Source organism: Miscanthus floridulus, chromosome 9, assembly GCF_019320115.1.
Source record: "Miscanthus floridulus cultivar M001 chromosome 9, ASM1932011v1, whole genome shotgun sequence".
In the NCBI taxonomy this organism is placed as follows: domain Eukaryota; kingdom Viridiplantae; phylum Streptophyta; class Magnoliopsida; order Poales; family Poaceae; genus Miscanthus; species Miscanthus floridulus.
The window spans coordinates 112,070,155-112,126,294 of NC_089588.1; the positions used below are offsets into that span (position 1 = coordinate 112,070,155).

Here is a 56,140-nt window from a genome sequence, read left to right on the forward strand (position 1 = left end):
TATTAAATATAGACGAAAAAAATTAATTACATAGTATAGTTGAAAATCGCGAGACGAACGTTTTGAGCCTAATTAGTGCATAATTGAATACTAATTGCTAAATAAAAACGAAAGTGCTATATAACCAAATTCCCAAATTTCAACCAAGGCTGTGTTTAGATGACGATTTTTTTGCAAAATGCTATTGTAGCATTTTTTTTTATTTGACAATTAGTATTCAATTATGAACTAATTAGGCTTAAAAGATTCGTCTCATGAATTACGGCTAAACTGGGTAATTAATTTTATTTTTTATCTATATTTAATGCTTCATATATGTGTCTAAAAATTCGATATGATAGGAAATCTTGAAAAAATTTTACAAAATTTTCTGGAACTAAACTGGACCCAACTAAACACAGCCTCACCTCGTCTGTTTTATCGCTGCCTGTGATTTCGGTATAGGGTGCTCCTAGTAGCTGGGTTGGTCGGGACCTTTGCAGCCTCATGAATTCACTGTGTCAGTATGTGAGTCTGGGCGTTACTTGCCATGTTTTTTTACGTAGTATCTTCTTGGCAAGGTCGCCATCTTTACCGAGGCTGTGTGTGTTTAGTTAGGTCAAATTTAGCAATTTGGTTACGGTAGTACTTTTATTTTTATTTGTTAATTAGTATTTAATTATAGATTAATTAGGCTCCCCGTTCGCTGGTCTGAAACTGGCTGAAACTGGCAGAAAAATACTGTTCCGGCTGAATTGTTGTGAGAGAAAAACACTGTTCCGGATGAAAAAAAAAAGCCGAACAAGCCATTTTTAAGACAAGCGAACGGGGCCAAAATGTTTGTCTCATGTGTAATTAGTTTTTTTTCGTCTATATTTAATGCTCTATGCACGTATTGCAAGATTCGATATGATAGCTACTGTAGCACTTTTTGTGAAATTTTTTTGAACTAAACAAGGCCCGAACCATACTGGTACTTGTTGCAAAAAGGTGACGAGAAGCTTCTCTTTCTTCATTTCCATTTGGTCTGAGGTTTACAGCTGCATTACTCCGTGATCTAGAGGTAGGGATGAAAACGGATCGGATACGAACGGATATCACTCATATTATATTTGTTTTCATATTTTTGTTCGGATTCGGACACGGATAGCGTTCGGATACATATACGAATACGGATTGATTCGGTTACGGATACGAATAATGAGTATCGAATACGGTATGAATCGGATTCGGAGAAGGTCGGATACAAATATCTATTCGGATATTGAGTAAAAGCAGCATATATATATATATATATATATCATACGTGCGCAAACCATTACACCACTCTATGAGTACATAATCCATCTAGATTAAGCCGAAAGACTAAAGAGTAAAGCAACAAATAAGATAAAGATACAGATACATCATACATCAAACATCATACAAGCACCGATCTTCGCGGCATGAGTAGAAATAGCCAAGCTCATGGCTTCATGGGTCTTATGGAGTCATGGTCATGGATTCAAGATCTACAATCCTTATATAGGTCATTTTTCATTTGAGAAAGTTTGAATAAAATGTAATTCAAATTTCACAAGTGTGTGACATATTTTAGAAAGTCTATATGAGATTCAAGAATTTGTGACTAGTGTTTGATAAAACTTTCTCAAATGGGAAAATGAGTTATGTAACAATTGTAGATCTTGCTGAGATAATCAAACTTGGTATTCAGAGATTTTTCATCTGAGGTCATTTAGTGTCTCATTTGAGCAAGTTTGACCAAGTCAAAGTTGGTCAAATAAAAAAACAAGACTTTGACTCTAGTATTATGAACTCTAAATGACTTCAAATTGAAAAGTTTTGAATACCAAGTTTGTTAAACTCATCAAGATCTATAATTGTTGTTTTGGTCAACTTTCTATTTGAGATAGTTTGGACAGTTCAAATTTGTGATTTTTAAATTTCAACACCTACAAACTAGTTTTCGGAACCCTAGATTGTCTCAAATTCAAAAGTTTTGAATACCAAGTTTTTTCAGCTCATCAAGATCTACAATCCTTATATAGGACATTTTTTCATTTAAAAAAATTTGAACAAAATATAGTTCAAATTTCATAAGTGTGTGACATAGTTTTAGAAAGTCTATATGAGATTCAAGAATTTATGACTAGTGTTTGATAAAAATTTCTCAAATGGGAAAATGAGCTATGTAACAATTGTAGATCTTGCTGAGATGATCAAACTTGGTATTCAGAGATTTTTCATCTGAGGTCATTTAGTGTCTCATTTGAGCAAGTTTGACCAAGTCAAATTTGGTCAAATGAAAAAACAACACTTTGACTCTAGTATTATGAACTCTAAATGACTTCAAATTGAAAAGTTTTGAATACCAAGTTTGTTAAACTCATCAAGATCTACAATTGTTGTTTTGGTCAACTTTCTATTTGAGAAAGTTTGGACGGTTTAAATTTGTGATTTTTAAATTTTGACGCCTACAAACTAGTTTTTGAAACCCTAGATGGTCTCAAATTGAAAAGTTTCGAATACCAAGTTTGTTCAGCTCATCAAGATCTACAATCCTTATATAGGACATTTTTTCATTTGAGAAAGTTTGAACAAAATGTAGTTCAAATTTCACAAGTGTGTGACATAGTTTTAGAAAGTCTATATAAGATTCAAGAATTTGTGACTAGTGTTTGATAGAACTTTTTCAAATGGGAAAATGAGCTATGTAACAATTGTAAATTTTGCTGAGATGATCAAACTTGGTATTCAGAGTGTTTTCATCTGAGGTCATTTAGTGTCTCATTTGAGCAAGTTTGACCAAGTCAAATTTGGTCAAATGAAAAAACAACACTTTAACTCTAGTATTATGAACTCTAAATGACTTCAAATTGAAAAGTTTTGAATACCAAGTTTGTTCAACTCATCAAGGTCTACAATTGTTGTTTTGGTCAACTTTCCATTTGAGAAAGTTTGTATGGTTCAAATTTGTGATTTTTAAATTTTGACGCCTATAAACTATTTTTTGGAACCCTAAATTGTCTCAAATTGAAAAGTTTTGAATACCAAGTTTGTTCAGCTCATTAAGATATACAATCATTATATAGACCATTTTTTCATTTGAGAAAGTTTGAACAAAATGTAGTTCAAATTTCACAAGTGTGTGACATAGTTTTAGAAAGTCTATATGAGATTCAAGAATTTGTGACTAGTGTTTGATAAAACTTTCTCAAATGGGAAAATGAGCTATGTAACAATTGTAGATTTTTTTGAGATGATCAAACTTGGTATTCAGAGTGTTTTCATCTGAGGTCATTGTCGATGTTTTACCACCGAGAGCCTGCCACGGGGGTACCCGGGGCAGTACGTTCGGGCTTCGGCGTATGCCGAACTCGATGGTTTACGCAAGAGACAGCCGATTTATCCTGGTTCAGGCCCTCGATCGTAGATCGAGTAATAACCTTACGTCCAGTCGGCCTTAGCCTTTGCGTTGGATTGATTATGATCTGCCTTGTTCTCCCTTTTGACAGGAGCATTGCCCTCCTTCATATAGTCAGGAGGCCAGAGTCCTAGTCGGTTTACAATGAGATTTCTTAGTAGGATTACTTGATAGTTCTACTACTAAAATTTACATGGGAAGAATCCTAGTTGAACTAGATCTTATCTCTCCCTTGCGGGGTATCCTGTGGGTCCCGTATCGACAGTCATTTAGTGTCTCATTTGAGCAAGTTTGACCAAGTCAAATTTGGTTAAATGAAAAAATAACACTTTGATTCTAGTATTATGAACTCTAAATGACTTCAAATTGAAAAGTTTTGAATACCAAGTTTGTTAAACTCATCAAGATCTATAATTGTTGTTTTGGTCAACTTTCCATTTGAGAATTTGGACGGTTCAAATTTGTGATTTTTAAATTTTGACGTCTACAAACTAGTTTTTGGAACCCTAGATGGTCTCAAATTCAAAAGTTTTGAATACCAAGTTTGTTCAGCTCATCAAGATATACAATCCTTATATAGGCCATTTTTCATTTAAAAAAGTTTGAATAAAATATAGTTCAAATTTTATAAGTGTGTGACATAGTTTTAGAAAATATATATGAGATTCAAGAATTTGTGACTAGTGTTTGATAAAAATTTCTCAAATGGGAAAATGAGCTATGTAACAATTGTAGATCTTGCTAAGATGATCAAACTTGGTATTCAGAGTTTTTTCATCTGAGGTCATTTAGTGTCTCATTTGAGCAAGTTTTACCAAGTCAAATTTGGTCAAATGAAAAAACAACACTTTGACTCTAGTATTATGAACTCTAAATGACTTCAAATTGAAAAGTTTTGAATACCAAGTTTGTTAAACTCATCAAGATCTACAATTGTTGTTTTGATCAACTTTCCATTTGAGAAAGTTTGGACGGTTCAAATTTGTGATTTTTAAATTTTGACGCCTATAAACTATTTTTCGGAACCCTAGATTGTCTCAAATTGAAAAGTTTTGAATACCAAGTTTGTTCAGCTCATCAAGATATACAATCATTATATAGGCCATTTTTCAATTTGAGAAAGTTTGAATAAAATGTAATTCAAATTTCACAAGTGTGTGACATAGTTTTAGAAAGTCTATATGAGATTCAAGAATTTATGACTAGTGTTTGATAAAACTTTCTCAAATGGGAAAATGAGTTATATAACAATTGTATATCTTGCTGAGATAATCAAACTTGGTATTCAGAGATTTTTCATCTGAGGTCATTTAGTGTCTCATTTGAGCAAGTTTGACCAAGTCAAAGTTGGTCAAATGAAAAAACAAGACTTTGACTCTAGTATTATGAACTCTAAATGACTTCAAATTGAAAAGTTTTGAATACCAAGTTTGTTAAACTCATCAAGATCTACAATTGTTGTTTTGGTCAACTTTCTATTTGAGATAGTTTGGATAGTTCAAATTTGTGATTTTTAAATTTCGACGCCTACAAACTAGTTTTCAGAACCCTAGATTGTCTCAAATTCAAAAGTTTTGAATACCAAGTTTGTTCAGATCATCAAGATCTACAATCCTTATATAGGCCATTTTTTATTTGAAAAAGTTTGAACAAAATATAGTTCAAATTTCATAAGTGTGTGACATAGTTTTAGAAAGTCTATATGAGATTTAAGAATTTATGACTAGTGTTTGATAAAAATTTCTCAAATGGGAAAATGAGCTATGTAACAATTATAGATCTTGCTGAGATGATCAAACTTGGTATTCAGAGATTTTTCATCTGAGGTCATTTAGTGTCTCATTTGAGCAAGTTTGACCAAGTCAAATTTGGTCAAATGAAAAAACAACACTTTGACTCTAGTATTATGAACTCTAAATGACTTCAAATTGAAAAGTTTTGAATACCAAGTTTGTTAAACTCATCAAGATCTACAATTGTTGTTTTGGTCAACTTTCTATTTGAGATAGTTTGGACGGTTCAAATTTGTGATTTTTAAATTTTAACGCCTACAAACTAGTTTTCGGAACCCTAGATTGTCTCAAATTGAAAAGTTTTGAATACCAAGTTTGTTCAGCTCATCAAGATCTACAATTTTTATTTTGATCATTTCTCCATCCAAGGTCGTTTGAACTTAAACGGATAGTATCCGGACGGATATATCCGTTTTTTTACTCGGATTATCCGTATCCGCTAGATACCGACGATATCATATTTGTATTTGATATCCGTGTAAACTATCCATTTAAGTATCCGTATCCGGAAAAAAATCCGAATATCCATATAATTATCCATTTAAGTGTTCATATTTGTTCGGTCGAATGGACGGTCGGATAAATATCCGTACCATTTTCATCCATATCTAGAGGCAATGAGGGTCACAATTAGTGGCTTCAAATACGATTCATCATCAGCAGCTTCTGTGATATGCTGCCCCCACACATTTGTGCGTCTCGTTTGTTCGTTTCTGCGCTTTCTGAATCATATTCGTCGAGTACATACATACTGGTGATGTTGTTGCTCCTTTGCAGACTGCCCTGCAGTGCCAACACACACGCTGCCACGGTTTACTGGCGGATTGTCAGGGATTATGGCGTCCATTATGCTTCTTCTTAGCGGCATTATTTTCAGTGTAGACATTGAATCGCTCGTCTGCAATGCAAACATGGGATGGGATTCCTCTAGCCTGGTCGTTTCGGCTTATACGCTCGGATCTGGCTTATAAAGCCGGCTTATACGCTTGAATCTGATTTATAATTCATGGCTTTAACAGTAATTTTCTCTCACATTAAACTAGTAGTACTTTCAGCCCTGGCTTATAAGGTAATTCAGCCGAAACCCTACAGGCTGCTCGTTGCCAGGATTGGGTATGGTTCCGGATCACATGGGAACAGTACGCTGACATCTTTCTCACAATAGCAAAAGGGCTGGGCTACACTGTGCCATGCATAGTACTGCAGCAGCATGGAGAACAGCAAACGTCCCTGTGCGCCGCACAGCGTTTGCCGTCGGCTACAGCGCCGGCAGCGGCAGGCACGGCGCACCATGCAGCTTTCTCGATCGTTTCGTAGCTCCACCTGCACCTCCGGCCCCGACGACCACGCCGCAGTCGGAGCCTCGGAGGCGGGCGCCGCATGGCCGGCCGGCCCGCCACCAGGTGAAAAGAGGACAAAAAAAAGCACGAGATGGACCGTGAGCTCGTGAAAGCATCAGGGTTGGTTATCTACCCTGTTGCTGAACCTGAAGCAGACACATTAGCCGGCGAGCATGCAGACATTCAGGGCCCCGCAACTTTTGCTTGCTTGCTCGTGGATTGTGAATGAAAGAACCAAAAATTCCCAGACGAACAAGCACTGTGAATGCTGGACTAAAGTAACACTGTTCATGCTGAAAACACTGTTTATCATGGTTCACGGTGAGAGAAAAACAATGTCCGAAACAAGCTGCCTTCTTGGTCAGCCGAACAAGCTGGAGTTTACTCAAATTGGATCGGGCTTTTGAGTGCTCTCCTCCTCGTTCAGCAGCCCGTCAGGCCACGTAAAAGAGGCCGCCGCGAAATCTCCCGTGGGCCGAAAATCCACTAGGGTCCAGTCCACCATGGCCTTGGGCACTGTTAACATGCAGGCTGATCCAGTGTAGCCTATCTACCCTCTGCCTGCCAATTGCTAAGGAACTGCGAACGTTACAGAACCGTCAGTTTCATCAGTTCAGCCCATCTACCCTTTGCCTGCAGGGTGATCCGTGGGTTCGCTAAATTCACCGAACTTTTTTTTTCTTCTAAAATACAGTTCCACTCGACCTGTATTTTCTCATCGGTGTAATCCTTATCCACCAACTTACACACAACCTAAGGCGTTTAGAATATCCTGGAAAATATACTTGCGGTCACGGCTCACCAACTCGCTCGACTCGGCTCAACTTATTTTAATTTTTTCATGAACTGTGCTGGAAGTCCAGCTCACTGTTTTAACAACTCTCGAGCTGCTTGCAAGCTGAAACGAGCTTGGGCTAAGAGCCCATCTACAAAGCAGAAACAAGCTGTCCAGGATCCAAGAGGGATGGGAGGCCCAGCAAGCAAGCCCACCAGCCCACCCTCCGTCCTTCCCCCTTGGTCTTCCCACTTTCCACCAGGGATGGAAGAAGCTAAGAGATGCAGTCTTTAGCGCTAAGAAAAGCTGGGCGCTAATAGCGCTATTTAGCCGGCAATAGCCGCTAAACTGGCCTTCAGCGCAGCCGCTAAAGTGCAAATTCTGGCCCAAGAAACAAGCCGGCCCAACTGGACCAGAGACGAGGACCAATACGTAACCCTGGCTAGTCACTAGTCACCCATCTCTCTCCAGTCTATCCAGTATCAAGCGCTCGCTCTCCGGTTCCACAGAAAAGTGGAGCGGCGGCGCATGATGGTTGTGCCCTTCGGCGGCGGCGTCGCGGAGGCGACTGGCGGTGGTGGCGGGGGTCGAGAGGAGAGACCGGCGGCGACAGCGGCGGTGTGGAGGCGACCGGCGGCGGTGGCGGCTGCTTCGAGCGGAGAAACCGAACGGCGGCGACGACAGCTTTGGAGGCAGCTGAGCGTGGAAGCACTGCAGTAGCACCACCAACGGGCGACACCGTGGCACAACAATCTGGCAAGCTTCTTCTCTGCTCAATGCTCACATAGTCACATCGTTCCTCTGCTCAGCACCAACGGTGATGTTTCCATATTTTGTTAGGCTACGATGTACTCCTATGAACCTATGATGTACTCCTATGAACTGATTATGAATCAATTACTAATGCTTATCAACTTATGCCAAGGTCATGTGTTTTTTTACAAAAACAGCTAAATGGCTTAGCCGCAGCTATCTCTAGTTATAGCTACGCTTAGCTGCTGAGGAGGTCAGTAGTTGAGAGGCTTAGCCGGAGATTTAAAACCCTGCTTCCCACCCGTAGAAAAAAAAGAGCGCCGCCAGCACTCCGCTCGGTGCTCATCCCCATCCAGCCTCCTCACCTCCACTCGGTGCTCTTCCAGCAACGCCGGCCGGCGACGCCGCGAGGTCTTAGGGCCTGGATGCATGCGCGCAACGGAGGCGCCAACGCCGCCTGCAGTCACTGCACCGGCCGCCATGGAGAACGAAGATGAGATCTTGAGGACGTCTACGTCGACCCCACAGATCTGAAGATCGATCAATTCGATCCATCATCTGCGGGTGACTGGATATATATGCCCGCACGTGTATTTTGCTCTTCTGTTTGTATTGTTCCATGCGTGAGTGCTTCCATCAAACTCCACTTCTTCCATCTGGAGTTCATTGTCAATTGTCATAAACTCTTCTTTTCTCCAAAATGAGTTCGTTGTCGTATTTCTGAATGAGTTCACTGTCATATACGTAAAGTTTCTTTTGAAAGAAACGGCAAGGGATTTGTAAAAGACAAATACAAAATGCCATAAGACGACTGCAAACCTCAGCACTTACGACAAGTGAACACAGCCACTGCTCGTGAAAGTATAGGGGTATCTATCCCCGTGTTGAACCTGAGCCAGATAGCATTAGCCGGTGAGCATGCAGACATCCAGTGGTCACCGGTCAGTGCAGGCCCAGTCCACAACTTCTACTTGGGCCGCGTTTAGTTGTGTCCGGAATTGGCACCGCCGGATTTCCAGCGACACTGTATTTGGTAATAATTATCTAATCGTTGACTAATTAGACTCAAAACGTTCGTCTCGTAAAGTACAACCAAACTGTGCAATTAGTTTTTGATTTCGTCAACATTTAGTACTCCATGCATGTACCGCAAGTTTGATGTAACGAGGAATCTTCTTTTTGTATAGTGTCAAAGTTGGAAGTTGGGGGTGAACTAAACATGGCCTTGCTTGTGGATTGCAAAACAAACAAAAATGCCCAGCGGAGCACTAGACATTCGACTACTGGGTAGGGCAACTACTTTTTTTTTTTGAGGGAAGGGTAGGGCAACTACTAGATTGTGTTTCCGTGGAGCATGAGGATTGGAGCACCGAACAACACGAGTGCGTCGCGTTATTGGGCCGAAATGCAATGATGACACAGATTTAGGAACTCCACAGATTTATATACCCGCTAGTAAGACTGTCTCCAACAACCGCTACCAAAAATACAAGACCTATTCCACGTTTAGGTAGCGCTACAAGTAAATATCTATTTTTGGTTTTCTCTAATAGTAAAATCCAAAAAAGAACTCTTTCTGCAAATAGGTCTATAGGAGAGAGGATACTAAAATTTAGGTTATACCTCTCTTGACACCTAAAATGGATCTTCTATAGGTACTCTGTTGGAGGTTATAGGTATTCTATTGGAGACCCATTGGTTTGGGTCTCCTTGAGTCAGCCTAAGCCGGGCTTTTTGCGTGCTCGTCTGGTCCAGCAAATCAGCAGCCCGTCAGACGACCCATTAGAATCTCTTGCGGGTTGGAAATCCTCTACGGTCTACCACGGCCTTGTCCACGGTCACTTCCTAACAGGCAGGCAAGCCCAGTATAGCCCATCTACCCTCTGCCTGCCAAGTGCCAACGCTCGCTGCCATCCCCACGTTGCAGAGCACGCGTTTCGTCAGTTCAGCCCATCTACCGTTTGCCTGATGGATGACCCGTGCATCCACCACTGGGTGGAATGAACTTAGGGCATGTTTTCCCATATTTTTTTTATCTTTGTTTTTCCATATCTTTTAGCTCCGCTCCATGTTGTTCAGTCAAAATAGGTGTAGCGGAAGAAAACTCTGTTTTAGAAAAAATGTGAAGTTAAGAGAGCGCCTAATGTGGTGCTAAAAAAACTATAGGTTTCATGTGAAGTTGCTCTACCATGAAGTTTGTGAAATATTGTTTGTAGAGCCATCACAAACAGACCGTACCCTTAAACCGCGTGAGTCAGAAGAAAATTCAGGGCGTGTTTAGATCCAAATTTTTTTGGGTTTGGAGGTACCGTAGCACTTTCGTTTTTATTTGGCAATTAGTGTCTAATTATAGACTAATTAGGTTCGAAAGTTTCGTCTCGCGATTTCTCACCTAACTGTGTAATTAGTTTTTTTTTTCGTCTACATTTAGTACTCCATGCATGTGCCACAAGATTCGATGTGACGAGTACTGCACAAAAAAAAAATTTTTAGTTTTTGGATGAACTAAACGGAGCCTCAGTGGACACAGCGCGTCTTGTTCATCTCCCGTGCGACCCCTGGCTATGGCTGGCGGCCACTGCCACGCATAGTACTCCTGCAGCATGGAGAACAGCAAACGTCCCTGCGCCGCACAGCGCGTGCCGTCGGCTACAGCGCCGGCAGGCGGCAGCGGCAGGCACGGCGGGCCATGCATCTTTCTCGATCGTTTCGTAGCTCCACCCTCCGGCCCCGACGACCGCGCCGCATGGCCGGCCGGCTTGCCACCACCCGCCACCAGCCCACCAGGCGAGGACAAAAGACTGAAAAGAGCACGAGATGGACCGTTAGCTCGTCAAAGTACAGGGCTGGTTATCTACCCCGTTTCTGAACCTGAACCAGACCGCATTAGCCGGCGAGCCTGCAGACATTCAGCTTTGAGTAAACTTTTGCTTGCCGGCTCGTGGATAGGATCAAAACGGATCGGATACGGACAGATATCACCGATATTATATTTATTTTTATATTTCTGTCTGAATTCGGATTCGAATACGGATAGTGTCAACTATGTCGGATATGATACGATTGGATATCGACATCATAAATATGCGATTTGAGTATTCGGATACGGTATTGGATGTTAGATATCCGGACTCGGATACGAACAGATCTCAACCCTCTAAATAGATTCGGTTTCGAATACAGTCAAAAAATATCCGTACCATTTTCATCCCTACTCGGGGATTGCGAAAGAAAAAAAATAAAATGCCCAGCGGAGCTCGTGGATTGCGAAAGAAAAAAAAATAAAATGCCCAGCGGAGTTTACTGACCTTGGATCGGGCTTTTGCGTGCTCGCCTGGTTCAGTCCCAGGCCACGTCAAAGAGGCCCCCGCGAAATCTCCCGTGGGCCGAAAATCCACTACGGTCCAGCCCACCATGGCCTTGGCCACGGCCCAGGATCCCTTCCTATTCCTAAAAAAAGGGCAGGCAGGCAGCTCCAGTATATAGCCCATCTACCCTCTGCCTGCCAAGTTGCTAACGTTGCAGACCATCAATTTCATCAGTTCAGCACATCTACCACCCTTTGCCTGCTGGTTGATCCCTGTATCCACTGAATTGAACGACTTTAGCATCTCCGGCAGTTCCCAATCCAACCTCTCATTCCCGTAATACTGTCATATTGTGGGAGATAGATCATTTTCCGTGTTCCAACAGCTCCCCACTAATCATTTTTCATACTCCAATAGTTCCTAAATAACTCTTCCTTTTTTGGTAGCCATCACCCATCTCCCCTCAAATCAAGGGGGAGTTGCATCTCCCCCAATATGCTGCTAGCCAGAGGTGCTGCCGGCCGGAGATGTCGAGCTCGCTTGTCGCGACCCACTGGCTCCAGCGGACTGTGATCCGGGCGCCCGTGCTCACCGGCTCAGGGGATGGGGATGGAGATGCAGCGGCGGTAGATGTGTGCAAACACTTCTTTTGGGACGGAGACAGTATGTTGCATAATCCATTAGTAAAGATTAATCATTACAATAGTTGGTGTTTGCAAACTAAGCAATACTATACACATGCAAAACCCAGAGGTAACACACGGCATATGGTAAAACAACTAGGTAAATCCTTAGAGTATGTTAAGTTATACACATGCAACATGAAAAGAAAATTATAAAATTGTTAGCAATTAACGAGGAGTTTTTCATAGGGTTTTAAGTTATATACATGCAAATAAAAAGATGATTATGAAGTTATTAGTTAATAATAAGTTCTACGTTATATACTTGCCTTCATTACTGTTTACTCTATATGCAACTACTCAGAGGCACTACTACAAAAATCTTAATGGTGGCGGGCAAAAAGGGTTAATGGAAGCGGGCATTGCAACCGTCTCCGATCAAAGGTCACGGTTAATTGTGAATTTACGAAGGCGGTTCAAATGCCCGCCTCAGTTAATCAAATTAAGAAAAAAAAGAAAAGCCCAAAGACTAGACCAACCCGAGCCAGGATCTGGGCCGCCGCCGTGGGAGCAGGCTCCGCCCCGCGCGTCACCGCCGCCCTGGTGAGAGGGCCCTGCCCCGCGCACCGCCGCAGCCGGGGTTGCTTGATCCACCACCGGATCTGCCTCTCCTCCCTCCGCCATCACCGGAGGTGGACGGGGCAGACCCGCCGCCAACATGACCCGATCCGCTCCAGCTGCGTCTCGATCTGCCGCCACCATGACCCGATCTGTCGCTGCCATGACTGGATCCACCGCTGCGATGGCCCGACCTGCGCCCGCTACGACCGGATCCGCCGTGACCTGATCCATGCTCAGTGGCGGTGAAGAAGGGGGTCGGGCGTCGAATCCTCCGGTTGTGGAGGTTATCCGGCTCACCGGCGATGGGGGAAGGCCAAATCCGTGCTCGGTGGTGCTAGATCCGCCGCCGCCGCCTCTGGGATAGGGAGGGGGCGCCGCCGGGAGGAGAAGAGGATGGGGCGCCATCGGGATGGGGAGGGGGCGCCGTCTTGGGGAGAAGAGGAGGGGACGCCACCGGTAGAGGAGGGGAGGGGGCGGCACGGGATGGGGAGGGGAGGGAGGGAGCGGGCGTGAGAGCCATGCGTGCCTCTGCACCCTATGAGAGACGAGAGAGAGTATATATATATATATATGTATATATATATATATATATATATATATATATATATATATATATATATATATATATATATATATATATATATATATATATATAGGGAGAGGCTATTCAGTAGCCGGCTACAAAATAAGTTATTTTGTAGCCACCTCCATTTACTATAATTTTATATACTAATTTACCATAATGTCAATACATATTTACGATAGTTGGGTTACTATAACACATGGGGATATTTACCATAACATTATATTAAACCACTTAGTAAGGAGTTACTATAATCTCGTAAAATAACATAGTAATTATCGTAACTCAAAGTGGCTACAGAATAAGTTATTCTGTAGCCAGCTACAGGATAGTAGTTCTATATATCGGGAGAGGCTATTCAGTAGCCAGCTACAGAATAAGTTATTCTGTAGCCACCTCCATTTACCATAATTTTATATAATAATTTACACATACTAATAATTTAAGAGTGGTAAATTTCTTTCTTCCATCTTTCACTCTCTCCACTGTTCGTTCATCTCTTACTCATCTTCATTCTTCCAGCCTTTGGTCTATCGCCCCTCAATTTCATTCTTCTTGCTTTGTGGTTGGAGTTAAAAAAAACTTTGTTGTCGTCATACCACACGTGTCATGGCCTGGGAGCCTGGGTGGTCTTTCGCCTTTCTTAAACTCAAAACAGGCGCATATAATAATCACCTTTTTAAGTTGAGTCGATATTCTCTCAATTTTCCATATGAGTGTTTAATCCTTTATTGCACCAATATTTATTATGGGTCTTAAAATTTATTTGATTCATATGGTTGGGTCTAGCCTAATTAAATCTGACAAAAATAGCTAACTCACGGGCAAGCACCGCATAGTAGATTGTACGAAGTGATTCTTCTTTCCACCTTTTTTACTTTTCAATTCAAAAAGTGCGCTCATACCCTCCATATCGTGTATGTGAGCTGAACTTATAACATGCTCATATAAGTTGGAACAACCTAAATAAAGTCAGTGTACTGCAAGTTAACTTCACAAAACTGTGGAGCTAAATATTATCGATCGGATTCTAATAAGACAGTAACACAGTCAAACACGAGTGACCCGTAACGATTCCCATCCGTAATAAGATTACGATTAGTTCAGAGTTTCATAGAACTTCCAATTTCTGATCCGAGACTGTTTAAAGTCCAAGGGCGCGCAAAGCACCTTCACTATAGTACGATTAGTTCAGAGTTTCATACGACTTGCAATTTCTGATCGGAGACTGTTTAAACTCCGAAGGTAACAACTAATTAATAAAGCACCTTAATAATAACTATATATAAAACTGAATTGATTGTAAGCAGTGAATATAGTAGACCGATTTGATCGATCAGCGTCACATACCAATGTTACGCAAGTTATTCTGCTGGCTTGCCGAATCCATGCACACGGCGTCTCTTCCATCGCCGGCAGAAGAAGTCCCAGAACAACGTCGAGATGTGGATGTCATTGTCATGGACACGTGGGCATCGCTACCGGCCGACGTCCTCCTCGAGATCTTCCTCTACCTTGAGCCCGCCGCCGTCTTCTGCTGCGCCGGCGTCTGCAAGCCATGGCGGCGCGCCATCGTGGACAACGCGTCGATACTCGGGTTTCACCTCCTCCTCGCCGTCTTCCACAACAGCAGATACGCAGCGTGCCTGCGGCGAACGCCGCCGGGGCCGTTCCAGTCGGTGCTCCCATGGAAAGACATTGGCGGCGACGACAAGACTGCCGCCGCGCACTCCTTGATACCGGCCCGGTCCGGCAGCGGCGGCGTTTACAGAGGTTTGTACAGGGAGTTGCTGTGCTCCCGCGACGGGTTCATCCTGCTCATGGCAAGGAGCGGCCGCCATTACCGGAACCGGAGCCTTTGCTTGTGCAACCCCATCACCGGAGACTGCACGTTCCTGCGCCCGGCCGACACAGGCAGGCGTTCCTCGTACGTCTTGCTCACCGGCTACGGCCACGGCAACGACCTCTCGCCATCTGGATCTGCAGGTACCGGATACGACCTGGTGGCACGGATACTCGCCGTGCAGACAAGAGCGAGATACGACAACCTTGAGTTCGTCTTCAAGTTCAAGGCGGCGGAAGCACTGAGGTACCAGGTCTTCGCCGCATCCGGCGACGGCGACGGTAAGTGGGGGCCAGTAAAGGGTTCTGTCGGGGAGGTGGAGGAGGGTCTCTGTGTGTGGATGCGTGGCCGGAGCACGGTGGTCTGCCGGGACGACGTCGTGCACTGGCTAGCCGGGCCTGCGCCTAACATCACATGTGTGCTCGCCCTCGACGTGCGCACTGGCCGGACGTGGACCACGAAGCTGCCGAAGCAGTGCCATTTTTGCATTCGTAGTCCCGCCGAACTGATCCTTGCAACGTCCGACGACGGCCGGCTGTCTCTGATACAGTCGTTTTGGGGCCCCAAGATCAAGGTGTGGGTGCTGACCGGCGACGCCGGATGGACGCTGCAGCAGACGATAGCAATTGGGAGCTGGCGCCAGCCGAGCTCCGGCGACATCCCACGGTGGATCTCTCTGACTGCCTTCTGCCCACGGAGCCGGTGCGTGGTCGGCGCATCGTTGGAGTCAAAACAGGAGTTCCTCATCGACCTCGGGAGCGGTTCGGGCCCACCTGTCAGGCGCATTGGCAACTACAAGGGACTTGACTGTTGGCCGTACGAGATGGATAGCTCGTCGACTTACATCTCAATAAGAATGTAACACTTGTAAGGAGAATTTTGCACTCTCTGGTTGAGCCCCAAAGCTTACAAATGAAGCATGTAGAGGAGATTGGACTTCATCTTTTATATGGTTTTATATTTACTAGAGATCGGTATGGATTTGTTTCTGTTTGTCTGATTAATTTGCATGGAAAACATTATGATTTGGATTGTGCTGGTTGGAAGCTCGTGTTGTTTGCCATGATAAATCACTTCATCAAATTAAATCAGGTCGCACATCATGGGTTACAACACCACTAGTAATACTAGCAGAATTGAACACCCTGAACCAAAACATACAGAGCTTTTTACCTATATGGCTCTAAAAAAATGCCTCTTCCTTATATAGCCCCTTTTTTTTGAATTTACCTCTATGGCCCCCAAAACGAAATTTTCTTCCTTCTATGGCCTTCAATCAGTTTTGGACACTTGATGGTGTTAAGTCAAAGGTAAAATGACCATTTTACCCCTGGCTAAAAAAATAAAGTGCAAAGTTTAGAGTAATATCATAGCAATAAAATTAGCTTATCAAATCTTGAGAACTGTAAGTCATCACAATTTGTTTGATATACATCAGAATTTGTCTGATGTACATTTACAGTAATATTACAACAATAAAATGAGCTTATCAAATGCATAAAAAATTGCACAAATGCATTCACTACGTGAAAAACGGTTTGTAGCAACGGGACAAATTTTTTTTAGGGGCGGCTGGTGATAGAGCCGCCCCTACAGTGGCGTGCTCGGGAGTCTAGAGATTAGCCGCCCCTACAAATGGAACAGTAGGGGCGGCTGGTGATTCCAGCCGCCCCTACAAATATGTCTGATTTATAGGGGCGGCTCACTCACCAGCCGCCCCTGGTGTTTCTATTTGTAGGGGCGGCTCAATCACCAGCCGCCCCTACAAATAACTCTGACTATATATTCCAAAGCACAGTAAAAAAAATATCTTCAGAGCAGCGGCCAGGGCGACTCTTCCCCTCCCCTCTCTTTCTCTCCTCTACGCTCTCTCCCCCTCCCGACGCCACCAGGATCTTCCCCGATGCTCCCTCCCTCTCTCCCGCCGGTGCTCAATCCCTCCATCTCTCCCGGCGCTCCCTCTCTGTGGTGGGGCGGCCACTCCCTCTAAGGCAGCAGGCAAGCCGCTCCCTCCCCTGAGCACGAGCGGCGACATCCCCCGATGACACTCCCAGGTCTAGGCGAGTGGATCCGTCGGTGGTGAGCTCAGGGCGACCGGATCTGTCGATAGCGAGCTTGGGGCGGCTGGATTCGTCGATGGGTGAGCTCGGGGCGGCCGGATCCGTCAGCGGCAAGCTCGGGGTGGCCAGATCCGTCGATCGGCTCGATGGTGGCGGCTCCCAGCGACGGCAAATCCTGGTTGTGTTGAGATGATCAGGATCAGGTGATAAGCCCATTAGTGGCTCAGGTAAGCAGAAGTCGCATCAAGCTTCTCTCTGTAGTTGGCAAGCATAAGTGATTTGAAAACTGATTTTGTACTATGGTTTCTAGATATTAAATCTTTTTAGCTTTAGATTGCAGTTAAATATTAATTGCTATAGTCTTCTACATTATGAAGGGTTACTTCATGAAAAGGAAAATAAGTTATATTCCTTTACAATGTACTGTGCATGATTCATAAATCATATTTCACATTAGATGTCTTTTGTAGCTCTGGTTCTTTCTTTGTTAGGATTATCTGTTTCATGTTCTTGTTTGCCTAATTCAGTTTTCTGTTGTCTATGTGTGGCTTCCTCAACAATTAACATTAGATGTCTTTTGTTTAAGAAATGGTTAATAAGATTATCTAGGATTCGTGATGAAGAACTACCTACATCTGCAGATTAATGACCGCTATGAGTTTCCTCTTCAACTTGATCTTGATAGAGACAATGGAAAATATCTTTCTCCAGATGCAGATCGAAGTATTAGAAACCTCTATACGCTTCATAGGTAATTTATTTGTCATATACTGTTCCAATTCTTTGAATGGTATATAGGTGCAACAGCTATAATGGAGAAATCTAATTCATGTATATAGAAATGTGAAATTCCAACCAGTGTAGCACTTTTCCTTTAAGTTTCAGTTACTTTTTTCTAGACGCTGATCTCTGGTTCATGTAATACAGAAGAACCTGAGTGTAGAAATTGGCCAATAAATTGAATGTATGCAACATTGTTCTTTTGCCCTACATAGTGAAGCTGTGTTGGAAAATGTGCAAATTTGAAGAAAATTGCTGTCTTCTTTGTTCTGACAGTTTATTTCACATTATTCATGTATTCTTGACAGCATGCATACAGAAATGATCCATTTTTTCTATGCTGATGTTGCCTGTCTTTTTTTCATTCAGTGTTCTTGTTCATAGTGGGGGAGTACATGGTGGTCACTACTATGCTTTCATTCGGCCGACACTCTCGGATCAGTGGTGTGTTTCCATCTCATGAGTTTCAGTTCATGCTGGTAGATGTGTCTTCTGGTAGTTTGCCTTAATAATTTTCTGCCGTGCACCATTATTTTGATTGTGGCCCAGCATTTTAAGCTTAAGACATATTTGTGATTCTTAAAATGCTCCATGCTGCTGTTACCTTGGAATAATTTGTGGGAAGATAACCTCCCAATTAGACTTGATGTCTCTCTTATATATACAACATATGGGCCAATATGGGCCTAGAATGGATGGGCGTGATATATATGTAATAGCTGCATGATATTGAACTGAGTATTGTATATATTTATACTTAGCCCTGCTCACAACTTCAGTATACTCATTGCTGGCTTTATCAGCATCTTGTGTCTTGTGTCAACATGCAATGCAATCCTTTGAATCTGTTGGTTAGCTTTATCATTGACAGTTCACAGTGATAAAGAACCTTCTTTTCACAGTAATATCTTATTTAACCAGATGGCATATGGAATCACTTTCTTTGCTTATGCACAGCACATTGTCATCCAGTTACTATATCTTTGAAAATGTTTTACATATGCCATCTCTATGAATTTTTCTGGTTGGTTTTCAGGTACAAATTCGATGATGAGCGGGTTACAAAAGAAGACACTAAAAAGGCACTTGAAGAGCAGTATGGGGGTGAGGAAGAGGTAACATTCTTTATAACAAATGTTCATTTAGTACAATGCAGTTACTTGTGGACTTCTATTAACTTTCTTGTTATTTCTTCTTTGTATGGAACAGTTGCCTCAAATAAACCCTGGTTTCAATAACACACCATTCAAATTCACAAAGTATTCGAACACCTATATGCTTGTCTATATACGTGAGAGTGACAAGGAGAAAATAATGTGTAATGTCGATGAGAAGGATATTGCTGATCATTTGCGTGTAAGTAGTTCTTGTATACTTTCCACCTTTTCTTTGTATCATCTTAGTATTTTCGTTGAAGATAGTGATTGATTGAACTGTTCTTATACAGATAAGGTTGAAGAAAGAACAAGAAGAGAAAGAGCACAAGAAGAAGGAGAAGGCTGAAGCTCATCTCTACACTATCATAAAGGTCTGGCCTTGTTTCAGTCATACCAGCAGCTAACTTCTCTCTTGGTGACTCCTCTTGATAGACTCACATGCTCAGATTCTAGTTAGACTAGAAATGCCTAATGAGTAGCTCTTTACATATATGCAGACTCACATGAGGACGCAGGATGATGACCTGCCAGAATGCCTAATGGTACGCTTCTCCTCTTCTTTTTCCTATTTTGTTTTTAGAAAGACACTGGATGCCATGAATCATGATTCATGCATGCTACAGCTTGTGGAAGCTCCATCTTGCACGCCTTAAATGAGGAAAACGAAAGTCAAGGCATGCCATTAACAATTATCCTGTTTGATATTGCTCATAGATCTTTTTGGTGTCCTGGGCACAACTACATGTGTGTATATCGCTAAGATAAACTCATCTAATCAGTCGTCTCTTAAGATGTCATGTATCTAGTATAAACTTGATGGGTTTACACCTCATCTGAATGCAGTGTCTGTTATTTTCTGATGAAGGATAGTTGTCACATGCAGTAATTTATTGATCTTCTTTTTCTTTTGTTACTTGAGATGACCAAATAGCAATTGAGATGGTTGTCTTCTGAATTATAGAGATCAGAGAGAAGTAGAACAGATGAGTTCTCATTCGATCTATATTTGCATGGTTGTCTTCTGATTTATATTTATAAATTTAAATTTTTTTTTGCGGAAAAATGATTTGTAGGGGCGGTTGGTACTATAGCCGCCCCTACAAATCGATTTGTAGAGGCGGCTGGTGTTCCCAGACCGCCCCTATAAATCGATTTGTAGGGGCGGCTACAGTACCAATCGCCCCTACAAATCGATTTATAGGGGCGGCTGGTAACACCAGCCGCCTCTACAAATCGATTTGTAGGGACGGTCTGGGAACCGTCTCTACAAGTACATGATTTGTAGAGACCCTTGCGTAGGGGCGGCTGGGCAAACCGCCCCTATAAATGGTCTACGACCGCCCCTAAAAATCCTTTTTGACGTAGTGATTGGTCTTACATAAATTTCAGTCTCACATAAATTGTTCACAAATTCACTGTAGTTTCAGTCTCACATAAATAAAGTCACACAAAAGTGCGATTTCAAAAATACATTGGTCTGACATACAATGAGCGAATTAAATATGCATATCACAAATCAAAGGCTGAGCCTTCTTTTGCTTCACGTGCTCATGGCAGGCTGCTAGGAAGTCCTGTCATGCTTCTTGTACCCATCGATGGGCTGTCAGGTGGCACCTTCGGAATGTCTATACCTATCAATAACAGCAAATATTAGAGATTTTAGAGCTCCTAGTCGCTATATCATCAAGGTAATTCATTGACATAAAGATAAGTATGCATACCATGACCGGCTGCTAACATAGCTGACATCAACAGTGCTCAGGTCAATCCCATTTTGCAGCATTCCCCTGAATCTCTGAGTCAATGGAAAGGGGATTTTCGCTGAAAAGATATTGGCATATACGTGAGCATGCTTCAACTACATACAATTGGAGATAACACGTGATAACAAAAACAGCAGAAGCAAATAATATGCATGGGTATATGTCTGCTCTATTACGTGAAATCTGCCAACTACTAATTTCATCAGAATTAAAGTTTTATTGGGATCCGAAGCCAGGAGTTGAAAAGTGCTTAATGTGATCATAAAATAGCATTTTATTCTATCATTTTCAATTAAAAAGAGAAAAGAAATGGCGAGTTCAGCACATAGTTTCGGTATCATGTTTCTTCTGAAGATTGCCATACAAAAATGAATTAAAAAGCATCTCCATCATCTATTGATGATACCATAAGATAAGTTGAGTTGTGTTTATATACTATAACTTTGCAGAGACTTGAAAGGCAGATTTGAGCTTCTGGAATTAAAAGAGGTGATCTTATAACAGCATGGAATTAATATTAAACTGTGTATCTGACATGTAACAAAGTCAGGTATCGCAAATCATATATATATTAAGCAAATATGGACATACCTGCAACAAAACCTGAAAAGAAAAAGTTCACCCATGCAAATGTAAGTGTCTGCAAAAAGACAAAACAACGTGTTAATGTAAGGTAGAATGCCACACAATTAGCCAACTATACTGCAACACAAATAAATCAATGTGCAGAACACAGAACCTGAGGAACTACAATGGATAGATTCTTCTTCATCATGTCCATGGCCATGTTTGGATCTGAAAACATGGCTGGATGCGGGAGGGGCCGTCCGCGCCGGCCTGGTCGCGGTCGATGGAGGCGGCGTTCGTGCCGGGCTGCTGCCCCTCTGCGTTGCTGGAAAGGCCGGCCGCACCATGCTGCCCCTCCACGCCGCTGGAAAGGCCGGGATGGGCGTGGGAGGGACCGGGATGGGCGCCGGGCTGGCCACGCCGGACTAGCCCCGGTCGCGCACGCTCGACCAGGTGGGCGGTGGCTCCTCCCCCACGCGTAGGATGCCGACCGAGGTTGGGAGGGGGCCCGGCCCGCCGTGGATCTGGCGAACGACTGCAGAGAGGCCGGCCGCAGTGGTGCCCTCCTCCATCGTGCCTGTTTGCCCCGCTCGGTCATAGCGCTTGGTCTTTTTCCCCGGCTCGGTCGGATGCGGTAGAAGGGAGGAAAAGCAGAAGGCCAATCTACACATTTCGCGTATCTATTGGTGGGGAGACTAACAGATCCCTCAAACAGACTTGACGAAGGCCATAGAAGGAAGAAAATTTCGTTTTGAGGCCATATAGGTAAGTTCAAAAGAAAAAAGGGCCATATAAGAAAGAGACATTTTTTTCAGGGCCATATAGGTAAAAAGCTCATGCAAAAAGTAATTCTTAGCTGGAGCTGGGCACATCAGCAGTAGACTTGCCATCATCACTGGTGAAAGATCTAAGATGTTGAATAAATTGGTTGATGTACCTCTCGTGAAGCTCTTTATCGGCTACAATCTCTTGCATCTTCAGCGCATTTTCTCTAAAGACCTTCTTGGAATCTTCCTCTACCATGATGGTGAAAGGGGACCAATCCCATAACCCGCGTCCATGGTAGATTTCATGTCTAGGAGCACCGTTGAATAACACTTTCGACGAGGAGTTGGACCAAAGAGAAACCAGACAATTATGCCATCGTTGTGGACCATGAGCTCGTGAAAATATAGGATTATCTATCCCGTTGATGATCCTGAACCTGACAGCAGTCAGTGCGGGCCGTAACTTGGTCTTGCTCGTGGATTGCGAAACAACAACCAAAATGGCCAGCGGAGTTTACTTGAAATTGGACTGGGATTTTGCGTTCTCGCCTGGTCCAGAAGCTCGTCAGGCCACGTCAAAGAGGCCCAAGCAAAATCTCCCATGGTCCAAAAATTCACTACGGTCCAGTCCACCATGGCCTCGTCCCTTGGCCACGGTGCCCTTCGCCTGCTAGTGGGTTGGGTTGGGTTCTCAAGTTGGATGGGTGTGATGGGTCAATTTACTTAGCGGGTCAAGTTAGGTTGGGTTTAATGGAAAACTGGGATGGATGGGTTGGAATTGGATTCTTTCTTCCGGGTTTCAATAGGTTATAAACCCATGGGTTGATGTTCAATTTTCAATATATCATAGCTTACATATATCTTGATTTCAAATGGGGTTTCAGACTCTTCTCGTCCCTTCCCTAGCTACAGCTGAGAGCAGGCGACCAGGAGGCGAACACCGTCTGACGCTGATTTCTTCCATTCCCCTTCCACTCCGGCGCCCGGATCGGCGCCGGAGAGGATGTGGAATGGCGATTGAGGTGGCCGTTGTACATGTACCCATCTAGTATAGGTAGTTTGGATCCAAGCAGTGCTTGCAGGGTGGAGGGAGGGCTGCGGTGGTGGAATAAGTGTCTCCGACTTCTTCTCCGCCTCGCTGGTGTGTCTTCTGGTGCCAGCGATGAGCCGGTTTGGTGTGAGTTCCCCAGATCTAGAGCTCTAGATCTCGTTGGGTCGTTTTGCCGCTCCTTTGTCTTCGTCGGCGATGCTGGTCTCTCTAGCGTTGAACTTGGGAGGTTTGTTTACCAACATGAAGTCAAATCGGGTTGGTGTTTAGTTCCCACCTATTTTGGAGGTTCAGTTCCCCTTCAGGGTGCTTTTTTGTCGTCTGGCGATTTGCGCTCTCTTGCAGTCTTTGAGGCGTCAGAGTCCTGATTGTCTGGTGATGTGATGGTCAGTGGCTATCTTCTTGAGCCGGGTTGTTCAGCTTGACAAAGCATGTCAGATCCGATGTGCTGCTCAAGGCGGCAACTAAAAAATGTGTTTCTTCACTGGGGAGGAAGTCGGCTTCAAGTTGCGTACTCCGATTGCAGGCGGCGAGGATGACCGGGAGGAGTTTACACGGACTAGAGTACAATTTCTTTGTCTTTCTTGGGTGTCTTTGTAAGGAAAGGGCTGTAATCACCAAAAATTATGAATGAAATATAAACCCGGTTTCTCAAAAAAAAAATCTTGATTTCAAATGTGTTTACCTTTTGATGTGGGGCCCGCATGTAGATTTTGAATCCTATTTAACAAATTTATGATATTTTAGATAACAGGCATATATTAGCTTCATGATGTTTTGAATCCTATTTAACAAATTTCAGTCAATCTTGATAAAATTTTAAGGTGTGAACGAGAGCTTTTATTTGTAGGGTCTGGCTTCTAATGTGGGGCCCATGTGCATACCTTGCTGTGCTAACCGGCACAGATTAGCTTCATGATATTTTGAACCTTATCCAATAAATTCCAATCAATTTCGATAAAATTTTAAGGTGTGAATGTGAGCTTCTATTCGTAGGGTCCGGCTTCAGACATGGGGCCCACATACAGATCATGTTGTGCTAACCAGCCCATATTAGCTTCATGACATTTTGAATCCTATTTAAGAATTTTCAATTAATTTCCATAAAAGTTTAAATGGTGAACGTGAGCTTTTATTTCTAGGATCTGGCTTTGATGTGGGGCCCACGTTTGATCTGACAGTACCAATTGGCATGAAGTAGCTACTTGTTATATTAAATCATCTGCAAAAAATTCAAGTCAATTTCGATAAAATTTTATAATGTGAACACGAGATTTTTAAACCCAGGGGTCCGACTTTTAATTTGATCCCATGTCTTTTTTTCTCGAATGCGCAGGAGAGCTGTGCATCCTTGTATTATAGAGAGAAAAGGATCAGCCCCTTACATGAACCCATATGTCTTATGCAACCTTATATATATACATTTTATGCAAACTTATGGGTTCTTATATTAATTAGTTTGTGGGTTTAATTAGTTTGTGGGTTGGAATAGGTTGGGTTGAAACTATAAAAAATATGGGGTGGGTTGAAGAAGGGAGTTAATTTGCTAGGGCCTAGGGGTTTGATTGGATATAGGGTGGGTTTTAGGCTTTTAATTAGCCCATTAACAGGCCTCCTTCCTACTCCATTCCGCAAAACTTGTATTAAAATAATGTTATGGAAGCATTTGTATCAATGTCAAATACTTTAACAAAGAGAAAGAGCAACACCGTCTTAGTGTTACCATGACGTGTACTTCATCGAATAAATTTCAGTTTGTTTTTTAACCGTAAATATGTACTGGATAGGTGCAAATGCAGAATATTCAAAGAAGAGCCGCCTCCATTAGAAACAGCGACGAAACTAAATATCGAAATAAACAGCTCATCTTTCTCCATCAATTAAAACCCTTTACAACCGCCTCTACCAGCACAGTTCTTTATTGAATACTACATGCTTTTTCCATCATCTACAACACTACCAGTGTTCAAAACCCTGAATCAATACAAATAACCATGCAAAAGTAAGTCTTAGCTGGAGCTGGGCAGGGCAGCAGTAGACTTGCCATCACTACTTGTGTAAGATCTAAGCTGCTCAATAAACTGGTCGATGTACTTCTCGTGAAGCTCTTTATCGGCTACTTGCATCTTCAGTGCATTTGCTCTAAAGACCCTCTTGGAATCTTCCTCTACCATGACGGTCCGGACCGCACATGCGATTCCATGGCGGTCAAAGGACCCGTCACCCTCATCCCTTGCCACCTGCAACCCGACCTTCCTCCCCTCCATGAGCCGGGTGGAAGAATGTCCGAATTCGGGACACCACTGGGTTTCCTCAGCGCCCAGAGGAACCGTGTTCCAGCCAACTCCGGCCCATGAGCCATATGGTGCACCAAGTCCACGCGCAGCTAGCGGCACCTCGCTGCCCAGCGCGACGTACACGACCGACTTGGGTGGCTGCGTGTCTAGCCAGCGCACGGTGGCGTCGTCTCTGTTCATGCCGGCGCCACGGCCTCCGTTCGGCGACGGCGGTAGGACGCCGAGTGGGACGAGCGGCTTGCCGAGCAGCGCGGCGGCATGCGAGAAGGCGTGGAGCTCCCACTCGAGGCAGCTCCGCATGGCTGTGATCGCGCACCCCGACTCCATGGGGTTCCCGTCGCCTGCGGAGGGAGGTGCGTTGCCGGATCCGGAGCAGCAAGTCGATTTTTTAATGCTTGAAATTTGCAAAAGGGCCTTCATCTGAGTTGGTTATGTGACTCCTAGATTCAATTTCCCATGGAAGATTGTATCCTCTCGTCTGTCTCATGCCAAAGCACAGGTTTGAAAGTCGATTTTTTATGCTTGAAGTTTAATAAAAACATCCATTATAAAAAAATACACGGGCCATAAAAGTGTATTATTTAGTCATCTGCTGGCAATGCATCATCTGAGTAAAATAGTCAAAGGATGATGTTATCTAAATGGATGTTACGCCCGGCGCTGAAGTGCACACCTGACCAACTAGATAATATTTTTATTAATTGGTGTTGGAAACTTGGAACGCATCATCAATTTTTTTTTGCTACAAGATTTTCAAAAGATGCGCTAATGATAAGAATTAGAAACTGACAAATTGACACAGCCAAGCTACGTGTCTCAGTACGTACGATGCAACCTAAAATGCCTATTAGGCTGTCACGTATTTCAAAGATGTTATGTGATATATAAAGAGAATTAGGATCCTATGACTATCATAGCGTTGTTTCTAAGGGCATGTACAACAGGCGTGCTGGCCGTCGTCACCGGATAGAAGTTTTGCAAAATCCCCCCCCCCCCCCCCCCCCCGGTTCGCAGGAGAGAGAGCGAAGCCGTCGCATCGTGAGACGACGGCGAGCGCTCGTGCTCCCAGACGAAGTCGACTGCTGGCTTCGCGTTGTACAGTGTCGTCATCTTTAGCCGACTCCACGCGGATCCAGTTGCGGGCGCATGAGAGGGAAAAAATCGCGCCAAAAATCTTCACCGACGCCGTCTTCTCCGTTCCAACATCCTCACCGGCGCGCACGCGCGGAGGATGAGCAACGAGCAAGCGTCGCCAGCACCAGGGCAGGGCGGGGCGAGCATGGCATCGGCACTGGGGCGGGGCAGGGCGAGCAGGGCGCCGGCATCAGGGCAGGGCGGGGCAGAGCAGAGCCACACCAGCGGGGAAGCGCTTGGCCGTGCCGGCGGGGACAAGAGCGTGGCGGATCATAGCCAAGCCGGCGAGGAAGAGCAGGGCCGCGCTGGTGGGACAGGGTGCATCCCGACGAGGCAGGCACATGTCGTCTCCAGAATCCTCTCTCCTACTTTACCGATCAAGATTGCTCGCGGCCTCGCCGGAATCTGACCAGGAAAACGCCGTCGTAGTGTGCGCCCTGGTGTCGCCCAAAGCGTAACTCTGTCAGTCTCCGTCGTAATGATGTACTGCTCCATGGCATCTATGAGTATCACATGAAGAACACCGAAACGGATGAGAAGATCGAATGGTTACGGGAACTTATTATGTGAAACCTCACGTCACCATATTCCAGATGCCCCCAATAAACAATGTAATTCATTTTCCTTGAAACCAGTATGCTTCGGTGTTGGTTGTGTTTAGGTAAGCAGAGGGAATATGAAAACTGAATGTTTTTGTTCAGCTACTGAAAACTGATAACCCAATGCACACATTGTGTAATTCTATTTTCAGTTACTTGCATGTTCACTTGATTTTGATTGTGGTCAGTTACCTGATAACTTAATGCTTGTCAACAGGCTCATTTTCAGTTACTTGCATGTCCCCATAGTGTCACCTATCTGCATGTCATCAGGCTCATTTTAAGTTAACTGAATGCTTGATTGCTTGCCATCAGGCTCATTTTCAGTTACCTGATAACAGTATGTTATATTTGATCTATGAAATATGTTATATTACATTATATATGTAATATATGATTTACTTTGAAGGATTTGTTTTGCATCAATTAGAAATACAATGGTATTTAGAAATGATATTCATGATTGATCATGACTACATGCAAGCATTAAACGATTCGTAGACAGCCAAACAAACAGCAGCTGTCTGTGGGTTGTATGAGCTGTCTGATTAGCCGTATGTGTTGTAAATTCTAAAAACTTACAGACAGTAGTTGTCTCTCTGTTGTACATGCCCTAAGGCGATCTTAGATAAAAAAAACTGAGTTGTGTGCAGTCTGTATGACAATAGGCCAAAATATGCGCGTGTTTTCTACAAGATCTCATGCCAAAACTGTGTCTACATAATGATACTGACCCTCTATCTCCCTCATGCTAATCATCACTCGCCATGTCAGCAAAATATCATAGGTGGAATCTAATTAATCCACTGTGAGTAGCCTTAAACAAATACTTCGGTGCAGCATGTCTATTTCACGGTGATAGGCACACGCATACGGGTATCTGTGTGCAAGATACTTCACCAAGTTGCAAAGAAGGGATCTGACATGCTCCCTCAGTCTCATAATTAAACAATGAAAATCTCGTTTCTTGAGTAGTTAAACAATCTCCAGTTTAAAAAATATATACAAATAACTAACATTTATGATGCACAAGAAATATCATTAGATTAATCATGACATATATTCTAATAAACATATTTAAAGATACAAATATTTTGATCTTATTTGTTTGTAAACCTGCTAATGGGACATGCTCCCTCTGTCTACGGAAGCGTGCTGGTCAAACTTTCTTAAGTTTGACTAGGTTTATAGTAAATATTAATAATATTTGTACCTCTAAATAAGTTTATCATGAAAATAGATTTAATGATCTATCTAATGATACTAATTACGTCTTATAAAAGTATTTTCTTGTATATATTTGGTCAAAGTTGAGTATGTTTGACGTTTTGAGAAGCGAGAACGACAGTTAAAAAGGGACGGGGGAGTAAGCAGCCTGTTCGGTTGACTGGTTCATATCGTTGCTGATTCGTGAAGAAGTACTGCTGGCTAGTTTGTATGAGAGAAAAATATTGTTTCGGCTGAAAATTTACGATCGTTTACGACAAGCCATAGCCAAACGAACAGGCCGAAGATTGTTCAACCGTGAAGTGAGACTTTCATTGTTTTTGAGACAGTAGAAGTATTAATGTCTAGATAAGACCAAACCCCAAGACTGCTGAGGCGCAGACGAACCAATATATTTAAATAACTGCTTATTGACAGATTTATCTCCAAGAAAACCAATGTGGACACGATGATATCTCCTGATTGTATATAATTCTATATAGCCAGATAAAATAAAGATGGGTGAACCGTTAGTTTTTATGAATAATATGCCTTTTACCTTTAATTTAGACAATTAGCGCTTGTTTAAGATGAAGAAAGAAAAGAAAAGGATTAAAGATGATTTAGTTTTTTATTCCAATATATCAAGATTAATATTTTTTACGCTAATGAATGTCTGATATTGATATTCTAATTTTTTTTGTCGATACATGGTGGACCGTCCCCCTATAATCCTGAATCTCCCCCTAAATCTATAGGGGCAATTAGAGTTCATCTCCACTACTACACGATGTTTAATGGAGGCGGGCCAAATTGGTTAATGGAGGCGGGCAATGCAACTGTCTCCAATCAAAGGTTACCGTTAATGGAGACCTATACGGAGGCGGTTGCGTTGCCTGCCTCGGTTAATTGATTAACGGAGACGAACACCTTAATTAAGGCAACCGTCTCGGTTAATTCCTATTAACAGAGGGGGTTAGTCAAAGTGCACCGTCTCTCAAAATCATTTGTGCTGTAGTGCTCGCCATGTTGACACATGGGATTTTGCTTTTTCACATCTCCAACAAAGATTATTAAGCTTGAGAAGATGAAAAGTTATCACGTGATGCACAATAACTCCTTCTGATGTGTACACGTGATGTACAGCTCTTTGATGCAACCAACGCTAACTAGAATGCAATTTCTTATTGGACAGACAATGATGCTTCCGTCAGTTTATGCGCGACAAGCCAACAGCCACTAGCAGGATTTAAAAACCTCCAAAACCAAGTCTCAGCTGGGGGTGTAAGATCTAAGTTGCTGCACAAATTCATCGATGTACCTCTCCTGGAGCTCCTCATTGGCTACAACTTCTTGCAACTTCATGGCGTTTGCTAGAAAGATCCTCCTGGTATCTTCTTCAACCATCACGGCCCGCACTGTGTTGGCAATCCCTTGGCGGTCGAAAGACCCATCGTCTTCATCCCTTGGAACCTGCAACCCTACCTTCCTCCCTGCCATGAGACGCGCATTTGGACCTTGGTCGGCGAAGATCGGTAGCATGATCAGAGGGTGCCCATACAGAAGCCCTTCGGTGAGCGAGTTCCGTCCACAGTGCGTCAAGAACGCGCCCACGGCGCCATGCGCCAGTATGGTATTCTGCGGCACCCAGCTCGTGGTCACCATGCCAAGGCCGTGCGTACGCTCCTGGAAGCCCGGAGGGAGGACATCAGCGTCAGGAACGCCCCTGGGCTTCCTCAGCGCCCAGAGGAATCGCGTTCCGGCGAGCTCGAGCCCATGAGCCAGCTCGTGGACCAGCTCCACGCGCAGCGGCACCTCGCTGCCCAGCGCGACGTACACGACCGACTTGGGTGGCTGCGCGTCCAGCCACCGCACGGTGGCGTCGTCTCTGTTCATGCCGGCGCCGCGGCCTCCGTCCGGCGACGGCGGCAGGAGGCCGAGTGGGAGGAGTGGCTTGCCGAGGAGCGCGGCGGCATGCCAGAAGGCGTGGAGCTCCCACTCGGGGCAGCTCCGCATGGCGGTGATCGCGCACCCCTCCAGCGTCAAGGTGATGCGCCGGGCGATCGACATACCTGATGTGCCGACAGGTGTGAACAACGCCGCGTCCCCATCCCACTCGTATCGCGGCATGCCCGCCGGTGGCTCCTCCACGGTGGTGAAGTGCTCGAATATGGAGGCCGCGGCGAGATCCGCGCGGTCCCGCGCCCCGCACGCCCACGCCGCTATCGTGGCCGCGCTGGGCTGGAGCATCGCGCAGGGCACCCTGTGCGCCGCGGCGACGGCGGGCGCCCAGTGGTGGAACGTGTCGACCAAGATCCAGTCCGGCCGGCTCACCTCGTCACCGGCGCACGCGGCGCTCACGAACTCCGTGAACGGCGCGGCGAGGCCGTCGAAGGCCTCCCAGAGCTGCTTGCGCTTGTCGCCGGGGACGTCGTTGGTGGACTCGGCGCCCTCGGGGAGGCCCTCCACCCGTGGGAGCTGGAGCGCCACGAGGTCCACGGCGTGGCGCCGCGGCGGCAGGCGCGCGAGGTTCCTGGGCGTGGAGACGTAGGACACGCGGTGGCCACGCGACGCCAGGCGCTCGGCGAGCTCCAGGTACGGGAGCATGTGGCCGAACGCGAGCCACGGGCAGATCACCATGCGCAGCGGCGGCGGCACTGTTGTCGACTCGGCATCCATGGCGAGGTGATGGATGAGTATCTGTGACAACCAATCAGCTCGATAGCACTACGCACATCGCCGGGCTAGGCGAGCTCTCGTTGTAGCTAAAAAAAGGCCAAAGGGGACGGGGAGTTGTTAATTTGGAGTGCAGCACACTACCTAATAATTTCTAAAATTGTGGAGTCATGTATGCTGAATTGCCGATGGATGTGTCGGAACAAATTACAAGCTAGCCAGCTAGGACAGGGGTAGCATCGAAATTCTCCACTTCACCAATCGACGTTGATCAAGGAACACCTTGAGCTCGCTAATTGGCGCGATGTCGCTCTCGATCGCTATGGCATTATGGCAAGGTACGAATACACACTACGTGAAAAATAATTTTTAGCAACAGTTCGATTTTTTTTTGCAGGGGCGGAGCTACCCCTACAGTGACGTGCTCGGGTGCCCAGACACCAGCCGCCCCTACAAATAGAACAGCAGGGGCGGCTGGTGATACGAGCCGCCCCTACAAATGGGGTCTGATTTGTAGAGGCGGCTCAATCACCAGCCGCTACTGGAGTTGCTATTTGTAGGGGCGGCTAGTGATTGAGCCGCCCCTACAAATGCCCCCGTATACATAGCTCCAATTTGTAGGGGTGGCTCAATCACTAGCCGCCCCTACAAATGACCCACATATAAAACAACAGCAGCACCTTCTTTCTCCTCGGGTCACTCACTCACTCTAACCCGTGAAAGAAAGGTCAGGAGGCCTTGGACACCTCCCAAAAATTATTCTACTAAGGGAGGAAGGTTTTGGTCTTAAATCCTTTGGTGGAGAGGTTGTAGAAGGTAAGAAAATGCTATTCCACATTTTTTTTGAAGTTTTAATGGTTGGTTAGTGAGTAATTAGAGTTTTGTTTTTCTCTCTCTTCTATGGTGCTTGAGCTATTTATGAAGCAAATTAGACATAAATTTTAAATGTACTAGGGTAAATTGGGGAGGGGAATAAGATCATACCCTTATTTGGTCCATGTTTCTTGATTTTAATGAATAATTAGTTAGTTTTATGGATGTTTCATGTGCATGTGGATCTAGATCTAGGGTTTGGTTTTTTTTATTAATTTTATTTTTGTAAATTTATGTTTGATAAAATTGGACTAGGGTTTGTATGAAAGATATTGGGTAAAGTATAATTGTTGCTAATTGTTGTCTTTAAAATTATTTATTGTAATAAATAAATATGTATTTTAATTATTTATGGATAAATGGGCCATTAATTAATTTTTCTCTACCATGGTGTCGGTGCTTTGGAACCAGGGGTCCCTCAACCAACGAGTGAATTTGTGCTGCGTGCCCCTAATCCCGGATGGTGATGCAAAGAGACACAAGGTTTATACTGGTTCAGGCAATCGAGGCCCTACGTCCAGTCCGAGAGATCGATCTTGTATTCCTCGCACCGGAGTGCTCGTAGTAGGAGGTTACAAGCTAGGTGAGAGAGGGAGCTAGCCCCAGGTCTCGGCGTGGGTGGTGCGGGCTGCTTGAGGCGTTGTTCCCAAGCAGCGTAGGAGTGCGAAGTTCTACCGGCGTGTTCCTCTTTCTCCTCCCCTAGAAATGGCCCCGGTCCCTCCCTTTTATACTCTAAGGGAGGACCGGGAACGTACATAGGTTGCTACATAGCGCTTCTACAAATGGGGTGTCGTGTCCGAGCCCTGTAGCCGGCCACTGTTGTTGTGGTATGGTCGATGGAGTGGCTCCGTCCTTGTCGTGCAGAAGCGACACGCCGGTCATACTTGATCTTGTGCGTCGTGGGGCTCCAGTACAGCTTGATGCAGGACATGGCGGGCGACGTGCTGGTCACCGTGTAATGACGTCATAGGGAGCAGCGGCTCTGCAGATGCCGAGGCCGAGCCATCGTGGGGGGCTCGGCAGTCATGGACCCTCAGGCTGCCGAGCCCGTGAAGCAAACTGCCGAGGCCTTGGGGGAGTTATTGGCCCTGGGCACTGATTCCGAGGCCACAGTAGCCTAGACGTGGCTCCCCACGCTGCGTTGTCCTCGGAGCAGGAGTTGGTAGCACAATGAGGTATGGGTGTCAACCATGTGCATGGTGGTTAGCACAGTGACGGGTAACCCCTGCCCAGTCTAAGGGACGTGCAGGTCATCGCGTGATGACGTCGTAGGGGGCCGTGGCTCTGTAGGTGCCGAGGCCAAGCCATCGCGGGGGGCGTTGGCGGACATGGGTCCCCAGGCTGTCGAGCCCCTGAAGCAAACTGCCGAGGCCTTGGAGGGAATTATTGGTCCTGGGTACTGATTCCGAGGCCACAGTAGCCCAGACGTGGCTTCCCACGCTGCGTTGTCCTCGGAGCAGGAGTTGGCAGCACAGTGAGGCATGGGCGTCAACCCATGTGCACGGTGGATAGTACAGTGGCGGGTAACCCCTGCCTAGTCCTGCCTCCTGTCCCATCGGCCATTCTGCTGTACTGTGCCGAGCATGCCGTTGTCGTCAGGGGCAGCAGTTGGCTGAGTTGATGCGACACGACGTTTTGTCAGAGGGACGGGAGAAGGAAGAGGAGCGGAGTGCTGCCGAGCCTGCCTTGCGCGAGACGGAGGGTCGGTGGCCTGGCCGAGGCCTTTGGCGGGGAATCGCTCGGGGTCAGTAGTGAGGGGGCCTCGGGCGAATCGGAGAATCAGCCGAGGCCCGCGGCGATGGGCCTCGGGCGAGTCGGAGAATCGGCCGAGGCCCTTGGAGCCTCGGGCGAGTCGGAGAATCGGCCGAGGCCGGCAGCGTTTAGCTGGTTTCGATCTTTACGAAGTCTAAGCAGTTGTTTTTTGGGTCTTGCTTAGGGTACCCCTTCTCGCGGTACCCGACAGTAGCCCCCGAGCCTTGGGGGGAGTGGAGGCACTCCCCCTGAGGTTCCGACGAGAATTGGCTCTTGATAGTTCCTGTCGGGATGGCGTTTTGTATTCGAGGTTTCGGTGGGTGCGCGCGAGCGCACCCGCCGGGTGTAGCCCCCGAGGCCCTGGAGGAGTGATTTCACTTCTTCAGGGGCTTTTTTCTCTTTCGAGTGAGGTGTTTTCGTCGTGTTTGCCGGGCCCGTGGGCGCGAGTTCGGATCGCGGGGCCTCGACGATGTCGCAGAAAGAGCCCCTTAGCCTCCGCCTGGAGCGAGAGGGCCGTCAGGGGTTCTCCCGGCTTTTTGTATGACCCTCGTGCTTCCTTTTCGCTCGGAAGGAGGGGTGGAAGATGCCATGCTACCCTCGGTGGGCGCGAGCGATGGCATTTCCGGTGAGCTGTTATCGGGTAAGTCCGAGTGGAGGCCCGTACCCCGTTCGCTGGGGGTCGGCTAGCGGTCCGGAGACGCGCTCCAAGAATACCGGCGGGTTTCTCTAGTGGGTGCCGAGGCCGTTCGCTGGGCCTCGGTGGCTCGGTGCCTCCCTACGGTGGGATCCCATTCGGAGACCTCCCTGCCGGTCTCGGACACGACCCGGGGCGCGCCTGTACCGGCTCGCCCGTGGTCGTCCCTGACTCCTTTATCCTGGGGCGGCTGTCGAAACCCCTGGGGGCCCAGTCTTCGAACCCCTGGACCGTAACGGGCTTGGGTCGCTTTGTCTTTATCTTGGGTGCAGGAAGAGCCCCCGAGCCTCTGCACGGAGCAAGAGGGCGGTCAGGGGTCCTCCCGACTTTTTTGTTCGTCCCCCGCACGTCCTTTTCGTTTGGACGGGGGGGGCTGTTTGCCGAGCCCACTCGTGTGCGAGCTTGGGCCGCTGGGTCTCGGCAAAGTTGCAGGAGGAACCCCCGAGTCTCTCGCACGGAGCGAGAGAGCGGTCAGAGGTCCCCCTGGCTTTTGGTTCGCCCCTCGCGCGTGAGGGTCTGTCTGCCGAGCCCCCCTCGGGTGCGAGGCTAGGTCGCGGGGTCTCGGCGTCTTTTGCAGAAGGAGCTCCCTAGCCTCTGCGCGGGGCGAGAGGACCGTCAGGAGTTCTTCTGGCTTTTTGAACGACCCTCGCGCTTCCTTTTCGCTCGGAAGGAGGGTTTGTTTTGCCGAGCCCCCTCGTGTGCGAGTCTTAAGCCGCTGGGCCTCGGCAATGTTTTGCAGGAAGGGTCCCTTAGCCTCTGCGCGGAGCAAGAGGGCCGTTAGGGATTCTCCTGACTTTTTGAACGACCCTCGCGCTTCCTTTTCGCTCGGAAGGAGGGTTTGTTTTGCCGAGCCCCGTCGTGTGCCGAGCCCCGTCGTGTGCGAGGGTAAGTTCCGCTGGATCGTGTTCCTTGTTCATTTGTTTCGGTTCGCGTTTGACTCCTGCCCCTTCGTTGCGACGTAGATCTAGAGAAAGAGGCTTCCCAGGCGGCTGAGGCCTCCGTCGCAGCGCAAGCGGCGCTGGATGTTGAGGTCCGAGAGCACGAGGCTCTATGCAGCGCTGTTCGTACCGCCTGCGAGGCCCTGGACGTCGAGGAGGTCCAATCAGCCAGCTCCCTTGGGAGCCGCCTGATTGCATTGAGCGGCCGCGTCGACGTGAGGCTCCAGGGGGCGTTGCACACAGGTGTCAAGCGTGCCCTGGCCGTCGTCTCCTCGCACTACGCCATCAACCTCGAGGCTGTCAGCGATGGCTACGTGTTGCCAGAAGATGACGAGGAGGCAGATGCGGAGGTCGCGAAGCTGCTGGAGGCGGCCGAGGCACCTGGCACAGCGCTGGCCCGTCTATTTGAAGAAGAGGTGGTCCCTCCCGCGCCGGCCGCCGGTCCTTGAGCTTTGATCTGGGCCAAAAGGGGTCATGTAACTGGATTGGGTTAGTTGTCATATCGTGACGTCTTTGTGGCCATCAAGGCCTGTAAAGTATTTGCGTACGTGCGTCTTTTAATTGTTTTCTGTTCTACTTCCGAGCCTGTGCCCTCTGTCTCGATCTTGGGAACCCGCAAAGAAATCCCTCGGGACCTAAGCCGTCCTTCGGCGAAGGGTGGTGAGGGAGCTGCCGTAGCCCAGAGGCGTAGGCCGTTCTCACGTCTCGACCGGCCCTTTGGCCTTCAGACAAACTTTTGGTCTTTGGGTTTTTTGTGAGGGTCCCGTCGGAGCGTGAGAGAGTTTGGCGTAGAAATTTTTTGAAAGACCATTAACAAATGGTGTTTGAGACTTAGGGGGTTCCCCTTTTTAGCCCCCGAGGGGGGCTCGGCTTTGTAGAGGCAGAGCCGAGTCCCCCTTATAGCGCTATTGTGACGTCGAGCCCCTATTGATAGACAAGCTCTCTGCATAGAACTTCCTCGGAGCCTACGCTGTCCTTTGGGTGAAAAGGTGGTGAGGGAGCTGCCGTAGCCTGGAGGCGTGGGTCGTTCTCACGGCTCGGCCAGTCTTTTCGCTTTTGAGACGATCGTGCGGTCCTTAGGTTCTATACAATCGATTTGTCTATCAGGGGGGTTCCACGAAAGATTATAGCAACTAAGAACGCTTCTTTATTGTATTTCGAGAAACCATGTAAACAACGTTTGGAAATTTAAGGGTAGAAACGACGTAGCTGTTCTATGTTCCAAGCGTTTGTGAAGATTTCGCCCTTCTCGTTGGCCAACTTGTAGGTCCCGGGCTTCAGCACTTGAGCGATGATGTACGGCCCTTCCCAGGGTGGGGTCAGCTTGTGGCGGCCCTTGTTGCTCTGCCTCCGTCTCAGCACCAGGTCGCCCACCTTCAGGTCTCGTCTTTGGATGCGCCGGGCTTGGTAGCGTCGTAGGGCTTGCTGGTACCTGGCTGAGTGTAGCAGCGCGACGTCTCGGGCTTCCTCCAGTTGGTCGAGGGCGTCTTCGCGGGCAGTGCGGTTGCTTTGCTCGTTGTATGCCTGTAGCCTCGGGGAACCATATTCTAGGTCAGTGGGGAGGATGGCCTCGGCTCCATAGACCAGGAAGAACGGTGTGAACCCCGTGGCTCGGCTCGGGGTATTCCTTAGGCTCCAGATGACTGACGGGAGTTCGGCGAGCCATTTCTTGCCAAACTTCTTCAACCGATTGAATATTCTTGGCTTAAGGCCTTGTAGGATCATGCCGTTGGCACGCTCTACTTGGCCATTCGTCCTTGGGTGCCCTACGGCTGACCAGGCCACCCGGATGTGGTGGTCGTCGCAGAAAGTTAGGAATTTGCGACCGGTGAATTATGTCCCATTGTCAGTGATGATGGTATTAGGAACCCCGAACCTGTGGATGATATCCGTAAAAAACAGCACCGCTTGCTCGGATTTGATCTAAGCGATCGGGCGAGCCTCGATCCATTTGGAGAATTTGTCGATAGCTACCAGCAGATGGGTATAGCCCCCGGGTGCCTTCTGCAGAGGCCCAACCATGTCCAGCCCCCACACAGCGAATGGCCATGTGATGGGGATGGTTTGGAGGGCTTGGGCCGGGAGGTGCGTCTGTCGAGCGTAGTACTGGCATCCCTCGCAGGAGCGTACTAGCCTCGTGGCGTCTGCCACCGCCGTTGGCCAATAGAAACCTTGGCGGAAGGCGTTACCCACGAGCGCCCGAGGCGCCGCGTGGTGCCCGCAGACTCCCGCGTGCAAGTCCCAAAGTAAGGATTGGCCAGCCTCGGTGGTGATGCATCGTTGGAGAATACTGGATGGGCTGCGCCTATACAACTCGCTATTGCAGAGGACGTAAGTCTTGGCGCGTCGCGCAAGCCGCCGGGCTTCGGTTCTGTCAGCAGGAAGTTCTCCTCGAACGAGGCGATCAAGGAAAGGGACTCGCCAGTCCGTTCCTGGATCGGCCTCGGGAGGCTCTGCGTCAATTGCCATGGCCTCGGGCCCGGCGGGCGAGGTCTCGGTGGCAAAGGAGGCCTCGGGCCCTGCGGTGGGCTCGGCTGATGGGCCCTCTTCCGTCGAGGCGTAGTCGACGGATGGCTTGTGGAGGTCTCTGGCGAAGACGTTCGGGGGAACCGGGGTCCGTGCCGACGCCATCTTTGCTAGTTCGTCCGCGGCCTCGTTGAACTTTCGTGCAACGTGGCTGAGTTCGAGACCGTCGAACTTGTTCTCCAGGCGACGTACTATCGCGCAGTACGCCTTCATTTTGGGGTCATGGCAGCTTGACTCTTTCGTCACCTGATCGACGACGAGCTGCGAATCACCCCGTACGTCGAGACGTCGCACTCCAAGTTCGATGGCGATTTGCAGGCCGTTGACGAGGGCCTCGTATTCGGCGACATTGTTGGAGGCGGCGAAGTGAAGCCGGATCATGTAGCGCATGTGTACTCTGAGGGGCGAGACCAGGAGCAGGCCCGCGCCGGCCCCAGTTTTCATCAGAGACCCGTCGAAGTACATGGTCCAGCATTCTGATTGGATCTGAACGGGTGGCAGCTGTGTGTCGGTCCATTCGGCTACAAAGTCAGACATGACCTGTGATTTGATCGCCTTCCAAGGCGCGAAAGACAAGGTTTCCCCCATGAGTTCGACAGCCCACTTGGCTATTCTACCCGAGGCCTCCCGGTTTTGGATTATCTCTCCCAGAGGGAAAGACGACACCACAGTCACCGGGTGGGATTCGAAGTAGTGACGCAGCTTGCGTCTAGCCAAGACTACGGTGTAAACCAGCTTCTGGATGTGGGGGTAACGTGTCTTAGTCTCGGAGAGCACTTCGCTGATGAAGTAAACAGGTCGTTGGACGGGTAGAGCATGTCCCTTCTCCTGCCTCTCGACTACTATGGCCGCGCTGACCACTTGGGTCGTCGCAGTGACGTAGAGTAAGAGGCGCTCGCCCTCGGTGGGTGGAACTAGGACGGGGGAGGGGGTGGTGAGCAGTGCTTTGAGCCTGGCGAGGGCTTCCTCGGCCTCGGTGGTCCAAGAAAAGCGCTCGGACTTTCTCAAGAGGCGGTACAGGGGCAGGCCTTTTTCGCCGAGGCGCGAGATGAAGCGGCTTAGGGCCGCAAGGCATCCCATGACCCTCTGCACCCCTTTGAGGTCCCAGATCGGGCCCATGTTGGTCACGGCCGAGACCTTCTCCGGGTTGGCCTCGATCCCTCGTTCTGAGACTATGAATCCCAAGAGCATGCCTCGGGGAACCCCGAAGACACACTTCTCAGGGTTGAGCTTGATGCCCTTCTCTCTGAGACATGTGAAGGCAATCTCCAAATCGCCGACGAGATCCCTGGCCTTCCTGGACTTGACTACGATGTCATCTACGTAGGCCTCGACGGTTCGCCCGATGTGTTCACCAAAGACTTGGATCATGCACCGTTGGTAAGTAGCCCCTGCGTTTCTGAGGCCGAACGGCATGGTTATGTAGCAGTACATGCCGAATGGAGTGATGAAAGAAGTCGCGAGCTGGTCGGACTCTTTCATCTTGATTTGGTGGTAACCGGAATATGCATCAAGGAAGGAGAGGATTTCGCATCCTGCAGTGGAGTCGACGATTTGGTCAATTCGTGGTAGTGGGAATGGGACTTTCGGGCATGCTTTATTTAGACCAGTGTAGTCCACGCACATCCTCCACTTGCCACTTTTCTTTCTGACTAATACAGGGTTAGCCAACCACTCTGGATGGAATACTTCCTTGATGAACCCGGCTGCCATGAGCTTCTGCAATTCTTCGCCGATGGCCCTGCGCTTCTCCTCGTCAAATCGGCGCAGGCGCTGCCTTGCCGGCCTGGAGCCTGCCCGGATATCTAAGGCGTGCTCGGCGACCTCCCTTGGTATGCCCGGCATGTCCGAGGGACTCCATGCGAACATATCGACGTTCGCACGGAGAAAGTCGACGAGCACGGCCTCCTATTTGCTGTCGAGGGTGGCGCCGATCTTCAGTTCTCGGCCATCGGGGACGGTGGGATCGACGGGGATGGGCTTGACGGCCTCCGCGGGCTCGAAGGTCCCGGCGCGCCGCTTGGCGTCGGGAACCTCGCCACCAAGCTGGACGAGATCGGCGATGAGGGTCTCAGCCTCCACGATGGCCTCGGCGTACTCGATGCACTCGACGTCGCAGTCGTACGCATGTTCGTACGTGGACTCGACGGTGATGATGCCGTTGGGGCCTGGCATCTTGAGCTTGAGGTAGGTGTAGTTGGGGATCGCCATGAACCTGGCGTAGCACGGGCGCCCCAAGATGGCGTGGTAAGCCCCCTTGAATTCAACCACCTCGAAGGTGAGGACCTCCTTGCGGTAGTTGGAGGGAGTGCCGAAGCAGACGGGTAAGTCGATGCGCCCGAGGGGTCACGTGCGCTTTCCTGGCACGATGCCGTGGAAGGGCGCGGAACCGCCTCGGAGCCGCGATTGGTCGAGCTCCAGGAGCTCCAGAGTGTTGACGTAGAGGATGTTGAGGCCGCTGCCTCCGTCCATGAGCACTTTGGTAAGTCGGGTGTTGCCGACGATCGGGTCGATGACGAGCGGGTACCGCCCGGGGTTTGGAACATAGTCGGGGTGGTCATCCTGGTCAAAGGTGATTGCCTCCCGAGACCAGTCGAGGTACCGGGGGGTGGCTACCTTGACCGAGAAAACCTCCCGGCGTTCCCTCTTTCGCTGGCGCGCCGAGAGGCATGCCGAGGGTCCGCCAAAGATCATGAAAGCGTTGCGTACCTCGGGGAACCCGTCGTCCTTGTCCTCGTTCCGACCGCCGGGGCCCTTCTGCTTGGCGTCGTCGTCGGGGAGCCCGAGCCTGGCGTAGTAGCACCGGAGCATGGTGCACTCCTCGAGGGCATGCTTCACCGGACCTTGATGGTAAGGGCAGGGCTTCTTTAGCATGTCATCAAATAGCCCGGGGCCGCGGGGGCCACGGGGATTCCTGCGATCCATCGTGGCGACATGGACGGCCTCGAGAACTTCCTGCTTCCCTGGGCGACCCTTCTTCTTTTTCTTAGGGAGGTGGGGGGCTGAGGCCTCGGGGGCCTCTTCCCTCCGCTTCCCCTTGGGATCGGTGTTGGGGAAGATGGCTCCGACGGCCTCTTCCCCTGAGGCGAAGCTGGTGGCGATGTCGAGGAGCGTGGCAGCAGAGCGCGGGACGTTGCGTCCTAACTCTCGGACCAAGTCCCGACAAGTGGTGCTGGAGAGGAAAGCCTGGACGATCTCCGAGTCGCCGGCGCTGGGTAGCTCGGTGCACTGTTTGGAGAAGCGCCGGATGAAGTCTCGGAGAGACTCGTCTGGCTTCTGGCGGCAGCTTTTCAGATCCCAGGAATTCCCAGGGCGTACGTATGTGCCCTGGAAGTTCCCGACGAAGATCCTAACCAAGTCGCGCCAGTCGTGGATTTGCGAGGGAGGGAGATGCTCGAGCCAGGCTCGTGCCGAGTCCGACAAGAGCAGAGGGAGATTGCGGATGATGAGCAGGTCATCGTCCGCGCCACCTAGCTGGCAGGCCAGGCGGTAATCGGCGAGCCAGAGTTCCGGGTTGGTCTCACCGCTGTATTTCGCGAGGTTGGCCGGCTGTCGGAACCGGGCGGGGAAAGGAGCAACACGGATGGCCCTGCTGAAGACCCGAGGTCCTGGCGGCTCAGGGGAAGGACTGCGGTCCTCACCGCTGTCGTAGCGACCGCCTCGGTGTGGGTGGTAGCCCCGGGCGGCTCCGTCGTCGTGGCGCCGTCGCCTGCCAACTACCTCGTGGTCGCCCTGTGCCTCGCGTTGGTCCCTAAGTCGGTCGCGCACCGAGGGGGCCCTGTTGACCGTTGGCGCGCGAGCGTCCTCGGGACGGACCGAGGCAACCTGGCCCCGGCGAGGCTGCGCTGTGGGTTGCTCCGAGGTGCCTCCGCGCCGGCGGGAGGCGGAACTTTCGGCCTGCTGCACCGCTGCGGTCTCGAGAAGATCGCGGAGCTCTCCGCGGACCCGTCGCCCCTCGGTGGTGGAGGGCTCGGGCATCGCTCGGACCAGCATCGCAGCTGCTGCGACATTCTGGCTAGCACGATTAAAGATTGGGGGTAGCTCTCCCCCCTCGTTGTCGTTGATGCGGTGATGGACGTCGCGGGCCCTCCCCCAGGCCCCTCCGCCCTCACCGCGCCCTTGCTGCTCCTGCTCGAGAGTGTCCCGAAGCTGTTGCAGAAGGAGTCGGTCTTGTTCGACCTTGTTTCGAAGCTCGCGGAGCTGCTCCAGGTCTGGGCGTCGATGCCCCCCACGAACGGGATTCTCGTTCCGTGCCGCCGGGGCCTCGAGACGCGGAGGTGTGGCGTCGCCCGCCCCTGCCCGGGGCGGGGAATGGTTGCCTGTCCTTTCGTCCTCTTCACCTGCCCTTGGCATCCCGAGCCCGACGTGGAAGCACTCACGAGATGGATCGTAAGTCCCTTCATCGTCAGAGTCGGAGTAGCCGAGGCAGTAGTCGCTTGCGGCCAAGAATTGGCGCAAAGCCCCAGGGTTGTGGAGTTCGGAGAAATCCACCCTGGGCCATGCCTCGTCCTCGTCCGAGGGGTCGGAGCGGGTGCTCAGGTCGAGAGCGAAGCGCTGGCGGCGTTCCGAAGGGTGCTCGTGAGTGGCAGCGTATGCGTAGGTGTAAGAGGCGGCGGCATTTCTCAACCCAAAGGGGTATGGGGACGGTGCCGTCTCCATATTCTGCCCCGCCTGGGTCGGCACTTCAGGGAGTGGTGGAGCGGAGCTAGACGACTGGGCGTCGCCGCGAGCCACCGGCGATTTTCCTTCGTCCATGCTCAGGCCAGACAGGTCCCCAGCCAGGGACCCCGTACCAACAGCTGGTCGTAGGGCATCGGCGGGGAGGGGCGTGCCGCCCTGGGCTCGTGTAGCTTCGGGGTGGCCTTGCCCGCGTCGCGCCTGGCGAGCGTGGCGAGAGCGGCCGCCTTGGCGCCGCCTGCGCCTGGGCTGCCGGGGCGTGACTTCATCGTCGGACGGTGGGGTTCAAGGAGTGAGGAGCACCATGTCGTACTCATGCCCTAGAGACATGAACTCTAGGCTCCCGAACCAAACTACAGTGCCGAGACGCAATGGTCGTACGGGGTCCGCCATCCGGAACTTGCTAGGATGACGAAGCTGACACGCAGCGGCCCCTACCTGGCGCGCCAACTGTCGGTGCTTTGGAACCAGGGGTCCCTCAACCAACGAGTGAATTTGTGCTGCGTGCCCCTAATCCTGGATGGTGATGCAAAGAGACACAAGGTTTATACTGGTTCAGGCAATCGAGGCCCTACGTCCAGTCCGAGAGATCGATCTTGTATTCCTCGCACCGGAGTGCTCGTAGTAGGGGGTTACAAGCTAGGTGAGAGAGGGAGCTAGCCCTAGGTCTCGGCGTGGGTGGTGCGGGCTGCTTGAGGCGTTGTTCCCAAGCAGCGTAGGAGTGCGAAGTTCTACCGGCGTGTTCCTCTTTCTCCTCCCCTAGAAATGGCCCCGGTCCCTCCCTTTTATACTCTAAGGGAGGACCGGGAACGTACATAGGTTGCTACATAGCGTTTCTGCAAATGGGGTGTCGTGTCCGAGCCCTGTAGTCAGCCACTGTTGTTGTGGTATGGTCGATGGAGTGGCTCCGTCCTTGTCGTGCAGAAGCGACACGCCGGTCATACTTGATCTTGTGCGTCGTGGGGCTCCAGTACAGCTTGATGCAGGACATGGCGGGCGACGTGCTGGTCACCGTGTAATGACGTCATAGGGAGCAGCGGCTCTGCAGATGCCGAGGCCGAGCCATCGTGGGGGGCTCGGCGGTCATGGACCCTCAGGCTGCCGAGCCCGTGAAGCAAACTGCCGAGGCCTTGGGGGAGTTATTGGCCCTGGGCACTGATTCCGAGGCCACAGTAGCCCAGACGTGGCTCCCCACGCTGCGTTGTCCTCGGAGCAGGAGTTGGCAGCACAATGAGGTATGGGTGTCAACCATGTGCATGGTGGTTAGCACAGTGACGGGTAACCCCTGCCCAGTCCAAGGGACGTGCAGGTCATCGCGTGATGACGTCGTAGGGGGCCGTGGCTCTGTAGGTGCCGAGGCCAAGCCATCGCGGGGGGCGTTGGCGGACATGGGTCCCCAGGCTGTCGAGCCCCTGAAGCAAACTGCCGAGGCCTTGGAGGGAATTATTGGTCCTGGGTACTGATTCCGAGGCCACAGTAGCCTAGACGTGGCTTCCCACGCTGCGTTGTCCTCGGAGCAGGAGTTGGCAGCACAGTGAGGCATGGGCGTCAACCCATGTGCACGGTGGATAGTACAGTGGCGGGTAACCCCTGCCCAGTCCTGCCTCCTGTCCCATCGGCCATTCTGCTGTACTGTGCCGAGCATGCCGTTGTCGTCAGGGGCAGCAGTTGGCTGAGTTGATGCGACACGACGTTTTGTCAGAGGGACGGGAGAAGGAAGAGGAGCGGAGTGCTGCCGAGCCTGCCTTGCGCGAGACGGAGGGTCGGTGGCCCGGCCGAGGCCTTTGGCGGGGAATCGCTCGGGGTCAGTAGTGAGGGGGCCTCGGGCGAATCGGAGAATCGGCCGAGGCCCGCGGCGATGGGCCTCGGGCGAGTCGGAGAATCGGCCGAGGCCCTTGGAGCCTCGGGCGAGTCGGAGAATCGGCCGAGGCCGGCAGCGTTTAGCTGGTTTCGATCTTTACGAAGTCTAAGCAGTTATTTTTTGGGTCTTGCTTAGGGTACCCCTTCTCGCGGTACCCGACACATGGTTTGTTTGTATGCTTCATGTAATTATATTAGATTTAAATTCATATATATATATGAAGTATATACAATTATTCTCAAGTAATTATTACTTTGATTCATTTTTATATATATGAATAAGTAGTCCTTTAATGTTTGTTTTGTTGTTGTTGTAAAAGATGGAGTACAGGAACTCTTGGATGTATGGTTCGTTAAGGTTCAAGGCAGGTTTCCGTGAAGAGGTGGATGAATTTATTGAAGCCGCAAAGAAGCATGCAACGATATTGAAAGAGAATAATGATACAATTATTTGCCCCTATAAAGATTACAAGAACCATATGGCATGGACAGATGTGACTATCATCAGATCACATTTGATTATGTGAGAATTTATTGAGGAATACACAGTGTGGATTCATCACGGTGAAATGGTTATTGTTAACGACGAGGATGAGGAGGAATACGACGACAAAACCATAGAATCCTTGTCCCAATATTCAGCAGAGCTTGATGCACGAATGAATTTTGAGTTTGGCAATGAACAAGGTGGTGATGCTAGTGGTTGGGATGGTAACGACGAAGGTGGTGCCAATAATGATGGCGGAGCACGTGTCGGGGATGAAGATGATTTGGAGGACATGATTCGAGCTCTTAGATCAGAGATTTTACTAAATAGCCCGAAAGGTCTAGAAAATTTAGAAAGGGTGACAAAAGCATCAAAGGAGACTATGTATGGTGTTGAAAAGGGCCGTCCGACACATTGGACATTGCTACGTTTTGTGCTTGAGCTGCTCATCCTGAAGGCTAAGTACGACTGGTCAGACTGTAGTTTCAATGATCTATTGCATCTCCTATCATGGGTGCTGCCACAACCAAACTCAGTTCCCGCCAACACATACCAAGTGAAGAAGGTCATAAGTCCATTGACAATGGGGATTGAAAAAATCCATGCATGCTCCAACCACTATATACTTTTTCGTAGCAAAACATTCAAGTCACTGGATAAATGTCCCCGGTGTTGGGCCAGCCGGTACAAGAACAATGACCTTTACGGTGGGGATAAACCCTCTACAGGGAAAAAGAGGAATAAGAAGGGTACAAAAAAGGTGGTACAAGAATCTCAGCCCCCAGAGGACACTCTATTAGGCAACGATGCAAAGCAAAGAAGAATTCCTGCCTTGGTAACGTGGTACCTTCCAGTGACCGAACGCTTGAGACATATCTTCCTAAACCCTAAAGAAGCCGCACTCATGACATGGTGGGATGATGAGCACAAGGTGGATGATGATAAGATTGCACACCCGGCTGATTGTAGTCAGTGGCAAAGGTTTGATGAGAAGCACAAAGAATTCAGCGATGACCCAAGGAATGTACGGTTTGGCTTGAGCACCGATGGAATGAATCCCTTCAATGAGAGGATGAGTGACCACATCACATGGCCAGTGATCTTGACCATGTACAACATCCCAACATGGCTGTGTCAAAAGAGAAAGTACCTTCTCCTCACTATTCTTATTTCTGTCCCTAAACAACTAGGCATTGATATAGACATATTCCTCAAGCCCTTGATGCAAGAAATGGAGAGGCTATGGAGGCATGGGGAGCAGATGTATGATGCGTTCCAAAAGGAGGACTTCATATGTAGAGCAATAATATTTGTTACTACCAATGATTACCCCGCGCTGTTTGTTTTGTCTGGACAGATCAAAGGGAAGACGGGATGCTTGGTTTGCTTGGATGGTACTACATGGGTGTACCTGGATGCATCCAAGAAGATAGTTTACCTAAGGAACCGACGCTTCTTAAAGATAAGTCACAAGTACCGCAATAAATTGTTCTTTAGATTTTATGACAATGCCTCGGAGATTGAACCCCCTCTGGAGAGACGTCATAATGGAGAACACGTGTACAGAATGGTGAAAAACATACGCGTCGTCTATGGAAAGAAGAATCCGGATGGGACGAATAGAGATAGAAGCACATCTCCTGTCGAAGGCATACCTTTCAAGAAACAATCGATCTTTTTTCAGTATCTGCCTTATTGGCCAGACTTGGAGGTCCCCCATGCTATTGATGCTATGCACATGTAGAAGAATGTCTTTGAGAGTCTCATTGCTACCTTGATTGACACAGGCAAGTCAAAGGATGGTCTGAAAGCACAGAAAGACATGGTGCAGCTAAATGTGATGCCACAGCTTCACCCGGTACCTGAGGCTAATGGAAAATACACTCTGCCCGTGGCGTGCTTCAACCTAACACCAGACGAGAAGGGGGATCAAAGTCTCGACTGGGTTTTCAGCAAATGTGAAGAAGCTAGTGTCGATAAAGGACTTGTCAATAACACACTACAAGGCTCATGATTGCCATGTGATGCTGACAGTGTTTCTACATATTGCAATCAGGGCTATAAAGCCAGAGTTCTTAAAAATAGCCATCACCCGCATGTGCTACTTCTTTTCGAAGATCTCATAGAAGATGATTGAAAACTCATCAAGATCTACAACTTTTATTTTAATCATTTCTTCACCTGACAAAGTGATAGTAAACATTGTTCACAAATCAACATGTTTCTCGTATAGTTCATGAAACTATGAGTCATATGTGAATTTATGAACAATGTTTACTAATACTTTGTCACATGAAGAAGTGACCAAAATAAAAGTTGTAGATAGTGAGGAGTTCAACAACTTTTATGTTCACGACTTTTATTGTTGAAATCATTTAAGGTTTTAAAATCTTGTTTGAAGTTGCCATTTAGTGAAATTCAAAATTTCAACTGTTCAAATTTGGTCAAATGAAAATATGATCAAAATAAAAGTTTTACATATTGATGAGTTCTACAACTTTGGTATTCATGAGTTTTTCATCTGAAATCATTTACTCTTTCAAAATATTGTTTCAATTTGAAATTGTTTGAATTTCAAAATTTGAATCGTTCAAACAAAGTCATATGACAAGATGACCAAAATAAAAGTTGTACATATTAATAAGTTATGCAACTTTTATATTTACAACATTTTCATTTTATTTCATTTAATGTAATAAAATTATAGTCGAAGTTTTAAAATTCAAATTTTTAATTTTTGTTTTTTTGTTTTCTATATTGTTTTGACTAAAATAGTTTATATATATATATATTTCTTCATATATAGAATAATACAAAATATTATATTTGTGCATATACACAATTTTTTTATATTACTTTGTGTTTTTATGATATAAAAATATAGAATTTATAATTTGAAAAAATGAAAAATATTTGTAGGGGCGGTTGGATCAGGAACCGCCCATGCATTTGTAGGGGCGGCTGGATCAGGAACCGCCCCTACAAATAGTCCCGAGTATAAAAAGGAGGGCGCACGGGAGTCATCTAGTCTGGGCGCTGTCTTCTTCCTCCGACACCGTCAGGCTGCCCCGCGCGCCTAGGTTTCCACCGCCGGTCCTGCGCCCGTGCCCGCCCACACCAGCCCCCGGTGCTCATCGTCCCGCACCCGGCCCCCGGCGCCTGCCCCCGCGCCCCGACGACGTAGTCTCCCGGCGCCCCGCGCCCGGCCCCCGGCGTCCCGCCCCCGCACGCCGACGACGTAGGCCCCCGGCGCCCCACGCCCGGCCCCCGGCGTCCCGCCCCTGCACGCCGACGACGCAGGCTCCCGGCGCCCCGCGCCCGACCCCCGATGTCCCGCCCCTACACGCCGATGACGCAGGCTCCCGACGCCCCGCGCCCGGCCTCCTTGTCGTCTTCTCCGCCACCGGCAAACACTCTTCCACTTCTCAAGCTCTAGGTACCTATCTATCTATGGATATATATATAGACCTTGCACCGTGCCATCTCGTCTGAGGCTTAGACCTACATCTTGGTACTGGATGCCCTAATGTTCTTCTTTAATTGGGCGTCTTAATTGATTGATCAGTTAATTCTGCAATTAGAAACTTGATTTCTCTATTTCTTGAGATCGGGGATTCTTGTCTCCCTGTCTCCAACAACTTGGGTATGCGGCTGATCCACTGTGCCTTTTCTGGAACCGAGCTTGTCTACGACATGTCACATGTGGATTGATATTTGATGGTCGATATTTCATTGTATGATTAAGCAACTCCTGCCGGTCGTTCTGTTGATCAAAGGAGAAAGTTCTTGCTTGTTCGCCAATAAGTTCCTTTCCCCATTGTCAACAATGACTAAGATTGTTTGACTGTCGTTTCGATATCGATTATGTGTCTTTGGGGTGTCATGTTTTACCCCCATTTTCTAGAGATTCTCATATGCTTGCTTCGTGGTGCTCGCCTGTTCTAAGCTGGGATTGGGGAAAAAAAACCATTGTCCCTAGATTTATCCTGTCGCTGCCTAACAGATTCAAATTTTATTAATATTAATTAGTGTTATTCTTTTTTCTATCCGCATAATGATATACAGATGAAGTAGTAGTTAAGGTTTATGTTGTCCATATTTTCCAATGAAATAGAGCTTAAATTGCATGTTCTAGCTACTGCTTACTCAAATTTAAAACTGTCTTTTTACAATGATGAGTTTGGGCACACGTAAGTTATCTTCAGTTGAGCTTTTCTCATCACTTAAGTCTCGATAACATATATGGTAGTAAAATGCTCTCTACTTTGGATTAAAAATCTTGTGGGTAAACTGCACCAGCTGAAATAGTTGGAGGAAGTAAATAAAATCAAACATTAGTTTAGTAGATTGTCTGGACATTGGCCGAACTTATTGATGGAAGTAATTTGGACCTTTTCTGGTTCCAAAATAAGCCATATAAATAGTTCATCTTGTTTTGGTATGTAGTTTGATATTTTATCATAATGTTCATAACCCCATTACCATTATAGACATCTTTATATAAGACATGTGCATTTCCTCTGTTGGTTCGCGTAACACGAGTGGTGTGGGCCTTGCAAGTTCAAGTTCTACAAACCACCTAATACTACTTTTGTTATATGCAAAATGGTGTCACTCATTAGTAGTGGTGGCCACCTAGCACCAGCAGCCTTTGGTGCAATTTTTTGTTTCTATTTTTGTTATATGCAAGTTACCTGCAGCCTGGTTTTAGTTCAGTGTAGCTTGCAGCCGCTGCAACTGTGTAGCAACTTAAATTCGCTGTCAGGTCTGTAGCTAGAGCTATGAAACACTGCAGGTAGCGAAGAGGAAACTGCGAAGCTATTCTACTTCTTCATTGGCCACCTGCTGTTCATATTCCTTTCTTGACTGTGCCCAAGTAACATAAAACAAGGAACTAAGAATGTTGCAAAAGACATGGACTACTACTACTACTACTACTCCTCCTACCACTACTACTCCTCCTCCTACTACTCCTCCTCTTACTGCTCCTACTACTCCTCCTCTTACTACTCTACTCCTAAGTGGCTGCTGCTCTTACTCTACTACTACCACTCTACTGCTACACTTACTCTACTCTACTACTTTCTACTTACTACTACTACTTGCTACTCCTAAGTGGCTGCTGCTCTTACTCTACTATTACCACTCTACTGCTACACTTACTCTACTCTACTACTTTCTACTTACTACTACTACTTGCTACTCCTAAGTGGCTGCTGCTCTTATATTGACTGTTTCTTCGCCGCCTCCCCCTCTCCCAAATTTGGAGCGAGTTGTTGAGGTCAAGGAGATATTTTCATCGTCTCGTGACCCCACATTCCTGAGATGCCACATTCTTCCCCGCCTTCTAGCGAGCATGTGCCCGATGAGATGCCACAACCTTCTCCAGCTCGTACCAAGCAAGTGCATGATGAGCTGATACATGAACAACAAGTGCCTCCTGAAGGTGATGCACAAGAAGACGAGGACGTGCCTGAATGGAAACTTTAAAAGAAGATTCCAATCAACATAAGGCCAGTTTATGTTCCGATGAAAGACATATCGTCGGTGTCCAAGTGGTATTCCCATGACCAGTTCAAGCCTGAGAACCAAGTTAAAAAAGTCCCATCACGGGGTTCTGAGGAGGCCATAACTAGCAAACTCCACCAAATTGCAAAGCAGGATCCAAATGTTGATGCCATCATATGGTCAAAGGATTGTCCGGAAACATATGAAAGAGGCAAGCCCTTCCTACCAAACCGGGACATCCAGCGCCTACCACTTGGAATGAGAAGGTTCCATGATTGGTACTTGCATGTTCTCCCAATGAGCATAGATCTCATACAAGCATGCTTCCCCACCAGCACATTTGGAAGCCCAGTCGAGAAAAATGTCTTTGACTTCAATGACATGCAGACATGCTTTCACCTGGTAGAAATGGAGATGAATCTAATTCACACATGGTGCCTGTAAGTCCTTGTCCTCCCAATATCATATGAATGTAATCTTTGAATTTTGTTGTAACTAACCCACGCCGTGATTTGTAGAATGCAAGTGCACATTGTCAAACAAATGCCAAGTGTGAAAGCCGGGTATCTAGACCCTCAAGCTATAGCCGAAACAAATTTTAATTACCCTAAATAGTGGCCACTAGATGCCAAAGAGCTAGCTGCTGCAAAGACTCTTCGGGAGAAAGAGCGCATCCGTACGGCGAAACTAAAGGAAGAGTCCCTTAAGGTTGCGGCATACATTGCTCTGGCTTTCAAAAATCTACAACAACACTCTACTATATGGCTACCATACAACTTTGAGTAAGTTCAACTCTATACTTAAAGCTTTGTTTGATATATTTTATTTGATGCAAAAGAGCTTATCTAGTTCTATGATTAAATCCATGCAGCAACCACTGGATTTGTATAGCCGTCGATGTCGGGAGGAGCATGGCATGGGTCTTTGATTCAATAGATAGGGACCCGATGACATACAAAGACTTCATATCAATTCTCAAGACGTATACATATCGACAATCCTCTTTAGCTTATATGTTTGTATACATACTTGTAACGTTCACTTTTGGATACTAACAAGTTGTATTTGCTAAAATAATTCAAACAGGGCATTTAGGTTCTATGTCACTCATCATCACAGAAGGCATGATCCAGCAAGGAAGGAAAAGCTGGCTATAAAAACACTATGTGCGGTAAGTGTAACTTACTTCTTCAGTACTCTGTTACATGGCTGCCAAGAGCATTACCTAACATTTTCATATGCAAAACACACAGTGCCCCAAGCAGAAGCCTAGGAGTGTACATTGTGGATACTATATATGTTCTATGATGAGTAACACTAGTGCCTACAGGAGACACCCCTTAAGGGTAAGTTTGAACCTCTTCATCAGTAGTATAAAAACTTCGTACATGGTATGAAATACTAAACCGAAACTTGTTCTCTTGTAGTGGAGAGAAGAGAAAGGAATAAAAAAAGACCCATACAAGGATGACCAACTCTTAGAGCTCGTCGGTGACCTTTGCAACTTTATATTGGACTAGATTGTACACGTCAAAGGCGCCTACCACGACCGAGAGTCTGACTTAGGTAGAAATCCTCAGTACCAACACATTCGTGAGACTAAAAGGCTAGCTCTAGGACGTTGATAACAATGTGTATGGAATTTGTATATTTAATGATGGATTGTATATATTCTTATGAATTGGACTTGTAATTGTAGTTTATATAATACTATTGTGCTTGTAGTCACGTTCGAAACGTTGGTCGTGAGGCGTTCGGCAACGTGAACGTGGTTCGGAACGTTGGTCGTGGGGCGTTCAGCAATGCGAACGCGGTTCGAAACGTTGGTCGCGCGGTGTTCGGCTACGCGAACGCTGGATGGAATACGCGGAAACAAACAGTTCTGATCGAATTTGAATTGTAAATTTGAATTTTTTTGTGGGAAAACGTACTGTAGGGGCGGTTCTAGATTGAATCGCCCCTATAAACAGGTATTATAGAGGCGGCTGACACTACAGTCGCCCCTACAAATTGATTTATAGGGGCGGCTGGTGATTGAGCCGCCCCTATAAATCGATTTGTAGGGGCGGCTAGTAATACGAACCGCCCCTACAAATCGATTTGTAGGGGCGGCCTGGGAACCGCCCCTATAAATGCATGATTTGTAGAGACGGTTCGGTAGGGGCGGCTAGCCAAACCGCCCCTATAAAGGGTTACCAGCTGCCCCTAAAAATGCTTTTTGTAGTAGTGACATCGACAACGAGACCTCGGCGTGTCTCCCTACGGACCCCGCCCGTACGTGGATGGTGTGGAGTAGCCTGTTTCATCAACTAGTCATTATCATATGTATAAGTGTCGATCAGCCTCAGTGGTGGCATAGATAATGCTAGAACATGTACTACATGTGTGTGGCTGCCAGACGGTCACCGCGGGCGATACGTTTCTCCACACAGCAACGGGGCTCACTATACCACAGCCGCAAAGATCCTATAGGTTTCTCAATAAACCTCTTCTTGTAAAGTAAGGCCAGTTTGGATTCACCCTAGCTAAACTTTATTAGCTAACTAATTTAACTAGCAAAAATTTATCCTGGACTATTTGGATCCTCTAGCTAATTGGTGTTTATAAACCATTTTGTCCTTTCTTACTCCCTCCATCTCCTATGCCCTTTCTTCCTCCCGGTGCCTGCCGATGTCGCGGAGTTCCCATGCCTCTGCGAGGCCACCCTTGGTGCCTGCCCCTATGACCACGACCCTGGCCCTCCGCGCCCGCCTCCGCGACCCCGCACCCCCCGGCACCCGCTTCCGTGGCCCGGCCTAGACCCGGGCCTTTGGCCACTAAATTTTTGGCACAACAATAACTAGACTCTGGACTTGGATATTGATGATGATATGACCTAGCGGTTTGTGATCGGTGGCCGGTGCTTGAACCCCCGGCAGCGAGCATGAGCTGTGGGCGCGTGCATGAGGGAGAGCGAGAGAGAGAGAGGTCGCATGCAAAGTCCTGCAACAAAATTGTTGCCTTGCTTATTATCTCAACCATTGTTTGGGAATATTTATCCCTTCCTAATACACCAATCTAAGATCTCATCTCCAATTTCTATGGGAACTAAATAGAAAATAAACCAGTGAAAGGATAACTTAGGCTCATTGCTCCCTATTGTTCACCAGCCCCAAGCCATGGGCGCCTTAGCGCAATTGGTATGTGACGCTGGTCATAACACCTCTCCCCACCTCTTCAAATAGCTCGTCTCCTCAAGCTAAACATCTGGGTAGAGGTCCTTGAAGGCCTGTAGCCACTCCCATGTGGCGTCGTCGCTAGTCATTCTACGCCACTAAATGAGGACATGCCACACACCTTGATGGAGTTGAGCGTGCAGTACGTGATCTGGTGCTGGTAGAAGACAACTATCATGCGTGGGCGGTATCAGCAGTGGCGCAGACAGGGGGATCTGTATGGAAGGGCTTGAGCAGCCAACTTGAAAGACATCATGGAGGCAGGCACCCTCCGGTAGCTGGAGCCAATAGGCCACCAGGCTGACACATTCTAAGATATGAAATGGGTCAGCATAGTGAGGTCCGAGCCTCCCCTTGGCTCGAGGCTCGAGCGAGTGCGCTGGGTAGTAAAGAAGTCACAACCACACCTAGTCACACACTACAAACTCCAAATCACGTTGGTGGGCATTGTAGTAGAGATTGGAGACCAATTGTGCTTGGAGGAGACATTCCTAGTCCTCCACAAGGAGGTCGTCGCGCTCGCGTAGGAGGGTGTCCACCATGTCCATCTAGGTAGTAGCCACCATGTATGGCAGTAGCGGTGGGGCGGTTAGGTCGTAGACCACCTTGAATGGTGCAGAATGAAGTGTTGTAGCAATATTCCACCCAGTGCAGCCAGTCGATCCATGCATGAGGCTAGTCCCTAATGACACAGAGTAGGAACATGGCGAGTACCTTGTTGACAACCTCCGACTAGCCGTTCATCTGTGGGTGGAATGTTGTGCTCATGCGGGCTTTGACCCCGCCAACTTGAAGAGGTCACGCCAAACATGTCCCATGAAAACTAGATCCTAGTCGCTAACAATGGAGGAGGGAAACCCGTGCAAGAGCATGACCTCATCAAAGAAAGCTCGGGCGACAGACGTGGCCGAGTAGGGGTGTCCTAGGGCGATAAAGTGTGTGTACATGGATAAGCGGTTCATGATGGTGAGGATGATAGACTCCCCATGGACCTTTGGTAGGCCCTCGATGAAGTCCATTGAAATGTCGGTCGATGCCTGGGTCAGCATGTCGGGGGGCTACAAAAGACTAGCCGGCTATAGGGTCTCTGTCTTGTAATGCTAGGTGCTGTGGGAGCGCACGAAGTCGCCTCATAGCCACTATAGGGTCTTCTGAGTGCCCCATGGCCCGCCGCATGAGCCAGGAAGAGCACCTGGAGTCGTAGGTCCTGTTGCGCCAGGACAAAGATTGATGAGCCATGTAGATGGAGGCCCTCAAACTCGTGCTCGGGCTCCCTAAGGTTGTCGGCCTACAACTACTATTGAAGGGGACATGCCTCCTGATCCACGGCTGTAGCCGTGCGGGTCACGTCAAGAAGGTGGAACGATGGCCTCAAGAGCGCGTTCAACTCGACGATGTCGGTGTCGTGGCAAGAGAGGGTGTCAGCCGCTGTGTTCAGGCAGCCTGGGCTATTCCACCACAAACTCGAAGCCAAATAGCTTATTGATCCACTAGTGTTGTGGCACCATCGACAAGGGCTAGTCCAACAAGGAAGTGATGGCCACAAAGGTAAGGCTGCCAGGGGGGAATGGTTTGCATGAGGCCAATCGGCTTTGTGTTCATAGGCCGCCAGCTTGAGGTCTTGAGCGGTGAATGGACTATTGATGAAGGCGATTGACCCAATGTCCTAGTGGAGAATGACGCCGAACCAACACCCAAGCGTGTTTCACCGCATGGAATAATGTGGTGGCCTCGTAGGTCCACATGAACGCATTGTTGTGCACTAGCCGCGTCAGGGTGCCATAATGGTGCCAAAGTCACGAATGAACTTTCGGTAATAGCCGATGAGGCCCAAGGACCTGCGGAGACCCTAGGTTGAGCAGGGCGCTAGCCAGGAGGAGATGGCATCAACCTTGTCATTGTCCTTGGTGACACTATCGATGGAGATGATGTGGTCGAGGTTGGCGACCGAAGGCACCTTGAAGGAGCACTTCAACCACTTCAGGTGGAGGTGTTATGCCTAGAGCGTGTCAATGATGAGGCAAACCTGATGTAGGTGCTTGGACCATGAAGAGCTGTAGATGAGGATGCTATTGAAGAACACGAGTACGAACCTATGGACAAAAGGCCAAAGCACGTCGTTCATCAAGACTTGGAACGTCGATATGGCGTTGGAGAGCCCAAATGGCATGACAAGGAACTTGAAGTGGTCATGGTGTGTGCTGAACACCATTTTCTCAACATCCATCGGGTGCATGTGCACCTGGTGGTAGCTAGCCCAATCAAAGATTGAGCTTATTGAAGAACTGCGCACCATGGAGCTCATCAACCATAGGGATCAAGAACTTATCCTTTGAGGTCTTGTCATAGAGCACATGGTAGTCCTTCTATGGCTATTGGCAAGATCAGGGTAGAGAACGAGGACGTGCTAGGCCGGATGATGCCATGTGTTAGCATGGTGGCACACTGGCGCTTGAGCTCGTCCTTCTATAGCTGTTGGCAGTAGTAGGGGCAAACGACCTTCGGTGTGGTTCC

General features: G+C 48.0%; 4 protein-coding genes across 4 annotated transcripts; 1 reads left to right on the plus strand and 3 right to left on the minus strand.

The window, feature by feature from the left end:
- Window positions 1-17,719: 17,719 nt before the first annotated feature.
- Window positions 17,720-19,692, plus strand: LOC136480585 (ubiquitin C-terminal hydrolase 13-like). The gene is made up of 7 exons (XM_066478083.1): window positions 17,720-17,853; window positions 18,252-18,326; window positions 18,919-18,997; window positions 19,092-19,238; window positions 19,330-19,410; window positions 19,537-19,581; window positions 19,663-19,692. The coding sequence occupies exons 1-7, from the start codon at window positions 17,720-17,722 to the stop codon at window positions 19,690-19,692; spliced, it is 591 nt and encodes a 196-aa protein (XP_066334180.1).
- Window positions 19,693-20,481: 789 nt separating this feature from the next.
- Window positions 20,482-21,673, minus strand: LOC136482664 (uncharacterized). Its single transcript, XM_066479872.1, has 4 exons — window positions 21,542-21,673; window positions 21,394-21,442; window positions 20,761-20,860; window positions 20,482-20,670 (listed from the first exon to the last, which is right to left on the minus strand). Exons 1-4 carry the CDS (start codon window positions 21,605-21,607, stop codon window positions 20,643-20,645), a joined length of 243 nt encoding a protein of 80 aa, XP_066335969.1. The 5' UTR covers window positions 21,608-21,673; the 3' UTR covers window positions 20,482-20,642.
- A 3,520-nt stretch (window positions 21,674-25,193) lies between these two features.
- On the minus strand, window positions 25,194-25,808 carry LOC136480586 (UDP-glycosyltransferase 91A1-like). Its single transcript, XM_066478084.1, has one exon. It carries the CDS (start codon window positions 25,806-25,808, stop codon window positions 25,194-25,196), a length of 615 nt encoding a protein of 204 aa, XP_066334181.1.
- Window positions 25,809-29,426: 3,618 nt separating this feature from the next.
- Window positions 29,427-31,236, minus strand: LOC136482665 (UDP-glycosyltransferase 91D2-like). Its single transcript, XM_066479873.1, has one exon. The coding sequence runs from the start codon at window positions 31,097-31,099 to the stop codon at window positions 29,693-29,695; it is 1,407 nt and encodes a 468-aa protein (XP_066335970.1). The 5' UTR covers window positions 31,100-31,236; the 3' UTR covers window positions 29,427-29,692.
- Between the last annotated feature and the right edge of the window lie 24,904 nt (window positions 31,237-56,140).

What these genes read in the sequence shown, in the direction of transcription:
- LOC136482665 (XM_066479873.1), bottom strand. Translation starts at nt 31,099, where the DNA reads ATGGATGCCGAGTCGACAACAGTGCCGCCGCCGCTGCGCATGGTGATC.
- LOC136482664 (XM_066479872.1), bottom strand. Translation starts at nt 21,607, where the DNA reads ATGTTTTCAGATCCAAACATGGCCATGGACATGATGAAGAAGAATCTA. An exon ending in CTTTTCAGGTTTTGTTGCAG is followed by an intron (nt 20,861 to 21,393) that starts GTATGTCCATAT and finishes ATATCTTTTCAG; the next exon opens with CGAAAATCCCCTTTCCATTG. An exon ending in TATGTTAGCAGCCGGTCATG is followed by an intron (nt 20,671 to 20,760) that starts GTATGCATACTT and finishes TGTTATTGATAG; the next exon opens with GTATAGACATTCCGAAGGTG.
- LOC136480585 (XM_066478083.1), top strand. Translation starts at nt 17,720, where the DNA reads ATGAAGAACTACCTACATCTGCAGATTAATGACCGCTATGAGTTTCCT. An exon ending in AACCTCTATACGCTTCATAG is followed by an intron (nt 17,854 to 18,251) that starts GTAATTTATTTG and finishes TTTTTCATTCAG; the next exon opens with TGTTCTTGTTCATAGTGGGG. An exon ending in ATCTCTACACTATCATAAAG is followed by an intron (nt 19,411 to 19,536) that starts GTCTGGCCTTGT and finishes ACATATATGCAG; the next exon opens with ACTCACATGAGGACGCAGGA.
- LOC136480586 (XM_066478084.1), bottom strand. Translation starts at nt 25,808, where the DNA reads ATGGAGTCGGGGTGCGCGATCACAGCCATGCGGAGCTGCCTCGAGTGG.